General features: G+C 41.0%; 2 protein-coding genes and 7 long non-coding RNA genes across 10 annotated transcripts in view; 8 read left to right on the top strand and 1 right to left on the bottom strand.

Annotated features, from left to right (window-relative positions):
• LOC134447562 (ADP-ribosylation factor 4) overlaps window positions 1-6,046 on the top strand; it is a 7,152-nt gene extending 1,106 nt beyond the window's left edge. The window contains exons 4-6 of the mRNA XM_063197082.1: window positions 942-1,013; window positions 3,924-4,049; window positions 5,859-6,046. Coding sequence (XP_063053152.1) covers window positions 942-1,013; window positions 3,924-4,049; window positions 5,859-5,945 — 285 coding nt within the window. The 3' untranslated portion in view covers window positions 5,946-6,046. The remainder of the gene's footprint in view (window positions 1-941; window positions 1,014-3,923; window positions 4,050-5,858) is intronic.
• Window positions 6,047-10,651: 4,605 nt separating this feature from the next.
• On the top strand, window positions 10,652-12,009 carry LOC134447567 (uncharacterized). The gene is made up of 3 exons (XR_010034609.1): window positions 10,652-10,753; window positions 11,098-11,164; window positions 11,477-12,009. It is a non-coding gene; the product is annotated as an uncharacterized LOC134447567 (long non-coding RNA).
• Window positions 12,010-14,699: 2,690 nt separating this feature from the next.
• LOC134447569 (uncharacterized) lies at window positions 14,700-16,152 on the top strand. The gene is made up of 3 exons (XR_010034611.1): window positions 14,700-14,800; window positions 15,202-15,271; window positions 15,604-16,152. It is a non-coding gene; the product is annotated as an uncharacterized LOC134447569 (long non-coding RNA).
• A 3,710-nt stretch (window positions 16,153-19,862) lies between these two features.
• Window positions 19,863-21,839, top strand: LOC134447568 (uncharacterized). Its single transcript, XR_010034610.1, has 3 exons — window positions 19,863-19,978; window positions 20,316-20,384; window positions 21,293-21,839. It is a non-coding gene; the product is annotated as an uncharacterized LOC134447568 (long non-coding RNA).
• A 2,576-nt stretch (window positions 21,840-24,415) lies between these two features.
• On the top strand, window positions 24,416-26,016 carry LOC134447571 (uncharacterized). The gene is made up of 3 exons (XR_010034613.1): window positions 24,416-24,607; window positions 24,975-25,049; window positions 25,506-26,016. It is a non-coding gene; the product is annotated as an uncharacterized LOC134447571 (long non-coding RNA).
• A 13,694-nt stretch (window positions 26,017-39,710) lies between these two features.
• LOC134447570 (uncharacterized) lies at window positions 39,711-42,616 on the top strand. Its single transcript, XR_010034612.1, has 3 exons — window positions 39,711-39,804; window positions 40,594-40,704; window positions 41,434-42,616. It is a non-coding gene; the product is annotated as an uncharacterized LOC134447570 (long non-coding RNA).
• Window positions 42,617-55,824: 13,208 nt separating this feature from the next.
• Window positions 55,825-59,629, top strand: LOC134447573 (uncharacterized). The gene is made up of 3 exons (XR_010034616.1): window positions 55,825-55,903; window positions 58,381-58,494; window positions 58,907-59,629. It is a non-coding gene; the product is annotated as an uncharacterized LOC134447573 (long non-coding RNA).
• Window positions 59,630-62,237: 2,608 nt separating this feature from the next.
• LOC134447572 (uncharacterized) lies at window positions 62,238-66,169 on the bottom strand. 2 transcript variants are annotated; one of them, XR_010034614.1, is made up of 6 exons: window positions 66,101-66,169; window positions 65,234-65,264; window positions 64,928-64,998; window positions 64,102-64,167; window positions 63,890-63,958; window positions 62,238-62,524 (listed from the first exon to the last, which is right to left on the bottom strand). It is a non-coding gene; the product is annotated as an uncharacterized LOC134447572 (long non-coding RNA). The 2 variants fall into 2 exon arrangements; XR_010034615.1 differs by having other exon boundaries at window positions 65,604-66,162.
• A 4,835-nt stretch (window positions 66,170-71,004) lies between these two features.
• The window catches only part of zgc:77752 (uncharacterized protein LOC393862 homolog), a 12,222-nt gene continuing 11,137 nt past the window's right edge, over window positions 71,005-72,089 (top strand). Inside the window, exons 1-2 of the mRNA XM_063197085.1 lie at window positions 71,005-71,192; window positions 71,794-71,874. Coding sequence (XP_063053155.1) covers window positions 71,014-71,192; window positions 71,794-71,874 — 260 coding nt within the window. The 5' untranslated portion in view covers window positions 71,005-71,013. The remainder of the gene's footprint in view (window positions 71,193-71,793; window positions 71,875-72,089) is intronic.

Genomic DNA, 72,089 nt, shown 5'->3' with positions numbered 1-72,089 from the left:
GGTGTTATTGCCCCTGCAGAGTGAAGGGACTCAAGGGAAGCAAGTGGAAGTGTCTTTGTATTGGTACAGAATCAAGCACCTCGTTTGTTTACTTACTATGCGGTCTTGTACACACTAGTACAGAACTGTAGTCTACAATATACATGGGTTTGACATTTTTCTTTTCTCCTGGCTGCTGTGCACAACTCAACCGCTGATTGTTGGAAACCGCTGTCAATCAAAAAAATAGCTCACGTGGTTGTCTGCCAGTGTCTTGGCCCTTCTCACAACATCGTGTTTATAAACACGGTGAACCTATGTATATAGTAGGCCTATAGTAACCCACCAACTACCGGACTTTGCTCTCATTTACTGTTAGTGTTAGTTGAATAATGAGCAACAAGATAGGGTTATGTCCGCTTTAAAATGGGTAGATTCTGCATTTTATGTTACAGTTTCACATACAAAATCAGGTGTAGTAATCATGGGTGACTGATCTAGCATCTTCCACATCCTCAGTTATATTTTAATACACTGACGTCTGTCATCACAAGTGAAATGAGGTGTGTGCACGGTTTTTTATGGGTTGTTTCCAGAACAACTGCCCATTTACAAATATCTTGTGCATGTATATTTACCATCACCTTCAATCAAAGTCCTCCATTATGAAGATGTACACTTCATACACTGATAGTTTGATCTTCTCCATGTCTGCCAATTTGAATCACCAGTCATGGACAGCCTTGGCTGTCAAACTTAATTTACTTTGGTCAGACCAGTAAATATTAGTGTGTTATGTAGAAATTAAATCGTAAATACAATACATGTAAATGTACAGCATACATTTTGAAAATTAATGACTAAACTTGACATGCTCTTCTTTCAAATGTGATATTAGTGTATGCCTTTATGTTCATTGTGTATGTGGGTATGTTTCTAATCAAGAGTCCTTGTGTCTTCAGGGTCTGATCTTCGTGGTGGACAGCAATGATCGGGAGAGAGTGGCCGAGTCAGCGGAGGAGCTCTCCAAAATGGTGAGATCATTATTACAGCGATGGGCAACCCGGATTCATTAGTTTACAGTCCAGTGCCACATATTCCAAATGACCTGGTTTTACTTGTTTTTACTTGTTTGATGACCTGGTTTTACCTGGACAGGTAAAACCATGTCATTGGGAATACGTGGCACTGGATTAATGAATCCAGATGGATCCACCATTGATGCTTAATAATGCACATGATCTTAATAATAATGTGGTTAATACAGAGTGGTTTAAACAGTGTGGGGCTCCATACTAGTATATGGCAGTAAGCTCAATAAGAAAGTTTTCATTAGATTGTACATTACATTACACTTAACTGATGCTTTTATCCAGAGCTACTCACAGTTATGCATAGAGTATTGGCTACAGTCCCTGGAGCCATGAGTGGTTAGTAGGGATGCAAACGATTAATCGACTTTAATTGACCAATGCGTTAATCGATTAAAAAGCATTAATTGCAATTAATCGACAATTCAACTGACAAGAGAACCAGGTGAAATGGACATGTGAAGAGTGTGTGTGAAGAGGGGTGTGACTAGTGGGGATATTTAAATCACCTTTTGGATTAAAGAATTGAAGTAGAATTAATTGAAATGTGGTATATTATCCCAATTTTTAATTAAAATTTTTAGATTTAGTATTTTTTTTTTCGAGAAACATTGAGATTTCGGGGGAAACGCTGCTTATCAATTAATCGTAAGTCGATCGATAAGGTTATCAACTAATGATTAATGAATTAATCAATAATTTGCATCCCTAGTGGTTAGGTGCCCTGTTCAAGGGTGCATCAGCCATAGAGTGAGGAGGTGGGAGGGTGAGATTTGAACCTGCAACTTTTTAATCTAAAGCCCATCTCCTTAACCACCAGGCCACCGCTGCGCTTCTTAAGCCTATCAGTTTAACCACTTGGCCACAACCGCCCTTCTAGCTAGAGATTGGGTTATTGTTATCTGATATTTCCATAACAAATGTAAATATTAAGCCACTACTTTCACTTACATTAAAAGAGAAAGCCAATAAAACTTTTTTTTTACTTTTTAAAATATTTTTGAAAATGAATTTATAGCCTTTGGGAAAAGAGCTCATGAAACAATATTTGTATAATGGCGCACTTAACAGATGGCAACTTTGCACCACGCCCCTAAAATGAGCACGCTAGGTCAGCAAAGGTGAAACAAAATTTGAGATTAGAAGAGCAGTCAATGAGCGGGTGTTCGCGAAAGGAATTGTAACATGCATTTACCATTGCTATGATGCATCCACAATATACACCTATAAATATAATGCAATGTATAATAAAAAAATATTTAATTAAGTTTGTATTTGGCCATAGAGATTTCCCCCTACAAACTGGAAGTTGACAAATGCTACTGTGGAGGATAGCGATGTAGACAAATTGCAATGGAGAAATCATTATGGACAAAAAAAATCAGCAAATACTATGGCAGATTATTTACAAACACTTCCACATTAATTTTCCATCATTGGAATGAAAAGTAAATTTTCGGAGTGCTTTTTAGGCTCATTACGACTGCAATAAATCCGTTTTCCACCCCTCTGCTAATAGCTGGTCATTAACTGCCATTCGTTCAAAGCTAGTTACTTTTCCCTTCGCTGTGGGTGGGCCAAAGGTGCCATGTATCCACCATATTGATAAAATGCACCTAGAATGCAAGTAATTTCTCCCAACTTGTGTCTTCTCTGCTGTCCTCATTGTCAACTTGGGATAGGTCAGTTTTATTATTAATGTAGCACACTAACTACACATACGATCTAGAAAATAAATTGAACCTTGAGGCTCATGAGATTTTTTTTTGCATTACATTATTATTACATTACACTTAGCTGACACTTTTTTAACCAAAGCAACTTAGTTACCTACAGGGTATATGTTACCGTCCATGAAGCAGTATGGGTTTAGATGCGTTGGTCAAGGGCACCTCAGCCATGGAGTGTGGTAGGGAGTGGAAGGGTGGGATTTGAACCTGCAACCCTCTGATCTGAAGCCCACCTCCTTAACCATTGGTCCACGGCTGTCCCCGTCTGTCTGCTCCAAAGTTGGTTTGACAAGTGTTCTTTTTCAGATGGATCACATTTGTATTTTAGATGTTAGATTTGTGAAAGTCCAATGTAAAACTGACTTTACCTGGCCCTGCTGTAGCCTAACTGTAAGGCACTGGGTTACTACGCTGGCGACCCGGGTTTGATTCCGGACCGGGTCATTTCCCAGTCTTTCCCCGTCTCTCTCTCTCCCCAATCGTTTCATGTCACTCTCTTACTATCACAAATAAAGGCATAAAAGCCCTAAAAAATATATATTAAAAAAAACGGACTTGATCCCAAGCCAACAGTGAGGACAGAGGACAGGATGCAAGTCTGGAGAAATGACTGGCACCCCTAAAGTTATAATCACTGCAGTACACGATGGTCTCTGAAACAGGAAGGTGGTGTCAAGGACCTTGGCAGTATGCCACAAACTTGGCTAAGTAGCAAATCGGGTTAAGTCAACCTTGAGGTAGTGGTTGTAAATCATCTAATAGAAGAGACCGGAGAGCCCAAATGCACCTATGGGCTATCTATCAGCAGATTTACCACCTACTAATGCAGGTTAATTTATCCAGGTTTTATCACTTAACCATGTTCTTTGAATACCCACCTGTCTAGATGTGTTGTTTGAAATGTCTTTAATTGTGTGTGGTAGGGCAGCTGTGGCCCAATGGTTTGGGAGGTGGCCTTAGATCAGAGGGTTGCAGTTTCAAATCATTACCTCTCCCTACACCTCTATCCATGGCTGAAGTGCCCTTGAGCAAGGCACCTAACCCCACATTGCTCCAAGGCTCCTGTAACTCCTGTCGGCCAAGTGTAATGTAATGATGTAATGTGTGGTGTTTTTGTGTGTAGCTTCAAGAGGATGAGCTGAGGGATGCTGTGCTGCTGGTGTTCGCCAACAAACAGGACCTGCCCAACGCCATGGCCGTCAGCGAGCTCACAGACAAGCTGGGCCTGCAGAGCCTTCGCAGCAGAACGGTATGCCCACAACGCCACACACACACACACACACACACACACACACACACACACACACACACACACACACATAACTTCACAGATGTATGTTTGTTGGCTGGGCCACTGGTACAGTAACCTAGTCCTGGGCCCATTCACATCCCCAGTTTGGCTGGTAGAAAACAGCAACTTACTAGCCACTTTGACCCATTAATGAGTGCATGTTTGGCTTGTAAAATTAGCATCTAATAGCCATTTTGGCTGGTGATTATTATATGTCATTGCAGTAGTGTACTTGCAGGACACACACACACCTACACATACACTTGTACTCCCTGTCTGTCATCGGAATAACATGTCTTAAGGCACAGGGCTGTACCGCACACACAGGCACTCTCTCATCAGAATTGTCACAATAGGACATAATTGAAAATGCACAACAATACCTCTTTTTAATATACAGCTCCAGGCCACTTTATTAGAATAGCATGAAAAAGTTGATTTATTTCCATAATTCCATCAATAATGTTAAACTGTCATGGATTGTAGATGCATGGCCCAGTTGTTTAACTATTCCAATCATTCAAGTTTTTATTTTTACATAATTTGGCCTTCCAGCTCAAAAAACCCATGAATTGGGAAATTCGGATTATTAGAATATTGTAATAAAATCACAATTTTCTTCATCAAAATTCAGTGCACATCAAATCAGTTGAAATTTGGTACTTTCTACATAACATGCAATGTTCAATACTTGGTTAGGATTCTCTCTGTCTTAATAACGGCCATGGTGCGTTTAACATTGAAGTCAATGGCAGAAACAGTGCATGGGAGTAATGGAAGGCCAGATATCCTTGATGCTTTGCCGTCAGCTGTTCTTGTTTGTTGACCTGGTGTCCCACACTTCACTCTTCAATATACCCGTAGATACCCATGCTACGTTTTGGTGTTAACTCACCAGTTTAATTCTAAATCACCAGAAATAAAACCCCATTCATTTTCAATGGGGTTTCATTTCTGGTGATTTAGAATTAAACCGGTGAGTTAGCGACAAAACGTGGCATGGAAATCTACAGGGTATATTGAAGAATGAAGTGTGGGACACCAGGTCAGCTATACAAAAACAGCTGACGGCAAAGCATCAAGGATATCTGGCCTTCCATTACTCCCATGCACTGTTTCTGCCATTGACTTCAATGTTAAACGCATCATGGCCGTTATTATTAATAATATTAAGACAGAGAGAGTCCTAACCAAGTATTGAATATTGCATGTTGTGTAGAAAGTACCAAATTTCAACTGATTTGATGTGCACTGATGTGAAACAAATTTTGATGAAGAAAATTGTGATTTTATTACAATATTCTAATGATGCGAATTCCCCAATTCATGTTTTTTTTGAGCTGGAAGACCAAAATGTGTAAAAATAAACAATTTAATGATTGGAATAGTTAAAAAACTGGGCCATGAATCTATAATCCATGACAGTTTAACATTATTGATGAAATTATGGAAATAAATCAACTTTTTCATGCTATTCTAATAAAGTGGCCTGGAGCTGTATGTTATATTTATGTCTTCTGTTGCCCAGTCTTGCACTTAATATGTCTGTATGTGTATTGTATAGGTACTGTAGGTGTAATGTATTTGTACTGTCTGTCTAACTGTCTATGTCCATACCTAAGGTCTATGTCTATATCTGCATTGGAAAGTTAAGAAACGTAATTTCAATTCTTTGTATGACCAGCGCATGTAAAGAGATTGGCAATAAAGCCGACATGACTTGATTTGACTTGCTGACTTGATCATTGTATTTTCTTGTCATTGCAGTGGTACGTCCAGGCCACCTGTGCCACCCAGGGCACCGGACTGTACGAGGGGCTGGACTGGCTTTCCAACGAGCTCTCCAAACACTAGAGGCTCGTCAGGAGCAAGAGGAGAGGAAAGGAAGAGCGGATAGAAGAGAGAGCGAGAGTGAACGAAAGAGAGAGAGAGTGAGAGAGAGAGACTTCCAATCAAGGGACTTGTTGTGGCCTCTCTTCTTCCTTGCGTTTTGAAGGAAGTGTGATCAGTCGAAGGCGTCATCATGAAAGACATCAGCACCTCTTTGTCTTTTTTTTTTCTTTATTCTTTTATGATTTTGTTTTCTTTTCTACTTCCTGTGTGTTCCCCCCAAAACTGCCCCCCCCCTTTGCCACCCCCTTAACTGTCCTCCTTTGCTTTTAAGAACACCTCATTTTCTATGACTGTAAAAAAATAGCGCTTTCCAATTTGCTCCGGGGGGCTGTGATGTCATCCATTAGCAGTGAGGATATCAGCTGTCACGAGTGGGGTGCACTGTGGGTAATGAAGTCTTGGTTGAAACGAGGCTCTTCCTGATTGGCCCTATAATCTCACGGTGTGTGTGTGTGTGTGTGTGTGTTCGTTCGTTCGTTCGTTCGTTCTAGACTGATGGCAGGGTGTGCATTCGTCTACCTTATCTGTCACAGTTTTTGTAGGATGGATAGATGTATGAATGGAAATGTTTAAGTGGGAATTTTGAAATGGAGCTTCCTTTCCCTGCATGGACCCTACACACCCTGCCTACATTTCTGTAAAGTGCGTGTGTGTGTGCGTGCGTGTGTGTGTGTGTGCGTGCGTGTGTGTGTGTGTGTCAGCCAGTATTTCTTGCTGCTGTGTGCTTGCCTCTGACATGACTGAACTCATTAAAGACCTGGAGATTCCCACTCTGGCCTCTTGACCTTCTAGAGCTGAACACACACACACTAGAACTAAAGCCTGGTTCAGACTCCTCCTTCAGTTGCAGGACACATACTGTCAGCGGGGGGTGGCGGCAGATCTCATCCTGCGTGTCCTGTGACTGAAGGAGTCTAAACAGACCTTGTGTGCGTTCCAATATGTGACCTTGCGTCCTCCACTTGTGCTTACTACCTCATACCAGGAAGTAATATGTCGTGATGACATCACTGACAACAGCATTATATTTCAATATCTTGCAAGAGCTCAATTGTAAAATCATTTTCTCATTTGCAAACTGGATGGTGAATGAAGACTAGTCCCCCAAAAATTGTTTTGGCTAGGCTGACAGCTAGGCTGACACAGAGGAGGGGCTAAGAGGCGGGGCGAGGCCACAAGCACAAGTGGAGGACGCAAGGTTGCATATTGGAATGTACCCCTTAAGTCTTGTTACCACACATGCACACATGGACCAGTGGTATGAGTCCAATAGTACACAGACACGTGCATAGTATATACGTACACACACACACGTCCATAGTATATACGAACACACACCAACAGTGTGAAGTTTTATCCACTTGCTTGTGCCCTGCTAACAAAAGAGTGTACCCCCACCATCACCCCCAAATCTCACCGCCATTGGAGCTGAGATGGAGCTAGAAGGTAATGCAATAATAGCCCCAGGGTGCGATTTGTACGGGGTGTGTGTGTGTGAGGGGATTGTCCCCCTTTCTGGTTTTGATGATATCTCAACTTTTTATACATGATTTTAATCACACTTTAATGTAATTTCATTGTAATCTGAAACATATCCTCCCTTCTGTTTTTTTGACAAATCCGCACCTTGAATAGCCCCCAGCATAGCACCTTTATTGTTTGCTCTGCCGAGACGAGCAGACACGGAGGCAATTGACCAGAGGCCGCAGGGTAGGAGGGGAACTAGAATAACTCGCTGACATTCTGCTTCTCTGTTCCCCTCATGAGTGCCAGACCATATGCAGCTGAAAGTGCCTGTCATCTTACTCTGGTGTCATCTCATAATTTTGGTTGTCATCATCTTCATCTACTTTGTCACTTCTACACTTCTCAGTAAAACATGTGGTCGTATGCTTGACATGTCGACTGGTATTTTGATTGCACCTGCTCCCTCTGGGTTACAGACCTTAACTTTATTTAGTTTCCTGTGATGGGGACCGGTGTTGGGCAAGTTACTCAAAAACTGTAATGCATTACCTTTACTGTCTTTTCAAAGTAATCCCTTACTCTACAATATTACTATTATAAAATATGGATCTGGCAATTTATTACCGTGTAAATCAAGCTCATGAGTCATGACTTTTCACCTCCCATCCAGAAGGTGTTTTTGGCAGCATAAAAACTATCACGTTCAGGAGTAGCTTCTTTCTGACCCACCACATTGAATACAACTGAAATCCAGGTCATTGTAATGCCTTATAACTTAAGTTATTTAGCATTGTAATTAAGTAAATATTACATATTTTTTTCCTGTAACGCCTTGCATTACTGCATTACAGCAAAAAGTAATGCATTCCAGTAATTCATTGCTTTTGTAATGCATTACTGCCCAACACTAATGGGGACCATGAACAATGATTATTAATTACAAAAACTAAAAAGGATGATCTGGTCTTGGGATTGAGCAGTACAAGGTGAACTTTAGATTCAAAGTTTGCGACTTCTAGACTGAGTATTTAGAGGAAGTTATTTGGATGAAAAAATATGCTGTTGAGCCCACAATGCTTCTGTTTTCATGTTTACATATCATCCTAAAGAATGAGTTTGGGGGATGACTGATCATCAGAAAATGTGGAATATGAAACCTGGTGAGTGTGTGTTTGATGGACCACAGCAAGCTTGTATGAATATTATCTGTTAACTTCATCACAGTTCAACAGATCAATACTGAATGACTCAAATGGTCATCTTTTTGTGTGGGTTCAAAAACACAAAAAACTAAAACTGTTGATCTTTACTTTTTGTAATGTCCCATCCTAGTGGCATACATCAACAATGGAAGAAACCACATATGGCTGTTTTCAATGATCTGAGTTAAAAGAACATACTTGGAAAAATTGTAAGTGGACTGCAAACAAATAATAATGGCATCCCAGAGAAAAGAAGTTACTTGCGAAATCATGAAACTGAAAGTCCCACATAGTCATTGTAATAGCACACAGTGCACACAACAAAACTGCATTTATGCCTCATCTGAACAAGGGAACAGCCCAACAGGTGACCCTAGGGAACAGTGTGGGGACATGGTAGGCCTATACCATGCCCATGGTACTTTAGTCATGGTCCGAGGAGGATGGTGGAGAGAATGTTGGATAATAACTCCCCCAGCCAGGCAGTGTAAATACCACCAATTAATATCTGAGTAGTAGGCCCGAGTATATTATGAAAAAAACTTCCACTGCACAGCACGTAACAAGTCTGTCCAGTGGGGGGAGCCATAGGCTGAGTCATTGCATTGCTGCATACAAGCCCTGATTCCCTAACCACCAATAAATAACTGAGTAGTAGTAGTAGTTGTCAGGGCCGGGTTGACGCACCGGCTAAATATGTCGACAGCCTAGGGGCCCCCACCTGCCAGGGGGCCTCTGATTGGCCAAAAGTCAAAAATTGCAGAATTGTCACAATATTGAAAATCTGTAATGCTGTGTAGCTCTACAGTTTTAAATCTTGTTAATACTCCGCCCCACAGCTGCCAGATGTGCAACATTTGTAAAATGTGCCTTTCAAGGGGGCCCACAGCAACCTGTAGCCTAGGGGCTCCTGGCTATCTTAATCTGGCCCTGGTAGTAGTAGGAGGCCCTAATGTATATTATGAAAAAAACTTGCACTGCGCAGCACTTAACAAGTTTGTCCAGTGGGGGGAGCCGTAGGCCTAGTTATTGCAGTGCTGCACATCTTGAAGTGCTGTGATACAAGCACGGAAATGAAATAACTGATTAATGACTGTCCTCTCAGTTAATAACATACATATCATCTGTAAAATCATAAAGGGTGCAGTGTAGGATTGTGGCCAGAGTAAGTATTGCAACTGCTGCTCATTGAAACTCTGTTGGCACATTTGATCTTTTCATGAAAATTCACTAAGTAATAAACTAACATTTTGTATGACCAAAGTACAATAAGTCTTGCAACTAAAAATGAACATTTCCGGTAATTAAAAATGGCGGACATGGAGAAGATCCACCTTTTCATATGAAAAGTAAGCCTACAATTTCCCCACTCATAATGAATACTTAGAGTTTGATGGGGGTGGTAGGTCCAAGTAGATTCATGACACGGGTTGGCCCTAGGCCATCTTTGTGAATGGGCAGCATGGATTCTGGGAATAAACTAACTACTAACAGATTACATACAAGTTTATGTATTACTGAATGGCACAGTCATCAATATATTGAAGTTAAAATCTGTAGTAGGCGGTTAGGCTATGAATTTTAGGATGTGGTCCATCGACTTAAAAAAAAAGATGACAAAGCATGTTAGCAAGAATGCGGATGCATTGTGAAGGCAATAACCACAGCCTCCTCCCCTCCCTGGCAGCCTTTTCTGGAGAAATGAAAGTAGAGATGCACCGGATCCTGATTTTTAGGATGCTGCCGGATACCGGATCCACTGCTTAAGATCCTGCCGGATCCAGAACCGGAGAGCGGATCCTATGAAAGGGTTGAAACACATAGCCTACTCACATACGTGGGTCCTTTTTATCACGTTGGCTCTAACTATTTTGACTGAAAAGCCTCGGCTACCGGATCCTGGATCCTAGAACCGGATCCGGATAGTCTGAAAAATCCCTATTATCCTGCCGGATCCGGAACCGGATCTTGGATCCTGTACATCTCTAAATGAAAGCAACTGTTGCAGAGGAGGAGCCCTGAGTGGACATAAAAAGAAGTCGTCGCCTTTGTCAGGTCCTTTCTATCCTGCAGACTCCACGTCTGCCCGAAGGATTCCGGGTGAGTTGCCAAATATGCTATTTTTTTTCTTCACAAACACAATTCTGTATATTTAGGCTAGGCCTATACAGTTTGTCAAATATTTGTGCACTCTTATATTTTGTTCTACTCCACAATGTAGGTTACACAGTAGCATCTGCTATCATTTTAATTGTGTATTTCCCTTTCCCTATATTGGGTTTGTTTGGATGCACGCTTGAAAATGAGAAGAATATACAGGCAGCACGCATGTCAAATGATATGTTCAATTGGGCGTAGACCTACATGCACAGGTTGTGTGTTTTTTGCTTTTGTTTGTGTGTTTTTGCTTGTGTTTTTACTGTAAAGTCCACTTCCTCCCACAGGACCAGGAGGTGTCTCACTAGTGGAGATGCCATGGAGTCCCACTCTTTCTGCTTGCACTCTCCTTCTGTAAGTATGACATAATATACATTGAACTATAGCCTCTTATGAAATAATTTCCATAACTTAATAGTTCCAGTATGGAAATATTACATTGCTACAATAGTATTTGCTGAATTAGAACCGATTTGCCCTAACACATTTTAAAGAAAAAATAAAGGCAGGTTGTTGTGTTGGTCGCTGGTATGGCAACCAGAACATAGCCACAAACTATTGATGTCTCTCCACATGAAGCCTAAAGTTGTAATAATCAACATTGTGTCAGTTTGGTGTGTTTGTGGATGATTGTGATAGTAACTGAAGGCTTCCTGTATTTGACAGAATGTGGGCGTAGTGGCGTAAAATCCTTGCTCCCAAGGGCATAGGCACTGGGACCTCGTCTGCTCCGATCTGTGATGTCAGCGAGGGATTCTGATTGGTCGAAGCTCCCTGCTGAGGGATTTTGATTGGTCGAGACTCCCATCGTCAGCTCCAGGCCCGGAGGGATGGGTCTCAGTGGACAGCGGCCGGGTCGTCTCCTCGACCTGCCAACCGCGCATCAGACATAAAGAAGCAACCAAACAAACAAAAGCCACCAAACAAAACTCTCCCTACACTGTGAAATGTTCTGTAAATTCAGCACTTATAATGGTCGACTATAGCGCACTGATTGTCGGACCTTGTGCTGAATGAACACATTTTACTTTGTTTCCCCTTTTCCCTGGTGGCTTCTGGTTGTCTGTTGCTTGGTTGGTGGGTCGTGGGGATGGACCTACTCGTAAAATATTCCATCCCAACTTCTTTCCCAACTGCTGAACGCCTCTTTTCCTTAACATAAAACTCAAGTAAAAAAAAGCAAAATCTTGTAACTGAAATCTGTGTGTCTGTGTGGTTTGTCATTTAACAAAAACACTGTGTAACTTCTTTGAGTTAATTATGAACTGAGAAGTCAGTGGATAATGCTTAAATTAGTCACTCTTCAGACCATCGGCACTGCCTCTAGGAAACCACAACTGCAAAACCTGGTCTCCTTTCCTGGTGCAGTGTGTCTAAAAAAGTCAACACACAACACCACAAGATTATAATATGTTTTTTTATGATGAGTGTGGATTTTCAGGAATGTATTAGGGAGAGCTCCCATGAGAACTGGCTGAGAAACGGTTGAGAAATATTCAAAGTTAATCTCTTGTGTTCAATTAGGTTCAGGTTTAGGGAGTAGGCTACGCGGCAAAACCAGAGAGGAAAGCGAACGGTGTGCTCAAGATTTCAAGTGATGACCAGGAGCTAGATTGTGTCAATGGGAGGATGGAATGTTCATGAGAGATACATCTGAAGCAGGCAGGGGTGGACAAATGGGTCAGTTGATCCGGGCCCAGGTAGATAGTGGGGGCAGAATTGGGTCATCATTGAATTATATGGCTTGCCAGGCTACACCTCAGTCAGTGCCCCTCAAACACACATCATTGGCAAATACGTCATTCATGTCCTCGCTACGCCAAATTGACACATAAAATGACAAATACTGATCTACAAATAGGTTATTCACTGATTGTATAATACCAGTAGGCTACATATTTGTGTGTCCACTAGGAAGAAAATTCAATCTTTAATGGAAACCCTGAGTGCAGACTGCTGACTCATTGTTGAAATATAACATCTTAGATCTCAGTCAGCCCTCCCCTTATAGTGAACAGACACTCACGTGAAGTCCCAGTACACAATGATGACTGATTCACCCTTATAGACGGAGAGGTAGGGCCGGCGCTAGGCATAGGCAGACAAGGCAGTCGCCTGGGGTGCCAAATATATTTGGGGCGCCAAGTCCACACAGAATTATGTCATTAAGCGAAACATTGCATTAAACTTTACTTTGACAATGATTATTCATGGATACTCAGTACACATGTGCTAGATCAGCTGTACTCGATCAGATATAACATTTGTTTTCAGTTGCCAATTTCTAATTCCACAAAAAGGAAAGAGGGGTGCTCGGGTCGCGTAGGGCACCAAATTGACTAGAACCGGCCTTGCACAGAGGAACTAAATCATTATTAAAATAACCATTAACAACCTCATACATCTCTCAATGGGATCATGGTCACTCTGAAGTACTCAGTTGTACAGATCAGATCAGCTTATGTTTCTGTTTCCCTCAGTATCCTAGAGATCTGGTGTCAAAATGGGAGTGGCAATTCACTGACAACTGAAACTATACTGGACACACACACACACACACACACACACACACACACACACACACACACACACACACACACACACACACGCACACGCACACGCACACGCACACGCACCCACACACACACACACACACACAACCCTTCGCAGCCTTTCAGAGGGCGGGCACATTACCCTGGCTGTCTGGGTACTTTCAGAGGAGGAGTCTGTGGACAGGGCCAGATTAATTTCCAGGCAATCAGGCATGATATGGCCTAGGGCCCCCACCTGCCAGGGGGCCCCCGATTGGACAAAGGAAGGAAAAGAACATGAATTGTAGAAAATGCATTTTAAAATTAATACACCATGGCTTTCAGTGAACAGGACCTCCTTTCAAAGGATGACCTAGAACGGTCCTGAGTGAACAAGTACATGCAGCCAGTGGCTAAACTAAGAGTGTTTTTTTTCTCTTTTTTACCTGAATAGGATGCATATTCTGACTCTCTTCGTCCACTAAACAAGCAACAGAACCAGAAACTCATAATAGTCTACAGGCTATTATGAGTTTCTGGTTCTGTTGCTTGTTTAGTGGACTAAGAGGGTGATCCCACAGATAAAACATTCATCCTCAAGCAATAACAACATGAAAAGAAAACATATCAAAGATGTTGTCAAAAATAAATAGAAAGTTGTATAAATCTTGAACCACAATGTGTTCACAAATGAGCCAACATCTGATGTGGCAGAATGAGTCATCATGCTAAACTTCAGAAAACACAGCTGCTTGCTCTATGCTGTAAAATACTCCGCAGGTCTCGGTTTATGATACTGTACGTGATATCAGCAAAACTCAGAACATCACTCCTTGGAGGACAAGTATTAGGCCTATTTGTTTTGTTACTGAGCCATACAGCATCTGAATGGGACAGAGGGCAACTTGAACAAACACTAAATCCAGAATGCTCAGTCAGTTAACTTTATTTACCTCATCAATGGGTAATTTGATTTCGCTGTCCTTGTCTCCTTCAATAAATAACAGAAAGTAAAATAGAAAGGTATAGCTCAACCCATTTTAGCCTGATGCTGCATACTGTATACGTTGTTTGACCTTTGCCGCCTGAAGCGACATATACACTGCATTCAGGCACTTGAGATTTGAGCTTTATATGAAAAATGTGGGTATGTTAGGGCTCAATGAACACATTCTCATGCAAGATGAGGGTCTAGCTTTTAAATGCAACTTATTTAAAGTGCAACTAATTTTAAGTCCATTGACATTAAAAAAATAATAAAAATGAGGGAACATGTTGGCAGATGCGGATGCATTGCAAAGCCAATAACCACAGCCTCCTCCCCTCCCTGGCAGCCTTTTCTGGATAAATGAAAGTAACTGTTGCAGAGGAGGAGCCCTGAGTGGACATAAAAAGAAGTCGTCACCTTTGTCAGGTCCTTTCTATCCTGCAGACTCCACGTCTGCCCGAAGGATTCCGGGTGAGTAGAATATGCTTTTATTTTCTTCACAAACACAATTATGTAGCCTATTCACTGTAATCTAATATTTTGTAAAATAGTAGTGTACCCTTATATTTTGTTCTACCCTACAACGTAGGTTACATAGTAGCATCTGCTGTCTGACATTTAAATTTTTTTATTTCCCTTTCCCCCCTTTGATTATTATATTGGGTTTGTTGGGATGCACACTTGAAGATGAGTTAGTATACAGGCCTAAAAACATTTTTAAGGATGAGTAGCTTATGAAATTACTATTTGATTGTAGGCCCACATACTTGCCATAGCCTAGTAGACTATTTGTTTGTTTATTTCAGGTTGTGTGTTTCTGTGTTTGTGCATGTTAGAACCACACTTACTGTAAATTCCACTTCCTCCTACAGGACCAGGAGGTGTCTCGCTATTGGCGATGCCATGTCCCACAGAGTCCCACTCTTTCTGCTTGCACCTTCTGTAAGTATGACATAATATACATTAAACTATAGCCTCTTATGAAACCATTTTAAATAACTTAAGCTTTTCATAGTTTCAGCATGAAAAATATTACATTCATATGCGACATCAGCATTTGCTGAATTAGAACCTTTGGCCCAACACATTTAAAACATAAAAGCCAGGTTGGTATGTTGGTCGCTGGTATGGCAGCCAGAGCATAGCCACAAACTATTGATGTGTATCCATAGCACATGAAGGCTAATGGTCTAATGGTGTCAGTTTGGTGTGTTTGTGGATGATTGTGATAGTAACTGAATTCCTAGTAACTGAAGGCCTCCTGTATTTGACAGCACGTGGGCGTAGTGGCGTAAAATCCTTGCTCCCAAGGGCATAGGCACTGGGACCTCGTCTGCTCCGATCTGTGACGTCAGCGAGGGATTCTGATTGGTCGAAGCTCCCTGCTGAGGGATTTTGATTGGTCAAGACTCCCATCGTTGTCTCCAGGCCTGGAAGAATGGGTCTCAGTGGACAGCGGCCGGGTCGCCCCCGCGACCCGCCAACCGCGCATCAGACATAAAGAAGCACCAAACAAACAAAAGCTACCAAACAAAACTTCCCGAACACAGTAACATTTTCAGTAAATTTTGCACTTAGGTAGACGATTTTAACACTCATAGTGTTTGTCCTTCTGCCTAAGTGTTGAAGTAACACTTGAAAATGTTACTGTGTTTTCCCCCCTCCCCTTCTGGTGGCTTCTGGTTGTCTGTTGCTTGGTTGGTGGGTCGTGGGGATGGACCTACTCGTAAAATATTCCATCCCAACTCATTTCCCTACTGCTGAACTGCATATTTTCTTTAACATAAAACCCAATTAAAAACAGCAAAATCTTGTAACTGAAATCTGTGTGTCTGTGTTGTCTGTCATTTAACAAAAACACGGTGTAACTTCTTTGAGTTAATTATGAACTGAGAAGTCAGCTGGATGCTTAAATGAAATTTAATGTTACTCTTCAGACCATCTTGCCGGAAACCACAACTGCAAAATCCGTTCTCGTTTCCTGGTGCAGTGTGTCTCAAAAAGTCTTGAGCACCACAAGATTATAATATGTTTTTTTATGATGACTGGGGATTTTTATGGGGGTACTATTAATAAAGTCTAAAAGTACTAAAAATAAAGGAGAGTCTGTTAATAAATATTCTTTTGTGTGTTCAGAACACATGATGGGAGGATGGAATGTTCATGAGAGATACACGGGTCAGTTGATCCGGGCCCAGGTAGATAGTGGGGGCAGAATTGGGTCATCATTGAATTATATGGCTTGCCAGCTGAGGCTACACCTCATGTATTTGCCACTGAGGGGCACTGACTCTGTCATTCATGTCCTTGCTGCGGCCTGTTTGTTACATAAAATGACAAATCATGATCTACAAATAGGTTATTCACTGATTGTATAATACCAGTAGGCCTACATATTTATTGTCCACTAGGAGTAAGATTCAAATGCTGTGTGCAGACTGCTGACTCATTGTTGAAATATAACATCTTAGACCTCAATCAGCACTCCCCTTACAGCCCCACTCACATGAAGTCTCAGTACACAATGATGACTTATTCAGCCTTACAGACACAGAGGAACTAAATCATTATTAAAATAACCATTAACAACCTCATACATCTCTCAATGGAATTGGGGTCTGATTGATCGTGGCTGATAGGTACTCAGTTGTGCAAATAAGATCAGCTTATGTTTCTGTTTCCCTCAGTAGCGATCTGTTGTGTCATGATGGGAGGGGTAGCAATTTACAGACAACTGAAACTATACTGAACACACACACAAGCACACATGCACACACTCTCTCACACACACACGCACACGCACACGCACACGCACACACACACACACACACACACACACACACACACACTACCCTTGGCAGCCTGTCGGAGGGCAGACACATTACCCTGGCAGTCTGGGTACTTTTGGAGAAGCTGTTTCCTTTCAGTAGCCTATTCTAGAGATCTGGTGTTAGGATGGGAGTGGTAATTTACAGACAACTGAAACTATACTGAACACACACACAAGCACACACATCCTTGGCAGTCTTTCGGAGGGCGGGCACATTACCCTGACAGTCTGGGTAAAAAATCAAAACAGTGGGACGTGAAAAAGCACCTTGGAGAAAGAATCCCACAGTTATATTGCTAAAGCAAGAATGCAGGAGGGCTGAAAGACAGTGGCGTAAATCCAAACTTGAAGTCCACTACCAAATCTATAAACACACACTCTCGAAATACAACCAAGAAATTTCTAAAGCTAGACAATCTTTTTTCTCTGACATAATTAACAGAAATATTAATAATGCACGTGTCCTGTTTGGCACTGTGGAAAAGCTAGCAAGGCCCCCAAATCTAATGCCCTCTGAGTTCCTCTCAGTCAGCAAATGCAATGAGTTCGCATCCTTTTTCAAAGGAAAGATTGAAAAAATACGTGCAAACATACTCACACATGTGCAACCGACCCAAGATTCAGACCAGCTTGCTATGGTGAAGTTAAATCCTAACCTCATGAGAAATTTTCATTTAGTTGATGTGGACATTCTTAATAGAACGGTACAAAGTCTTAGCTCCTCTACATCTGACTTAGATATTTTACCAACAGCCTTCTTCAAATCCATCTTAAATCTAATATCATCAGATGTACTTCAGATCATCAACACCTCACTACAAACAGGCATATTCCCAGGCTGTCTGAAAGAAGCAGTTGTGAAACCCTTACTGAAAAAGAACAACCTGGATGCACTGGTACTAAACAACTATAGGCCCATATCCAATCTACCATTCATGGGTAAAATAATAGAGAAAATTGTTTTTAACCAATTAACTGCTTTTCTAATGTCTAATAGCTATTTTGATAAGTTTCAATCAGGTTTCCGTGCCTACCACAGCACTGAAACAGCTCTTATTAAAGTTATGAATGACATAAGATTGAATTCTGATGCTGGCAAATCATCCGTCTTGGTACTTCTTGATTTGAGTGCTGCTTTCGATACAGTTAATCATTCTATACTACTACATAGACTGGAACACTGGGTTGGCTTTACGGGCATAGTGATCGACTGGTTAAAATCGTACTTACAACAAAGAAGTTTTTTTGTCGCCATTGGAAGACATACTTCATCACCAATGTCTCTGGATTGTGGGGTCCCCCAGGGCTCCATTCTGGGACCACTACTGTTCAATCTGTATATGTTGCCACTGGGACACATTATCGAGAATAACTCCATAAATTACCATAGCTATGCGGATGATACCCAGCTCTACTTATCTATGTCCCCAAATGACTATACCCCCCTTGAATCACTCTATCATTGCATGGACCAAATTAACAAATGGATGTCTCACAATTTCCTCCAGCTGAACACAGATAAAACTGAAGTAATTATATTTGGGAAAAGAGAGGAGAGACAAAAGATTGCTACTATCCTTGAAACGAAGGGACTGAAAGCAAGGGAAACAGTTAAAAATCTTGGGGTCCTCATTGACAGTGACCTAAACTTCAACAGTCACATGAAAGCTATTACTAAGTCTGCATTTTATCACATAAAAAACGTCTCTAAATTTAGGGGCCTGATGTCTAAACATGATCTGGAGAAGCTAATACATGCCTTTATTTCTAGTAAAGTTGATTACTGTAACAGTCTTTTTACTGGCCTCCCCAATAAAACCATTAAACAGCTTCAACTTGTACAAAACGCAGCTGCAAGGGTTCTTACAAAGACAAGGAAGTTCGACCACATTACTCCAATTTTAAGATCGCTGCATTGGCTCCCAGTAAGCTACAGAATTGATTTTAAGGCTATGCTACTTGTGTTTAAATCACTAAATGGAATGGGACCCACATATCTACTGGATATGTTTCAGCTGTATGCACCAACTAGGTCACTAAGGTCAACGGAGAAGAATTTGCTGGTGATTCCAAAAGTCAAAACAAAATGTGGAGAGGCAGCCTTTAGCTTCTATGCTTCAAAGCTTTGGAACCAGCTTCCAGATGACATAAAAAATGCACCCACTATTGATAGCTTTAAATCTAGACTCAAGACAAAGCTGTTCTCAGATGCTTTCCCCTAGCTTAAATTACTTATTCTTATTATTTTTATTTTTTATTTAATTTGTTTTATTTTATTTTATTTTATTATTATTTTTACCTTATGTTTTATCTTAATGTTTTTAAATGCTTTTTGACTCTAATTCATTTCCTTCTTTCTTCCCTGTTTCCTTTCATTTACATTTGTTAACTTTGTGAAGCACATTGAGTTGCACCTGTGTATGAAATGCGCTATATAAATAAACTTGCCTTGCCTTGCCTTGGGTACTTTCAGAGGAGGAGTCTGTGGACAGGGCCAGATTAATGCACAGGCTTGATATGGCTGCAGCCATAGGGCCCCGTGGGGTAAAAAAAAAAGGGAAAAAATGGATTTCAGAAAATAAATTTTTAAATTAATACGCCTCTGCTTCATTTGGCAGACATGTTATCCTAGATTCCTGGCACAGAATTTCTATACAGTAATTTTGTCAAGAATTTCTGTTCTGTGGGGGCTTTACAGAAACCTATAGCCCAGGGGCCCCAGCCCATGTTAATCCGGACCTGTGGAGGACATAAATACAGTTCCCGTCTGCTGTCCGGTCCTTTCTATCCTGCAGGCGAGTCTGCCCAAAGGATTCTGGGTGAGTATCCTTGCAGTATTTTGTTTATAATGTTACAAAAGTTAGATCTGGCCTATAGATGCATTAACTGCACTATGACTGAAAATGCGAAACCATACGTACCTTTCGTAGTGGCTAGTAAAACATTTTCTATATAGGAGCCTGTTCATGGTTGTAGGGAGTTTATTTATTTGTTTGTGGAAAATAAGTTCCTTTCTCAACTTCAAACTCGGGTTAACTAGATATGTATTTACTGACTTTGTAGGGTAGAAAATCTTCTTACTTCATGCTCTGCCATGTTCTATGTAATCTGAGAGCCACAACAAATAATCTCTTAGTAATACATTTGTTTTCACAGGACCATGGAGGAGACATGGGTGTTCAAGGTACCATGGAGTCCCACTCTCTCTACCTGTTCTGTCCTTCGGTGAGTAATATTATACAGTATGTCTTAATATCTGTGTGAATTTATAAATGAATAATGAGACGTAGCTTGTTAGTGCGGATTTTTCTTCTTTAAGTTGATACCTTTTATTGCGCACCCAATGTCATTCATTTTTTCCAAGAAGTTGAGCGCGTCCTCTGACAAACTTGATTACTATCTGCACGGGCCTGTGTATATAGGCCTATATATTATCACTTAACTTGTGTACTTTGAGGTTTGTCCACTCTGCATATACTGTACGTAATTGTCAAAATCTGAATAATGATAACTTTATGTTGAATGGTGGTACACAATCGAATGAGATGAGGATCGTTCATATTGTTTTCTGATATACAAAGTACATGTACTGTATATGTGTTGCCTATTCATACTGTATGTCTTGCTATTCTCAGTGTCACAGTGACACACACACACACACACACACACACACACACACACACACACACACACACACACACACACACACACACACACACACACACACACACACACACACACACACACACCACCACCACCACCATTCTCCATTCTAAATACACGTGCAAATTACATTCAATATACAAAATNCTGGTAACACTTTATTTTAGGGATACATCTATTAGCACTAATACAATGTCCCTGTATAATTAACTTGTAAGGCACGTACAAAGCAAAATGAAACATTTGTTAGGCATGTATTCGCAAATGTCTTGTTCATGCACAATAAGGGATTTATTACCAATTTAACCTTAGTAAGGACCTAGTAGGCCTTAGCGTTTGCTATGCCTTACAAGTTACCTATGCAGGCATTAACATTGTATGTATTAGTGCTAATAGATGTATCCCTAAAATAAAGTGTTACCAAAATCCCTTATCCATTGACTCACTTAAGTTGTTTGTGTTTTGGACAGAATTCGGACAGGATAGTGGAGAAATCTCCCTGCTCCCAAGGGTAGGGCACTGGGTAGCCGTGTACTGAGTCTGGTGATGCCAATGAGGGATTCCCTCTTATAGGCTCCATGGGCTCCAGGCATGGCTCTCAGTGGACGGCACCAGGTCGTCTTTCACGCTTACCTGATGGTGTGTCTGGACGATCTGATGTGAGAAGTATCGAGTCCATGAAGCCATTAAGCATTTAAGCATGACGCATGAACCGAATTCCGATTACCGAATTCCCTGAAGCATCAGAACAACGAAGCAACGAAACAGTAAACCCTAACGGAACTGAACCTGAGAAACTTAAATGAACCTGAACTGATATGAACATGTAACTAACTATGTAACTCTGTTTTTACCCCAATGGGGGTGTCTGGTTCTGTTGCTTGGTTTAGTGGGTCGTGAGGATGGTCCGGTGGCTGTATATAATTAGCCTATATCCAGTCATGCGGATGGGCCCGCGGGTAAAACCTTCATCTTCAACTTCAACCCAAAATAAAATAAAATAAAAACAGAAAAAGACACAGTTGTATGTGTGTGCTTTTTTGTGTGAGTTTGTTTTTTTTGCTATACTTTGTAATATTAATAATGAATTTTATTTAAACATGCCTTTCAGGACACTCAAGCATACTGTAAGAGCCATTTCCTTTATTTAGTGTTTTCATACAAGAGCTCCTGAAAATGTTTATGTTTACATCTAGAAGAATTAGATTAAGACTTTGTATTTATATATGGACAAACTTTCTTTTGCAAACATGACACTAAATGCACCTTGTTTGTGTGGTGTCCTATTTACTCCCATAGGTGGCGGCGAGACTGCTGATGGTGTGGTGACGCGGCCCAGATGCTGTAGGGGTGCAAGGTGCAAAAGTCATTAACCGTGTCAGTGGACGAGCCCGTGTACGCGACTGTGCCAGCCTGAACGCGGCCTGTTGCCTCAAGCTCAAACCCCATTGCATTGACTGAACTGAAAGCCTTGCTTTATTTGTTATTTTCAAAGTTTACATTCTTAAGTTTATGTTAACCCTTTTTGTTTAATAAACCATCCAAGAAACTCATCAAGGAGAAACAATAATGCATCCTCGTCCTTTCACGCGTCAAGTCTCCTGCATTCTTACAGTCAAGGAAGTGAACAAAATGGGAAAGGTTTAAAGATTAATGGAAACAAAGAAAAACAAAGGAATCATGGAAAACTCAACCTGTTTTAATCACTACAATACTGTATGTATTCAAAGGGAAAAAACAACAACTGGTAAAAACACTAGAGTATGCACTAACTGGGACAGAGACAAAGGTTTAGGTGTGGGTTTGAAAAGGGGAAGAGAGTCGATGTTTTGGGAGTGAGTGAGTTGGGGTACACAGTGATTGAAAGCTCTATACTCCCCATATGCTGAGGCAAGCAGACTTTAGCTTTCTTACCAAATAGAGGGCATTTCCCCTGATTATTCCATACCCAGTTAGTCATCTGATTCTCAAATAAGCTGTTTGGAATGAAGCCGTTGTGTGAGTTACAGCACTCTAGAGTCAGATTGGAATATTATTGTGGAGTCTGGGAGTGTTGCCAGAGTATTTTGAGTTCACCGATCTGTGGTGATGCTGTAGTCAACATACAGCAAAGACTGCAGATGCCAATGATGTGTGGGGGTCTTAAAACATATGGGTTGCATTATGATTATGCTTGTCTACACACCCACAGGAATCTAAGTGTACTCTAAGTGCTGTGGCATTGTCATGACTAAGTGTAGAGATGAAAGGCCTGAATGCTGTGTCGGGGTGGGGTGGGGTGGCAATTTACTGGAAAATGAAACAGAAACCTAACTAGTCACCACACACACACACACACACACACACACACACACACACACACACACACACACACACACACACACACACACACACACACACACACACACACACACACACACACACACACACACACACACACACACACACACACACACACACACACACACACACACATACACACACACACTCCACAGCTGATACATGGCAGGATGACTCATCATACTGACACCACAATAACACTGTTCCTCTGTGCAATAAAACAGTCCACAGTTCTTTGCGTGTGCTATGGTGAAAGTCTGTGCAAATATACTATGCAAAACCCAGGATAGGGCATTTGTTTTAGAATGTTAAACAACAGCAATGACACTGACAATACTGTTCCTATTGCTGTGGGATCATCAGAATATTCTTTTAATTTTATATTACCTCACACCAAACTACTGGCAACATTTATATTTAAGATGTACAGAAGTTAACTATTTTCTATACCATGTTTGATTTTGAAATTGATAGATCTCTTTGGGTGAGTTATGTTATTTTATTATAAGGATGTTTGATGAAGATATGCATCAGTGGGTAGGCGTAATGTTGCTGTGTCAGGGCTTCAGTAAGACGGTATTGCAGGCAGAGGGGAATCATCAGTTCCAGTTTCACTTCCCTTACATGCCAGAGGAGGGAGCCCTAGCTGAAGTAGGTCTCTGTGTGTTTTCATGTGTTTGGGGGAACTCCGCTTTAGGAGAGGTAATTCTGACACACACACACACACACACACACACACACACACACACACACACACACACACACACACACACACACACACACACACACACACACACACACACACACACACACACACACACACACACACACACACACACACTCAGACACACACACACACACACATATACACGTCACTCGGACGCTCTGTTACAGTGGGCTCTGACTGCTACACCAAAGTATCAGGCTTGTTGCTGTGAGAAGCCTGTCACACAATGCCATCTGTGTGTGTGTGTGTGTGTGTGTGTGTGTGTGTGTGTGTGTGTGTGTGTGTGTGTGTGAGAGAGAGAGAGAGAGAGAGAGAGAGAGAGAGAGAGAGAGAGAGTTGGAACCATGTCCTGTGGTCTGATGATGGTCTTACAAATGTGAGGAGTGTACTCACTTCTGTGCTACACTGTAAATATTCCAATGTAAATAAACAGATAAATAAATGATAAAAAGTAAATGCAGTTACTCCTCTATGAGTGTTCTGTCGGTCGGAGATAACTCATTTGATTAGATGGAGTGATAGCACTGCACTAGCATCAGACTGGAATGTGCAGGGGAATCAGACCTAACAGGTCCTCCTGCCAGAATGGAATAAGCCCTACCTTCTGGTTTCCACAAACGAAAACAACTTATGAGGAGGAGGAGCCATCAATGGACATAAAAAGAAGTTGTCGCCTTTGCCCGGTCCTTTCTCCGCACGTCTGCTGGAAGCATTCAGGGTGAGTATCCTACTTTGATTTTCCCACGTCACACTTTTATATTTGTAGAGGCCTATCCTGTCTTTTATCTGCTGTTATTTCAAATGGATCTGGCTATTTTTGCACATTTCGAAGAATGAGGCTATATATAAAAAGTAAATTCATGATTTATCCGTAGAATTCAAACTTATATCTAAAACAATAGAAAAACTCAACCATAATTGAAAAAATAATGAGAAAAAAATAATGAGACAAAAACAAACCCAATTAGTTTTCTAAGTTGGGTATCGACACACACAGCCAGTATTAGGGAATATACGTATTTGATGAGTTAAGTCATGTGTTTGAGCATGTGAGAGCCACACCTAAACTGCATTTAATCCCACAGGACCCTGAGCTGTCTCAATGTTGGAGACACCATGGATCCCCCCTCTTTCTGCTTGCTCTCTCTCTTTCTCCTTCTGTGAGTGCATCCAACCATTAGTCTCTCATAATGCCATTAACTTAAGCCTTTCATAAATAAGTAAAACTCAGGGGTCAACCTGAGAAATATTAAATCAATACACTGTAATTTGTAACCATAGTCTCTCATGCCATTTCTATAACATAAGCCTTTCATAAATTAATAAAACTCAGGGGTCAGCAAACCAAATGCTGTTGACTGCACAACGATAAAGTCAGATTAGGGTTGTAGCTCAGTGGTAGAGCATTTGACTGCAAAAAGCCTGGCTTTCTGTTACGGCAGTCTGGGCATATTCAGAACCCCAGTGATGGCTCTTTACACAACACCAATATTTGTTGCCATATTAGCAACAGAGTTACAGAGTAATATGAAGCCTGCTGTAATAAGTTGCCCAGTGTGTCTATTGGTCTGGGGTGTCTGAAGAGTAAGTAACTGAAGGCCTCCTGTGCTCAACAGGATGTGGACGTAGTGGAGTTCCCTCAATGACTAGGAGAGGGAACTGGGACCTCGTCTGCTCCGATCTGTGATGTCAGCGAGGGATTCTGATTGGTCGAAGCTCCCTGTCAAGGGATTCTGATTGGTCGAGACTCCCATCGTCGGCTCCTGGTTGGGAGGGATGGGTCTCAGTGACAGCGGCCGGGTCGTCTCCTCGACCTGCCAACCGCGCATCAGACATAAAGAAGCAACTAAACAAACAAAGAAAGCCACTTCCCATACAGAGTAAAATTTTCAGTAAATTTTGCACTTAGATAGTTGATTTTAATGCTCATAGTGTTCCTTCTGCCTAAGAGTTGAATTAACACTTAAAAATTTACTGTGTTTTCCCCTTCCCTTCTGGTGGCTTCTGGTTGTCTGTTTGCTAGGTTGGGTAGGTCTAGGGGTTGGACTGTACCAGGAACCTTTAAACCCAAAGTGCTGTACTGCAATATAAAACATAAAACTCAATAAAAAGAGCAAAATCTTGTAACTGAAACTGTGTGCAGGTGTGGTCTGTCATTTAAAGAAACACTATGTTTTTGTATGTTGTTTTGTATGCTTTTGAGTTATTTTATGAATCAACTTAATGAACCAATGCTTAAAGAGTATACATTTTACAATGGCAACGTGGCTGTTCAATAAGACATTAAAATCCTCACTGAGACAATGAGACAGAATGCTACAATGCACACGTGTATGCACGCCGAAGTAACAGGAAGGCAGAGAAGGCACTGACAAAAGCCAGGCAGTACAATCTGGGTGTTAATAAACCATGCAAGACTCAAACCGATAGATGATTGATAAGGACAAGACAGTTCATAAGGAGTTTCCGGTAACACTTTACTTAAAGCCAACATTATAAGCGCATTTATAACAAATTATAAAGCACATTATAATTACTTACAACGTATTATGACTACACTCATAATGCTTCATGATGCTTTATATTAACAGTTATGAATAACTATGAATCTAGCTTATAATGCTTTATAAATCCAAGGGTGTCATGAGTGCTCATGACTGGCTATAAACTACAGACTGCCTGATTGGGCTTAAAGCACACTATGAGTACCTATACCCTTCTATGCACAGACCTGGATGATAAACTGTCATAAGGGCTCATAAGATGCTATAATGTTCCATGTGAGATCATAAGTTGTCAATGTGTGCTCTAAGTACAGTGAAGTTCATATGGATGTATCTATAATGCACTGTGTAATGCACATCTATAATGCATCATAATTTACTGTAAGCCCCATCAGGCAGCCTGTAGTTTATATCCAGTCATGAGCACTCATAATACCCTTTAATTTGTAAAGAATTATAAGATAGATACATGATTATTCATTACTGTTAACATAAAGCATCATGAAACATCATCGGTGTAGTCGTAATGCGTTGTAAGTAATTATAATGTGCATTATAATTTGTTATAAATGCGCTCATAATGCGCTATAGATATGGGCTTCATAGAAAGTGCTACCGGAGTTTCTTCCGGAATCAATATGACGTAATGTTCTTAAGCTGCCATGTCCCTTTACGAGACTAAAGGAGGTTCAGAATGAATGGACTTCAATGAGGAAAATATAAAAAGCCAGACCCATAGTAGAATTAAACTGACTTTGATGCATTGGTGACACCGATATGATAGTACTTAATTGTCAGTTTGCACTGACATTCATTTTGAATACGAGCAAGACTGGTTCCTACACACAACATCACAAGACTATTGCACATGTGCCATGCTCCAAATGCATAAGCAGCACTAACTGACAAAAAGAGGAGTCAGTCTGCCCATCTGTGTTCGAGAGGCCGCAAACCTTTTCCTATTGCCCCGACTCGATTCTGCCCCTGAAGACACTGAGCGGCAGAAAGGTCGCGCATCTTGCCACCAGGCAAGGCAGGCAGTCACTTGGGGCCCCCAAGCCCCTAGATAATGAATAACAGCCCACACTTTACCACAGTAGTGGCAAATTTGATTCAAATGCTCATTCTTTTGCATTTTCGCTTGGGGGCCCACCTGACCTTAGAATCGCCTCTGCCGCCGAGACCCAGATGCCGTTGCTCCGGCCGAGACCCATCCCTTGAGGGGAGGGTACTGTCAGGGTTTTGTACCCTGTTGTTTTTGGACTCTGCGTTTCCCCTTCATGTGCTTTTGTTTACATTTTTATCCTTGCAGGTGGAGAGAAGTGCCGCACGCTCTCGAGTTAAATAAACAATGTAACAACGTGACAACGTAATGTGACAACGTTTCGGCCTCTCGGCCTTCCTCAGGTAACGTGTGCATTTTTTATCCAATCATTTTCCCTGTCATTGTGGCCTTGCGTCATGTTTCCTTGTATGTCTTGTGCATATGATGAAAGTGACAATAAAAGCTGACTTGACTTAATGTTCTGGACCCCGCCCCTAATTTGTGCCTTTGGACCTACACTTCACCCGGTACAGATGAGCACCTGAGTAATATTACCTTGCAAAGTCTCCTGAGCACTTTAAGCCCTTTATTGTCTCCCCTCGTGGGTTTGTTTGGTCTCGCTCATCTCCTGAGCATATAGTGCTTTTAGCTCTGCTCTGAAAACTCTGACATTGTCAATTTGTCATGACTAAGTGTTAGTTAGACCTGACTGCTGCGTTGGGGTGGGGTGGTAGTGGTATAAGAATTTACTGACAAAGGAAACAGAAACCTAACTAGTCACAGCGCGCGCACGCACGCACGCACGCACGCACGCACGCACGCACGCACGCACGCACACACACACACACACACACACACACACACACACACACACACACACACACACACACACACACACACATCAGATGGCACATCTGATGGCAGGATGACTCATCGTACTGAAACCACAATAACACTGCTCCTCTGTGTAATAAAGCCGTCCACAGTTCTTTGCGTGTGCTATGGTGAAAGTCTGTGCAAATATACTATGCAAAACCCGAGACAGGAGGAAATTTGTTTTAGGCTAACCCATTTAAATAAGGCAGGTAGCACAATACAAACTCACCAGAACAAACCCAAATGACCTGACTAGTCTGAACAGAACATTCTAGAACTCATCCACTTCCCGGAACTGTCTTCACATCACAAACTCAGCAGGAAATTCACAACAACAATGACATTTCGTGTTCTGTATGCTGCGCGCGCGCACACACACACACACACACACACACACACACACACACACACACACACACACACACACACACACACACACACACACACACACACACACACACACACACACACACACACACACACACACACACACACACACACACAACTTCTCAGCCTTCAGCCCCAAACACATACCGTAACAGTAACCTGCACTATACGACCTACACAATGCCACTTACCCAAGCACTCCCTTACATTGTTTGTGATTTGGACTCACCTACGTTGTTTGTGTTTTGGACAGGGTTTGGACAGGGTAGTGGAGAAGTCTCCCTGCTGCCAAGGGTAGGGCACTGGGTAGCCGCGCGCTGAGTCTGGTGATGCCAATGAGGGATTCTCTCTTGTCGGCTCCTGGGCTGTGGACACGACATCATCAGTGAACAACACCTCCTTTCAAAAAATGACCTACAGGGGAGCTGAATGGTCCTGAGTGAAAAAGGACACACATATATATGCAGCCAGTGGCTAAACTAACGATTTTTTAGTCATGAGTATTCTGCATAACGAGTGTCTGGTTCTGTTGCTTGGTTCAGTGGACTCAAAGGATGATCCCACAGATAAAACATTCGTCCTAGAAAAAATTAAATAAATATTAAAAATCGGCAAAATTCAGTTACTGAATCTTCATGTCATGTGTGTTTTTGTTCTGTCTGTCAGGTCTTGTTTGTTCAGATAAGGATATAACTACACTACATTCAGACTGCAATGCACATCAACCTCAATGTGTTCCCTACAAATGAGCCAACATCTGATGTGGCAGCATGAGTCATCATGCTAAACTTAAAAAAAAGCACAGCTGCTCTGTGCTGTATAATACTCCACAGGTCTGAGTTTATGATGCGGTGATATCAGCAAAACCCAGAACAGGACTCCTTGGACATGTTTATTGCATGTTTTATTACTGAGCATCTGAATGGGACACAGGGCAGCTTGAACAAACGATAAATCCTGAATAATAAGTTAAGTTCAGAAAACTTTATTTGTCCCATCAGTGGGTAATTTTGATTTGACAGTCCTCATCTCCATCAACAAATTACAGAATGTATAGAAATACCTTAAAAAGAATGACGGACACCCAATACACACACATTCAACCAAATATCACATCCTGTCCTGTCACTGGTAAATAGCACTTATAAGAATTAACCAGTCCTCAATAGTGAGCTCATGCTATACCGTCAGTTCTACACCAAAATTACTAGGGGGGCCAGAGAGGGACCAACATGTTTTGAGGGGAGCCCATATTCTTTGACCAAAACGTGGTTGCCTAAAACACCTTCAAAAACATCTGAAGCACATGAAGAGCTTTGAGAAGGACAGGAAGTATTACAGTAAAAGCTGAGAAACTATCATTGGCTGCTCGGCGCAGGGGCCAATTGCAAAAACAATACTACAGGGCCCCTGGCCCACCCTTGCCCCTATCTAAAACCACCTCTACATTTAATATGAATTAATTCATATAATGGTTGTAGGGATAAAGAGGAGTACATCTTTTTTTTGTTGCTTTTTTAGATAGACCATATCAACTGAGAATTCTGCAACTCACCTCACACTGTTAGCAGAGGATTCTACAGCACATCAGAGAGTAGTCTAATTGTAAAATGGTGCAACTTTCCTTAATTTTTACATAATTGTGATGATGAACTGTATATTACAGTTATTACTTTTCTATTTTTTTTTCTATTTTGAAATATGTGGATTTCTTTGGGTGAGTAAATGTCTTATGGTGTAAGGATGTTTGACGGAGACACATGCATCAGCGCACCCTGTCAGAGCTTCAGAGGGCAGGAGGGCAATCACTTCCACTCCAGTTTCACTTCCCTTAAAAGTACAAGTCAGAGGAGCTGTGGTGTGTGTGTGTGTGTGTGTGTGAAGGAAACTCCACTAGAAGAGAGGACATTCTGGCTCGTCATTGTTTTCTGTGTGTGTGCACACACACTCGCGCACACACACACACACACACACACACACACACACACACACACACACACACACACACACACACACGCGCGCGCACACACACACACACACACACACACACACACACTTTTATTTTTCTCATAGGTAAATAGGCGATTGATAGATTCACTATACTTTATACATGCATGCATAAGCGAGCTTTATATTAGCTTTAGGATCAGAATTTGGATTTTAGGTTCAGACTTTCAAGATAAGGAATATCCCTATTTTCATCTCAATAGCCTGGTAATTATCCCTCATCTCTCCTATTGTTGCCCATGCACAAGCCAGAATAAGACCAATCAACATATTTTCGTATAACTACTAAAATGTTGCTGTAGTCTACAATTTACCAATGAAATGAATAGGGTCAATTAGCTACTTGGCATACATTGAAACTTGTGTCTCCCAAAATTGTCTCTCTTATCAAACTTTTATAGCACATTGTGCTGCATCATGTTTGAATGAATTGTGCTACAAAAATAAAGTTACTATTACAGTTTTTCTCGATTGTTTGGCTTATTTCTCGAAACTGAGATGACATTCTCATTGTGTAAGTCATCATATGCAAAGTAGTCTACACAATTGTCAAAACAGTCAAGGACATAATATTTTAAGAATTTCATTAAACAGTAAATCTATGACAGTGTTCAACAAGCCAGATGATATTGTAACTTTACTAGTTTGTAGAAAATAATTTTACAACCGTGTATACTACAGTTTCCTCTGTTATTTGGCTAATTTCTTGACATTTTTTCAAACAACATTCTGTTTTGAGCCATTGCTAGTTGCTTTGAGATTTGTCCATGTTGTTTTGAGATTGTTATCTCTGTTTTGAGAAATGAGCCAGACCAATGAGAAACCTGTAATATATGGGCATTACTTTCTGTATTTGATTTTATAGTAAAGAAACTCACTGATAAATGTCCTTGGTAAATTGTCTATGTTGTCAAACTTCAAGGGTTTCACTCACTTTTTCATTTTTATACATAGCCGAAATGTGTTAGCTGAACATAGTCCCATAGTGATAAAACATCTAACCATTTTGACTTGCAGTGCTTACACAATGACAAAGGGACAATGTATTTTGGGGGTACTGATGATAGTTTTTACACATGGGTAAACTGTTTTTGAAGCGATATGAGCATGTGATGAGGATCCATGAGGTTATGCTGAACCATCCAGTTTATTTTGACAGAAGGACTAAATGAATGCAAATGAGCCAAAGCAATTGAGAGGGATCTATGCCATTTTTATGGTACCGACTATTTATGTGGGAGAAGGATTAAGTGCTGATGCAAGAATGAGCTGTTTTGGGAGGTATATGACATTTTGCTAGTTATCTGAGCTGTTTTGCAGAAGTTTAAGAAGAATGTTTGGCCAAATGACCCAATGGTTATAGGAATGTCATCTCAGTTTCAAGAAATTAGCCAAACCAATCGAGAAAAACTGTAAAGTTATTATTTAGCATTGTAATATTCAGTGATTCTAAAGCTCATCCCATGAGCTTGCCAGTGATGAGACAATGAATGGCAGCTCACTGTGGCTGCCTGCACAGACACTGTAGTCACATCCTATCACTGTAGGTTTGAGTTCAGGCACTGATAAAAATCAAAGCAAAACAAAGCCTGTTAAAAAATCCTCACAGACAGACAGACAGACAGACAGACAGACAGACAGACAGACAGACAGACAGACAGACAGACAGACAGATAGATAGATAGATAGATAGATAGATAGATAGATAGATAGATAGATAGATAGATAGATAGATAGATAGATAGATAGAGCTCGCCAGTGATGATTCAGTGAATGGCAGCACACTGCCTGCACAGAAGCTCTGGTGACATCCTGTCACTGTAGGTTTGAGTTCAGGCACTGACAAAAATCAAAGCAAATCAAAGTCTGTTAAAAATTCCTCACTGGATCTGAGCTGATCTAATCTTGATCAAATGCTTCAAGGCCTGAAACAGGTGGCGAATAAAATCCCAAAAGTTCCAAGGATGTACTCATTCCAGACTGATCATCTGCTGTGTGCGTCACCCAAAAAAAGTGAGTTTGTCATAGTCCCACCCTTTCAGTAAAGATACAAATATGGCCTTTTGCAATCTGATTTAGAGGGACCTTTTTTTGTTTCCCAATTTTTTGCAGTGACGGTTTGCAATGATGGCTTTTGCAATGTCAGTTCCACTTTGAAGCGGAGCAGGCATAAAAGACTACCATTTTCAGGCAGAAACCTATAGAAAACAGTGGCTTGTATTTTTTATATATGCTAGCGTATGCAACTGGTATACACAGGGCTCAAGTTGTAGGGGTATACGGGCGGATGAAAATGGTCAAAAATCATCCCCCCTGGCCCTGCCGTGGCCAACCGGTAGGGTACTCGTCTGACATGCGGCCGACCAAGGTTCGATTCCCAGCCCGGGTCCTTTGCCGACCCCTCCCCATCTATCTCCCCATTCGCTTCCTGTCCACCTCTCAAACTGTCCTATCATCAATAAAATTGTATAAGACCAAAAAAAATCCCCCTCTAAAACAGGCCTCCCTTCTTCACATAGGCCCTATTGTGTTAAAATTGCACTTTTAAACAACCACATTTTCAGACATTTCTTGGGGGAGAAACCACTTAAACCCCCATTAATCACATCTCTGATCATCCCCTCTGGTTTGATTTTACAACTAGACCACTGTACATGTCGTGAAGGTGCTATTATATCTGCTCCAAATCCACGTAAGCTAAGGTGTTTGACGTCATGACAAAAAAAGCCCATCTTCTCCAAAAACACACACTTCCTCCTCAGAAGCAGAGTCATGTTGTGCATTTCCACGGGAACTGAGAAATGGGGCTTGAGTTTGTGGATAGCATGTGACACCATTTTGGGAGGGAACTAGGGAGCTAGTAAATAAGTTCTCCACTACCATTCTTTATTCAGATCTTGTAGCCATAAGAGTCGGGGCAACATGATATCTACCACGAGATCACTTTTGGTAAGTCAGTTTTTTACATAGCCTGACATGTTAGTTTAACATAGGCATGTGTAGCCTTTGTAGGTCTGTGGAACATTTTGATGAACATTAATGAAAGATCTCCCGGTTGGTCTAGCATTGTGTGTGTGTGTGTGTGTGTGTGTGTGTGTGTGTGTGTGTGTGTGTGTGTGTGTGTGTGTGTGTGTGTGTGTGTGTGTGTGTGTGTGTGTGTGACTCATAAAATGTACCTGTATAAAGGCAGGCAGTGTGCACTCCAGACGACCTACAGTGTGTGCACTCTATAGAGGCAGTCAGAGCAAAGGCAGACTTGGCATAGCATGATGTATCCAATGGAAGACATACAGTGGCATTACTTCTTATAGTGAAGGCAGACATAGAAGTTAATGGTGTCGGTATCAAGCACAGCCAAACAGTACATGGCATAGCATAATGTATCCAGTGTAAGACATACAGTGGCATCCACTACATTACCAGCCGTGGCTTAGAGGTTAGGGAGTTGGTCTTAAAGTGAAGGCAGACACTACATTACGGCTAGAGGTTAGAGAGTTGGTTTTCAATCTAGGGGTTGCAGGTTGACCTCTCCCTACATCTCCATCCACGGCTGAAGTGCCCTTGAGCAAGGCACCTAACCCCACATTGCTCAAGGGACTGTAACCAATACCCTGAAAAATAATAATTGTAAGTCGCTTTGAATAAATGAAAGTGTCAGCTCAGTGCAATGTAATGCAATGTAATTACCATTGGTCCAGGTAGAGAAATACTGAGGCACTCAAGGTTCCAATTTTTTAATTTGTATATGGCTACAATGCCACACACGCACACACACACACACGCACACGCACACACACACAAACACACACACACACACACACACACACACACACACACACACACACACACACACACACACACACACACACACACACACACACACACACACACACACACACACACACACACACACTCTAGATGACCTGGAAGCAGTGACCTACAATGTGTGCACTCTAGAGAGTCAGTCAGCGCATGTTAATGGTGTCGGTATTAAGCACAGACATACATGTACATGGCATAGCATAATGCAGGGATGGGCAACTGGAGGCCTGGGGGCCACATGCGGCCCACCTCCTCACTCAGTGTGGCCCGGTAGACAAAACATAATTAACAAAAAAAAAACAACAGCTTTTTTAAACCACAAATCAGAAACACTCCTATTCCTTCCAAACAATTTTAACAGTCAGTGAGCAGCCAACTGTCCCGCAATCTCTCATAGTTGTAATCAAATTGGTGGTCATGTGGCCATCCGATGGTGGCGATGAAAAAATGGGGCCCTCCTTATCGTGAGAGTGGCCCATCCCTGGCATAATGTATCCAATGGAAGACATTGGCAGTGGCATTACTTCCTATAGTGAAAGCAGACACTGCATTACCATTATTTAACAGCAGTGTTTATTACCTGAAAAGTAGACAACATGAATTGGCCTGGTGTCAACATGATATATAAAACTACACACACACACACACACACACACACACACCGGTACACACGTACGGTACACGTGTGTGTGTGTAAGAGAGAGAGACAGAGAGAGAGAGAGAGAGAGTGCACAAGTTCGTACACATGCATGCGTGAGTGTGTGCATATTTATCATCTACATGTAATAATTTGGTTACTTGTCAAATTAATAAGGGCATGTAGGAATATGGCTTTATGTTGCGATGATTTCTCTGTGTATGTGTACCAATGCATGTTGTACATATGTGTGACAGGAGGCACGTACGAACACTGTACTATATGGAGGTGATGGATTCGTCTGCTCCCAGGGGTAGATGACCACCACACCTCACTGGGGCAACAGTGGGGGGGTGGTGGGCGAAGACTACACCAGTGACACGGGCTATCCCTCAAGCGACCCCCCCTCATCACCAACCATTCCTACGGAGGACACAATACAGTACATCAACCACTAGCATTTGAGCCATGCAGAATACCTCAAACATACGGTAGCCTATGTTCTGCAGCGTGCACTTCAACCTGTAGGATCATTAAGTCCTACGGAGGACACTTCAACCAACAATGTATGTACAGTCCCAGGAAAAAGTTTGTACACCCTTTGAAATATCTTACTTTTCTGTCAAAATTGATCATAAAACATGGTCTGATCTTCCCGGAAATCTCAAGAAGGAACAATCAGAGTCTGCTTTAATTAATTCCACCCAAACATTTACATGTTATCATATTTTTATTGGTCATAAGGCCATAACATTCACAGGACAGCAAGGCATAAGTAAGTACACCCTTGCATTAAGTAGGTTTTAACCCTCAGTTAGTTGCAATATCATCAACCAGACTTGTCCTGTAGTTGCGGATCAGATTAACAAAACAATCTGTTTGTATCTTGTCTCCCTCTTCTTTAGATAACTGCCTCTCGTCAGCAAGGCTTGTGGGATGTCTGGAGTACATAGCTTTCTAGACTTCATGCCATATAGTCTCAATTGTTTTTTGTCAGGGCTTTGACTGGGCTATTCCAGAATGTGTATTTCATTATTATGAAGCCATTCTAAAGTCGATTTGCTTCTAAAGTATGGGTTGTTGTCACATTTCAGGACCCATACTCTTGTGTGCTTCAACTGTGTGACAGACTTCCTCACGTTTTTTCTGTAAAATATCACAATAAACTTGAGTTCATTGTTCCACTGATAATAGCAAACTTTCAAGGGCCTGGGGCAGCAAGGTAGCCGCATATAATGATGCTCACGCCACCATACTCAGAAGAGGAGATGTAACCAAGAATAGCTAAAAATGGGATTCATTCTGCCAATCTAAAATTAATGGGGTTTCTGTCCAAAAAAATATTGCTGCACCTTTGAGGTTTGCAAAAAAGCATTTATATGCTTCATAGAATTACTGCAAAATATTCTGTAGACCAACGTTGAAACCAAAGTTGAATTGTTCAGGGGAACACACAATGTCATGTTTGGAGGAGAACTGGAGAAACACACCTTCACCAAAACATCATCTCCACCTTTGAGTATGGTGACGGGAGCATCATTATATGCGGCTACCTTGGTGCCTCAGGCCCTTTTCAGTTTGCTATTATCAGTGGAACAATGAAATCGGAAGTTTATCGAGATCTTTTACAGAAAAAAAGTGAGGTTGTCTGTCACACAGTTGAAGCACACAAGAGGATGGGTGCTGAAATGTGACAACAACCCATACTTTATAAGCAAATCGACTTTAGAATGGCTTTATAATAATTAAATACACATTCTGGAATAGCCCAGTCAAAGCCCTGACAAAAAAACAATTGAGATTATATGGCATGAAGTCAAGAAAGCTATGCACTCCAGACATCCCACAAACCTTGCTGACGAGAGGCAGTTTTCTAAAGAAGAGGGAGACCAGATACATGCAGATTGTTTTGTTAATCTGATCTGCAGCTACAGGAAACATCTGGTTGAGGTTATTGCGACTAATTTAGGGTTAAAACCTATTTCATGCAAGGGTGTACTTACTTATGCCTTGCTGTCCTGTGAATGTCTTATGGCCAATGAAAATATGAAAACTTGTAAATGTTTGGGTTGACTTAGTTAAAGCAGACTCTGGTTGTTCCTTCTTGTGATTTCCGGGAAGATCAGACCATGTTTTATGACCAATTTTGACAGAAAGGTAAGAAATTTCAAAGGGTGTACAAACTTTTTCCTGGGACTGTATTCTATAAAGGACTCTTCAAACAGCAGACGCTGCTCTACACAAACACTACAGTAGCATCTGATCAACAATGAAGATACCTTCTATGACTGAAAAGTTCCCCAAAGAACCTCCACTTTGCTGCTGGATGAAGCCCTAAAAGTTATCTGAAGGACCTGTTTTAGGACTTGTTTAGGACTTGTTTTAAAACGAATACTGAGAATGTTCCATTTGGAACCGCAATACTCTGCATGTAACTCCTGTCACTGTTGTGTCTGTGTGACTGTTGGGTCTGTCGGGTCGGGTTGGGTCGGGTCAGATCTTGCCATTGGTTGTAGTTTACTTGGTTACGTGGCCAAGGAGTCAGTGAGTGCCATGGTGGCCAACCTTCTTGCCCCTGCCTAAACTTCACATTACATCACCACACTGTGTTTCTGTGTGTGTGTGGAGGGGCAGAAGATGGCGAGGCCAGATGGTGTTCAGTGAGGCCACGGGGAAACACTCCTGTGTAGTACAGTGTGAATAAAGACTATCTCATATACAGCTCATGTGGAACAGTCTCTCTGTGCCATTAATGTGTGATATCTACACAGAAAACACCAGAACTCCTTGACACCCCCCCCCCCCCACACACACACACCCTGACACACACACACACACACACACAGAAACACACGCACACACACACAAACGCACACACACACGCACACACACACACACACACACACACACACACACACACACACACGCACACACGCACACACGCACACACACACACACACACACACACACACACACACACACACACACACACACACACACACACACGCACACACACACAAACGCGCACACACACACACACACACACACACACACACACACACACACACACACACACACACACACACACACACACACACACACACACACACACACACACACACACACACACACACAAACACACGCACTTTACGAAGCTGCATCAGGCATTTTGCCAGATACGTAAATATTACATGAAGAATGTTGACATCTTTATGAAACTTCCCTATGTGGAGGAACAGTTTCATTCAGTGTGTGTACGTGTGTGTGTGTGTGTGTGTGTGTGTGTGTGTGTGTGTGTGTGTGTGTGTGTGTGTGTGTGTGTGTGTGTGTGTGTGTGTGTGTGTGTGTGTGTGTGATAGTTTATGGTGAAAGTGCAAAGGTTCTTCTTTGTTTGTTTGTCTGTACACACTAAGTACTTCTCTCTGGAAAGAGAAAGATTCGTTTTTCCGAGTCTTTGTTTGTAAAGGTGATGAAATTCTCTTTTTGTGCACATATACGTTTCTGTGGCTGATCCATTTGCATTGTGAAGGCCTACCTAGAACTGACCCATGACAAAAACATGAAGGGCAGTGGTTCCCAAACTTTTTCAGCAAGGACCCCCTTTTGGACTGAAGAACATTTCTGGGACCGCCCCACCCATCGTAGCAATGGATTTCTAGAAATATTTGCATACAAACTATTAATGGAAAATCTAACAATATTAATGGACAAAAAATTGCATATATATAGGTCACTAATGTCCACTAATATTGCTAAAAATCCACCAGACAGCAAATGTATTAACCATACAATTGAATACAAGTCCCTTTTGTCCGTGAACCCCCTTCAGTACCTATGCGACCCCCAGTTTGGGAGACATGACAATAATCAATGAAAATTGGAAAGACCAAAGGACATTCTTCTTCTTAGAGATTTGCAAAGAATCTGAAACTGAGCTCTCACACTGTAGTGTTAGCTACAATAAGGTATAACAATACTGGTGCAGAATGCATCGTTACAATTGCATCATTGCGAAAGACTCATAGCTTTCAAATGCAGCTGCCTGTATAATGTCAACACACACAGGAAGAACATTTCAGAAGACGTTACAAATCTTTTTATTATTTTTTTTCATCATGTTTCTGTTTTTGGATCATAGCCTATTTTTTTTTTAAGTTTCTGGTTTCGTTTCTATTGCACAATAGCTTTCGTTTTCCCTCTAGTAGTTCAAACAAGTTCAAACAAGAAAAAAACACTGCCCTCTAGTGTATTGCAAGTGAGTGAGCAGATGTCCTGGAACACACCTCACACAAGTGCAAATAAGGACACAAGGCAGAACACTGAAAACTTCTCATGTGTGTAGTATACACACACAGGAAATTAAATGTGTTTCACAAAAATAAAAGCAAAGAGCTATGTACATAGAGGACAAAACTACTGTAAAAGGATTGAAAAGAAAAGCGAAAGAGGTAAAAACATGAACAAACCATCAGAGAAAACTTTCAGTTTAAAGTACAAAGTTCAGGGGTGTGTGGATGTAGACTGTGTAGGGGTGGAGTTAAGTGACAGCCTTAAATTCAGCTCTCTCCAGTCTCACCGTTAGTTCTCCTCTACTTGCCTTGCAGTTTTGGGTCCTTGTTGGACTTGATTTCATCATGGTGAGTGTTTTACAACATACCCTAATATATAGGGCTAATTACAATAGCAATTGAAGTCTTATATTTGTCCTCATGTACTTGTCTATGTTGTTATTGCTGTCTATATATCATGACTTATGCTTATTATAGATAGGTCTACAATTTGTTTGTAGGCCTAAATATGCAAAATAAATGTTTTCATGTAGGGTAATCCGATTATTTTTTACGTTTTATTTTTATTTTTTAGTATCTATTTTACTGCCTATACGCAATGCACTTGTCCTATCTATTACAAAGAACACAGTATTAAGGGGGTTTTGGGGGAGGGGGGGCGAGGAGGCTGTGGATTGAACGTGTGTGAATGTGAGTGAATGTATAGTGCTGTAATGTATTGTCTTGTATTGTTTGAATTGTCCAGATGTAAGGGGACCCTATTGAAAATGAGATGTCACATCTCAAGAGGCACTCCCCGTAAATAAATAAATAAATAAATAAATAAATAAATAAATAAATAAATAAAATTAGTATCTGACCTCCACTACTGCTTACCTGTCATTTGAAACAAAAATGCATAGTAATAATCTATTATGTTTGGTTTCAGACTATAGTCAGTATGTAACTGCTGTTCTGATCAATATCTTATTAATAATAATCATTACGCCATCTAGTGGTATAAATATGTATTATCGTCTCAATGTGTGTTATCATTGATGGCAGGTCTTCCTGACAAACATCTCCTTATATTGTCCTCTGTCAAGCCCAAAATATGATTTCAAACTATGATTTCAATTCCCATACCCTTCTGTTCAGGCAACTGAGGAGGAGGACAATGATGATGAAGAAGATTATGATGATGAAGAAGATGAAGATGGTGCTGGGTGAGGAGCCGCTCCCAGGGGTGGACCACTGTCACCTTTAACGGTAGGCTTGTGCATCACTTAATAACAAGGCATTCCACAAAAGAAGTGAAACTTAAATAAATCATTAACCATAATAACAATAATTTTTATTTATATGTTCAACTACTGTATTACCTAGCTTCGTTGAAATGAAACTGGGCACTGATGTTGTGTATGTTATGTTGAATGTTGTATCCTCTTCTTTGAAAAAAAATCAATGATACAGTATCATGATATACAAGTCAGTGTAAAAAAGAAATCTTGACCTTGTTCGTAGGAATACTCACTTATGTCTAACTGATAAATCAGGGGTGCAAATAAAGGGGAGGTGTGGTCTAATGGTTAGGTCTTAAGATTAGCGTGTTGCAGGTTCGAATCCCACCCCTACCACACTACATCCGTGAGCAAGGCACATAGCCCCACATTTCTCCAAGGACTGTAACCAATGCCCTGTAAATAACTTAAAGCCGTGTTGGATAAAGTCAGCTCAGTGTAATGTAGTAAGTTAATGTAATATAAATCAAACCCTTCTGAAAAGGCTGGGCATTAAAGAGGCCGAAATGGTGAAAATTAATATTCATGAAAATCCATCATCTGTTAAGCAATGCTTGGCTTGTGAACAGGTCTAAAATGGGGTATGGGAACGGGGGTGGTGATGATGGGTAGTAGCCTAACATTCCTCATTCATCTTCCAACTAACTCCATGTAAACTTCCTCCTGCTGTTTTTGGCCCTCCTTCTTTTGGTCACAGAGGCCAGTGGAGCTAAGCAGAGGAGTGACGCCAATGGGGACAAGAACAGACACCACCTTACCCTGGAGAGGCAAAGGATTCTGGGATGCTGTACCGACCTTGCCCAAAGATTGAAACTCCAGGGAGCAGAGAGCAGCTGGTCCCTCTCTACTGCTAAAATCATAGACATGTAGATGTAACAGTAAAGGCTTATAGTCTATACTGTATACATGTAGGCCTGTATGTCTGTGAAACAGCAAACAAATGGAGGTGCAGAAAAAGGACTGGACTTGATTTGTCATAGATATTGTACAGATATCTGTGGTATCCGTGGACAGCTTTTTCACTGCATGTGTCCCTCCAGAGAAACTGCACTAGCCTGGTCCCGGCCATAGTACCTGTGACGCGGTACAGAATGGGTCCTCAAGTCTTCAAGCTTTGAGAGGAACCCAGGTTATAGCCAAAAGTCTATGAGAGTTTCTCGAAAAGTGCCGCCTTCCTGGCCGGGAGATACTGAGCGCACACATGAAGACACACAGCCAGATTTCAGATTGGCTGATGGCAGACCCTTGGCGAGTCTGTAAAGTGTGCTATATGCTTACAATAGCCTACTGCATAAAAGCACACATTGACCACTAGTAATATAGTAACTAGTTAGTATTATTTTATACTTACCAAAGCCCTTGTCCCTGTTGGTGGATCTTTTCTACTTGGTTGTGTGGAGGGGACCCTAACATGACGCAGACTACATTTTATATGGCATGCCAATAGTTGCTGCCCACATGCTTTGACCATGTGAGGCCTTGTAGAGTCAGTGGCCGTGTTCAACATGACGTATGAAACGACTGAAACATGTGTAATTCAACCGAAGCACTGAGCACCCTGTTGTGTATCACAGTGAACAGCGGTTGAACGTGCCCAAACTGGGCAGCCGAGTATTGTAGTGTGAGCATTGTAGCGTCACTATATCATAGCCTTGGTCATCATCTACATACTAACTGACACAACAGTTATGGCAGTCTGTTTATCTATCTACTGTATTTTAAGTGGACTTAGCTCAACTGTTGACTGTGATCTACATACTAAAGTAACTAGCCATAATGCTATTTGGAGGCTGCTCCAAGTGTCTGTGGGATGTTGAACGTCTGCTAGGGCCACACAGTAACTCCCCATAATACAAAATAAACAACACAGAGAACTTGAAGTCTGGACTCTTGTCTTCTGTCTTTAAATGTGTGTGAGTGAGAGCTGAGTGGTCTGACAGAACAATGAGCACAGAGCCCTAGTTAGGGAACCATTAGAAAAAGACATGGAAAACGTACATAGCTGTGCAGGTTGGCCTATACACATTTTGTGGAATTGGATCCTTTAAAATATGTGCCGGAAATAACCACTCATTGTGCCCATGTATATTCTATGAGGAAAACGAAGAATAAGGCCAGATTTAAATGTAGGCCTATATTTGCCACCATATAAGAATTGTAGGGCCCAAGTTCAATATCTGTATGTACAGAACAAAGTCTCTAAACAGCGAAAGTGACGGCAAAAGATCAAATCGATGGAACAAGCATTGATGATATGCTGTATGTGATGCGTGTATGTAGGCCTAACACATCAACCACAAGCAGTAGTATCAGTAGTATCAGTATTCAGTAGTATCTCAGACTCTGCTGACTCAGATGATTCTTGTTGTATCATGTGCTATGCCCTCTCAGTGGTTTCGTTTCTCTGTAAAGCACATAACAATTAAAGGTTAAACACACACACACACACCCGCACACACACACACCCAACCACACGCACACACGCACACACACAATGGAACCTCTCTCTCTCTGCTCTCTCTGGCAGTCTCCTATCTCCCCTGTAGGATCATTAAGTCCTACTGAGGACACTTCAACCAACAATGTATGTATTTTATAAAGGACTCTTCAAATAGAAGCTGCTCTACACAAACACTACAATAGCATCTGATCAACAATGAAGATACCTTCTATGACTGAAAAGTTCCACAAAGAACCTCCACTTTGCCGCTGGATGAAGCCCTAAAAGTTCTCTGAAGGAGCTGTTTTAGGACTTGTTTAGGACTTGTTTTGGAACGAATACTGAGAATGTTCCATTTGGAACCGCAATACTCTGCATGTAACTCCTGTCACTGTTGGTGTGTCTGTGTGACTGTTGGGTCTGCCGGGTCGGGTCAGATCTTGTCATTGGTTGTAGTTTACTTGGTTACGTGGCCAAGGAGTCAGTGAGTGCCACGGTGGCCAACCTTCTTGCCCCTGCCTAAACTTCACATCACATCACCATACTGTGTTTCTGTGTGTGTGTGTGTGTGTGTGTGTGTGTGTGTGTGTGTGTGTGTGTGTGTGTGTGTGTGTGTGTGCGTGTGTGCGTGTGTGTGTATGTGCGTGTGTGTGTGTGTGTGTGTGTGTGTGTGTGTGTGTGTGTGTGTGTGTGTCAGGGTGTGTGTGTGTGTGTGTGTGTGTGTGTGTGTGTGTGTGTGTGTGTGTGTGTGTGTGTGTGTGTGTGTGTGTGTGTGTGTGTGTGTGTGTGTGTGTGTGTGTGTGTGTGTGTGTGTGTGTGTGTGTGTGTGTGTGTGTGTGTGTGTGTGTGTGTGAGTCTCTGGGTGTATGATGGTTTATGGTGAAAGTGTAAAGGTGCTTCTTTGTTTGTTTGTCTATACACATTAAGTAGGCCTACTTCTTTCTATCTTTCTCTATCCAGAGAGAAGTGCTAATTCGTTTTTCCGAGTTTTCGTTTGTAAAGGTGATGAAATTCTCTTTTTGTGCACACAAGTTTGTGTAACTGATCCATTTGCATTGTGAAGGCCTACTTAGACTCATGACAAAAACATACAGGACACATGACAATAATCATTGAAACTTGGAAGGACCAAAGGACATTCTTCTTCTCAGAGATTTGTAAAGAAACTATCTGAAACTTGAGCTCTCACACTGTAGTGTTAGCTACAGTAAGGTATAACAATACTGGTGCAGAATGCATCGTTACAATCGCATCATTGCGAAAAACTCATAGCTTTCAAATGCAGCTGCCTGTATAATGTCAACACACACAGGAAGAACATTTCAGAAGACGTTACAAATCTTTTTTTTTTTTTTTAATCGTTTCTGTTTTTAGATCATAGCCTTTTTTTTAAGTTTCTGGTTTCGTTTCTATTGCACAATAGCTTTCGTTTTCCCTCTAGTAGTTCAAACAAGTTCAAACAAGAAAAAAACACTGCCCTCTAGTGTATTGCAAGTGAGTGAGCAGATGTCCTGGAACACACCTCACTTTTTAGACAAGCGTAAATATGGACACAAGGCAGGACACTGACAACTTCACATGTGCGTAGTGGCATGAGACATTTCATACACACACAGGAAATTAAATGTGTTTCACTAAAACAAAAGCAAAGAACGATATACGTGGAGGACAAAACAACTGTAAAAGGATTGAAAAGAAAAGCGAAAGAGGTAAAAACATGAAAAAAACCATCAGAAAAAAACGTTCAGTTTAAAGTACAAAGTTCAGGGGTGTGTGGATGTAGAGTGAGTAGGGGTGGAGTTAAGAGTGTGTGAGAGCCTTAAATTCAGCTCTCTCCAGTGTCACCGTCAGTTCTCCTCTATTTGCCTTGCAGATTTGGTCCTTGTTGGACCTAATTTCATCATGGTGAGAGATTTACAGCATAATATACTAGTATAATTATAATAGCAATTGAAGTCTTATGTGTCCTCATGTACTTGTCTATGTTGTTATTGCTGTCTATATATCATGGCTTATGCTTATTGTAGATACGATTTGTTTATAGGAAATATGCAAACAATTACAGTGTTTTCATGTAGGGCAGTGCTTCCCAATCTTTTTTGTCCTGCGTACCCCCTTAGCAATTTTTTTCATGATGAGTCCCCCCTCGCCCTCATTCATGCTCTGTTCCGCTATTCCAATGTGACTACTCATTTGTTATTACTACATTTTTCCGCGTACCCCCTGAGGTGTGCTTGCGTACCCCTATAGTGGTACACGTTTAGAAACACTGATGTAGGGTAATCCGATTAGGTTCATCTGACCTCCACAACTGCTTACCTGTCATTTGTCAGGTCATGTCACAACAAAAATATGCAGCATAGTAATAATCTATTAGGTTTGGTTTCAGACTACTCATTATGTAACTGTTTTGATCAATATCTTATTATTAATCATCACACCACCTAGTGGTAACAATAGGTATATGTCCATGTAAATAGAGGTCAGTTTCATTAGGTTAGTGGCAGTGGTAGTGTAATAATAATGCTCATCATTATCTTTGTATTTGTTTTGATGTGTTTGTGTAAGATGTTTTGTAAATATTTTGTAAATAGGGGTAAAATATTATGACTTTTTTCGGTTAGAAGAATGGCATTATGTAGCCTTCTCCAAATAATTATCTTTATGATGAAGTTTTTTGTTTTTGTTTTTCAATTATGAGAAATTATTTAGGCTATGCATTTAATTTTGCCTTTCCATTCTGGGACATTAGGTATCAGATTTTGTAACACATTGTGGTTTGATTTCACTCCCCCTAGGGGAAGTAATATGTAACTTGGTTTGGGTGTCAATCTTGGGGTCACAGTTAGGGCACACCTACCATGGGTGCAAACGCCATTACGCACTGAAGAAGGGCTCTGCCCGAAACGTTCGTGGGCAAATAAACAAAGAAGAAATTTCAAGAGTGCTGTCCTTCGCTTCATTTATTCATTCAAGTCTTTGAAGGATTCAGCACCCAGTTAAGAATTGTTAAGTAGCCTATTTAGGCGATAGTGTGAGCGCATTTTCTCCACTTTTAGAAGTATCATCATTATCTTTGCCAGGTGTGGTGTGAGTGAGGGAGAGCTGAGTGGTCAAACAGCCCTAGTCATGGAACCATTAGAAAAATACATACAAAACGCGCATAGCTACACAAATCTTATATGTGGAAAGTAATTGACCCCTTTTAAATAGTAGCCCATGTGCCGTAAACAACCACTCATACACATTCTATACATGAGTGGTGATGCCTGATGCAGCTTTGTAAAGTGTGTGTGTGTGTGTGTGTGTGTGTGTGTGTGTGTGTGTGTGTGTGTGTGTGTGTGTGTGTGTGTGTGTGTGTGTGTGTGTGTGTGTGTGTGTGTGTGTGTGTGTGTGTGCGCGTGCGCGTGTGTGCGTGTGTGCGTGCGTGTGTGCGTGCGCCCAGGGGGCTTTGGGGAACCCTAGGGGGGGTGTTGAGAAGGATACAACTGGGGTGGGGCGGGGCTTAGTTCCCATTGGGGAGCATTGGCTATTTTATTTTCAATACTAAGGTGGGCATTGGCAGGCTTATGATGAGGTCAGGGGGGCGTTAGGAGGCTTATGATGAAGTCAAGGTGGCATTTGTTTTAAAAAGTTTGAGAATTGTAAATTGAGCATGTCAGTGGCACTTTTCATAATGTGATAATAACACTCATCATTATGTTGACCTATCTTTATCAATAAGATAACAATAGCAATATTGTAATAAAATAGTTTTTGTGTTTGTGTGTGTATGTGTGTGTGTGACTGACGACACACATTTGTCTGAAAGTAAGACTTTGTGAGTGTGATTTGTGGAAGGACTGTGTGTACAAGGATGTGTGTGATGATTTTGCATATGGTAAGAACTGGAGAGATATGACAATTGACTAGTTATTAAATTACAGGCCTAGTTATTGTGTGTGTATGTGTGTGTGTGACTGACGACACACATTTGTCTGAAAGTAAGACTTTGTGAGTGTGATTTGTGGAAGGACTGTGTGTACAAGGATGTGTGTGATGATTTTGCATATGGTAAGAACTGGAGAGATATGACAATTGACTAGTTATTAAATTACAGGCCTAGTTATTGTTCATTAAAGTCACTAAATAGGCTACTATAACCTTGCCCAAATATTTTCAATGGTCTGTATATATAAGCAAATGTTTTGTTTTTGCTTTTGTTCTGGTTCACACCGGTTCAAACAAAAAGCATATCTCTTGTTGCCCTGCCCATGGAGCAGGTGAGCGGGGAATTCTCAGGAAAGCACCTCACCTGACACAGGGCACACTGGCAAGGAAAGTTTCTAAAAACAAACCCAAGAATAGAATGAAATACATACGTCATCGGTTAAGCAAAGTGTGTGTGTGTGTGTGTGTTTGTGTGTGTGTGTGTGTGTGTGTGTGTGTGTGTGTGTGTGTGTGTGTATGTGTGTGTGTGTGTGTGTGTGTGTGTGTGTGTGTGTGTGTGTGTGTGTGTGTGTGTGTGTGTGTGTGTGTGTGCATGCAGGGCCCCTGACAGCTTTGGCTGGGCCCGGGACAAAGTCATCTGAAAGGGACCCCCCCCCCCACCCAATACATACAATGTAATGAGGACCTAATTCTGGGCCCCCTCTGTCCCTGGGCCTGGGACAACTGTTTTAATAGCAATGTACAAAGACGCTGTAGCCTAGACTGCTGTATTGGTGTTTCTGTCGAAGGGACATGCAGTGGTCTGTGATAGGCTATGGCGTCTGTTATGGGTAAAATGCTGCTTGTGTGTGACACACATCAGATACCGTTGTAATTACAAATATTTAATTGCCTACAATATTAAAAGTCTTCATGACGTCTGATGATTCTACTTGGTGACCTGACCCACTGACTATGTAGCCTATTTCCAACTCTTACTGAGAATTTTAAAATGAACCCTAAAGAATACCTACCTTTCAGCAAGAATGTTCTTGGAAAGTGATAGGGATTCAGGAATCCAGGATGTGACGAGATGTTTAGGCTGGCTAAACAAGTTGCAGGCACTTTGTGTCTTTCCCATGTCTATTCATTGATCCAAAAAGATTTGCCTCCCGTACGGCAACCAAGTCATTATTAGGCTACTTGAATGAGGAACGTCCCCAACAGTGTGAAAGAGGATTAATTGTTCTATTGCCCCGAGCAGTTTACCGAGCACATTCACTGACTCAAAAATAATTGAGTGGTTTCATTTGTTTTTCTTTTCTTTCTTCTTCTTCTTCTTCTTTTTTCTTTTAATTCCAATTTCAGTAAAGTTGTTTCTTTGCCTTACCTCTCTTTGTACAGGCGGCGGAAGAAGAGGATGACGATGCTGAGGAAGATGAGATGACTGATGATGGTGATGCTGATGGGTGGAAAACCGCTCCCAAGGGTGGGCCGCTGTAGCCTTTAACGGTGGGCTTATGCACCAGTTCATAATAAGCCATATAGCCTAACAACAGAAATCAAGTTTAAAGTGTAATGACAATGTATGAGTGATTCTACGATTCCCCTACACTTTTGGCAAAAGCAAAATGTCAATTATCAGTATTTTTTTTCAACTAAATGACCTAGATGTTTACATAGTGTATATATTTAAGTTTCCAAACAAACAAATTGCCAAGCTTAATCTTAAATCATTTGATAAATACTCTAATGAAAGCGAACATTTGCTTAATTATTTTGTCAACAGTGTTATGGACAAATACTATGTCATTTCAAACATATATAAAAATACTACAGAGTTGAAACAATATATGTTTGAAAGTGCTTATGTCCCTTAGCAGTAATGTTGTCATTAATCTGTGCAACTGATATAGAAAATGTGATTGTTGAGCTTCATAAGTAGGATTTTATGAGTCACTGTGATACATACTGACACATTTTTCATCATAAATCCCTGTAACGTCTGATTTGAATATAGTCACCCTCCTTACACAAGACTTCCTTCTCCAGAGATAATCCCTAGTGTATGTTCATAGGATTTTTCCAACACATAAGGGATCAATAGCGCAAAAACACTTTCAAAACAGTCAACAGTGTTACTCAACTGTGTTACGGTCAACAGTGCAGGGGAACAAGTCGGCACTTTTTTAGGAGAAAAAAACAGAGCAGACAAACCCATCTCCCTAGAACACAAATTATTTTGTTTGTTTGTCTGTCAATATGGATATAAATTGGCAAAAACATACTCCTCCTCAACTGTCATCAGTGTTGCCAGATTGGGCTGGTTCCCGCCCAATTGGGCTGCTTAGGATGGCCGTGTGCGGGCAAAAATGGCATCTATCAGAAAAACCTTCCCACTGCCATATAAATCAATAGAATTGGGCGGGTTCTTAGGGCGGATTTTGATCATTTTTTGGGCTGGAAATCATCAGCCTCATCTGGCAACCCTGACTGTCATACTTAATTGTAACACCATTGACGGTAACACCGTTGACATTTCAGCCATTTTTATGGTGTTGTGCTAACTGAGCACCTCAGAAGTTCCACCACAACACCTTAATCAATTCATGTATCTGTATGCTTTATCTGTGTTTTTCTACATGTGATTTCTAATTCAGATTCTTATGAATATGTTGATAACACTGTTGACAGGCAATTTTCCCGCTATGAGAACATGAAAAAGAATGGATTAAATTATGGAAGGATGGAGCTCAAAATTTACCAAAAAGTCTTCCTGTATCCTGCCAAAGAGGTTATGACATCACGTGATGTTATTCGTATGGCCTAAGACCAAACCATTACTGATTTATGGAGGAGGTTTCAGACCGTGACACGGTTAACATAGGTTTCGTGGACACACACAAAATGGCAAATTTCATGTATAATGGAAAGGACAGTGGTCTTTCTGACAGTTTTGTCATATTGTGATGATTACTTTGAATCAACATTTGCAATCATCTTGGGCAAAACAAGTTTCTTTACATGCTAATATGAAGACTGAATCTGACATTTGGAAAACAGGACGGCATGAAAACGCCCAAAACCAGTATTAAATATTCATTCTTGCTGAGGGAAATAATGCTATGTCTACACTTTCTGTATTATATGAAAGATAAATGTTTTCTAATGTCCAAAACATCATTGGATGCAGTTAATAGTTAGTGGAATTGCCAAATAAAATCCACGGACTTAAAAGTGTAGGCGAATTAGAGAATCACTCGTATGTAAATTAATTATGTGTCATGGTTTTTACGGTCTGAACCCAGGATGTCTGCCCCTGGTATATTTGTTATAAAATTTCAACTTTGCTGAAGATAAATTCAAGCCAAGTCGGCTTTATTGTCAATATTTTTTACATGCACTGGTCATACAAAGAATTTAAATTATGTTTCTGACTTTCCCAGACATAGACATACTTTAGGTGACGGTCTTCTTCCTATATGGCTGCTGATGTCTCCTCCTTTCTTTTCCTTACAGAGGTCAGTGGGTAGAAGAGCAAGGCCAATAGATGTAAAGGACAACATATGGAGAGCAAAGATTCTGAGGTGCTGTAAACTCTTTGCAAAAAAATGTCTCCCGAAAAAAATCAGAGCGAAGACGGTCAACGTAACCTATACAAAGCGGGAAATCTTTCTGAAAGAAATGGAGGAAACAGAAAAGGCTGGCCAGAGTTGTGCCTATAGCTTTTAACTGACTCTCTCCTGAGAAACGGCTCAAGATGACCGTCTGCTGAAAAACGTCTCAATGTCTGCTGAAAAACGGCTCAACGTCTGCTGAAAAACAGCTCAACGTCTGCTGAAAAACAGCTCAACGTCTGCTGAAAAACAGCTCAACGTCTGCTGAAAAACGGCTCAATGTCTGCTGAAAAACAGCTCAACGTCTGCTGAAAAAACGGCTCAATGTCTGCTGAAAAACAGCTCAACGTCTGCTGAAAAACGGCTCAAGATGACCGTCTACACAGGATGAGTGTCTCCCTTGTTGGCACGAAAAATGAAAGAACAATTTCTCTAAGTGCATGTATACGTACCATACATACTGACTGTGATGTCTCTGTAAAAAGCTAGTGCCAAACGCACTGAAAAACATCAGGCCAGATGTGTGCCTATGGTTTCTCTCTCTTTGTGTGTCTCTCATGAGAAACCTCATACAGAGTGTTGCCTTTGCAAGAGAGAGAGAAAGCATGCTAAGTAAATTGTGCTTAGTATTTTTGTAATATTACTTTCTTACTAAAGCATTTGCATCTAGACAGCTGAGCTCTTCAACTTGGTTGTGTGGAGGGAGCCTGACATGGTATATCATTCAGAATCTTAATGCTTGCTGGTAACCTGCATGCCATTGTTCAGCGCTGTTAGCAGTCACTGTATCAGAGTTTGTCACTTCTTGTTCCTTACATGATTACATGGAATTTTGTGTGCTGTGATACTGATATCGATTAGAAAAATCGATATTGAACAGTAACAGTGATCAACATGCTGTAGTAGCTGCGATGCCACTTGCAGGCTTCCAATACTTTACCTGACTCTTGCCATCTGAACGCCCCCGCGTGACGTAGCTGAACGCAGCCAGATGATGTAAATCAGGTTATCCAATACTGTCTGTAGATGTGAATGACATGTCTGCCAGGGCCACAAGGTAAAATTCCCATATGCACACACGCACACACACTCTTACACTCTCACACACACACACACACANACACACACACGCACACACACTCAAACACAATAAACTACATTAAAATTTGTCTGTGGACTCTTGTCTTCTGTCTTTGCATGTGTGAGTGAGAGCTGAGCGGTGGTGTTAACCCCTTAATGCCACCTCCAGTGGCACACTGTAATAGTCATTGAAAAGTTAAGTACCATAGTACTTCAAAACGATAACATAACACAGGGTCATTACTCATTAGTATGGTCATTGCCAGTCTGGTACAGCACATTTGTAACGCTGTGTCTTAAAGACATGAGAGCCGCATATAAGCAATCTTATGTGATGCAATTTCAATGCAACTCAAAAAATGCAATACATCAGGGATCAGGGGTTGTGGAACTGTTGCCTATCACATTTGTCACCAAAAGAGTCCACAAAACGTATGGCTTTCTGATGATTGCAATTCAGCAATGAACTGAAAACAACAACAAAAAAAACAAAAATACGTGCACACCTTCCTAAGGTGAGGCGACAGTATGTACAATGGATATTCATCATACAATATGAATATCAGAATTATAAGCGAAAGGGAAAAAAAGTGGGTTTTGGTGTGTGAGAGAGATGCATTAAACCACAAACATGTCTCATATAGAAGGAGCATTACCCATAAGTGTTTGAGATGATAGAGTGTTTTGTGCGTGCGTGTGTGCGTGTGTGTGTGTGCGTGTGCGTGTGCGTGTGCGTGTGCGTGTGCGCCCACATGCATGCTTTGGTAAAGGCAGTAGGCTACTGAACAACAGCAACTTTTTTTCACTCACCACTAAATTAATGTTTCTGTTTTGGAAAAAAAGATCTGAAGTTTCTAGTTTCGTTTCTGTTCCAATAGCAAATACCAAAACATTCTCTATTGATTTCATTTCAATTGAATTAAGGATAATACTGGTATGTCTACCAACTGTAGTCAACACGACAGATGATTTTTTCAATATTGCATCTTGTCACAATTCTGCAACTTTTTTCACTTTTGGCCAATCAGGGGCCCCCTGGCAGGTGGGGGCCCCTAGGCCTCAGCCATATCTAGCCTATGCATTAATCCGCCCCTGGCCTTAGGTTAGGGTGTGACAAGAATGTATCTGACTATCATCCTGTCTGGTATGCAGCAGCAGGTGGATGGGAAGGGCCTGTGGAAAGCACCTCTGCATGTGTGTGTGTGTGTGTGTGTGTGTGTGTGTGTGTGTGTGCGTGTGTGTGTGTGTGTGTGTGTGTGTGAGCGTGAGCGTGAGCGTGTGAGCACGTGCGCGCATATGTGTGCGCACATCAGGGCTTGACATTAACTTTTTCACCCACCGGCCACTGCGGCTAGTGGTTTTCCCGAGTCACTAGCCATTCAGGTATTCCACTAGCCACAGATTTTATATCGTTTTTTTTCTTTACCCAGTCCCTCCAGGATTTTGCACTGGGATTTTGTGATTTTTGCGGTCAAAATGTCTGATTTTGTGGCGGCATTTTCTAATTTTTTGCAAAGATTTTGCGCCCCTTTCTGGCAGTGTTAATTTTGACAGGATTTTTAAATTTAGTTTTAGTTTTAGTCTCTTGACGAAAATGTAATTTTAGTTTTAGTCAAAATTTAGTCATCTAAATAATTTTTATTTTAGTCTAGTTTTAGTCGACTAAAATTCATACAATTTTAGTCAACGAAATCTAAAATAATTTTAGTCAGCTAAAATATTACATTAATTTCATCTTGTCTACACTTCTCTATAATATTGTCAAACTATAACACAATTTGGGGGAATCAATGATTAAAATGACATATTGTAATCATAAAATATTGTCAAAAACTGCCAGAGCGTCTTATAAGCCAGTGCGTCCAATGTGTAAAAAAAATCATGGCCGCGACACTCATAAATCTCTGTCGATATTTTAGAACGACTTCGGGGGAAAACGGGACTGCGCGTTATGAAAAAATACTTGTGGGTATACAGTAGCCTACCAGTAGGCTAATGAAGAGCGTCGCGGGGTACAGTAGCCAGGTTACTGTATGCAAGCGTTACAATGTCACCTGTTGGAAGACGCGTCTCTCTCTCTCTCTCTCTCTCTCTCTCTCTCTCTCTCTCTCTTGTGCTCGTATTGCAAGCTGTTGCATATTATTTGCTTGATGCAAAGTTGTGATGGCATACACGCTCTCGTTGACATGGTTGTGTGCATGGCTGCATGGATTCGCAGTATTGCAATAACACAGTCACCTTATCTCGGTGTCCTTGACTGAAACAAGTTGCAAAACTCCACACTTCCGAATCCTTTGCGATCGGCACTGATAGTTATCAGAAGGCTTGTGCCTACGCATAGACATAGACCCTTAAATTACAAACATTAGCGAACATTGAAAAAAGATCAGACAACGACCGTCGGGTAGCATGCTCATGAAAGCGACAGGGGAGAGTGGTTGCGCAAAAATGTAGCCTAACGTAAGATGTTTGCTACTGTGCGACAGCACCGCCACTATTTCATGACTGCACACTTCTTCGTCATGGATAAATGGGCAGCAATACTTTTCCAGCCAGGATTCCACTGAAAAGTACTACTGCTGTTAAAAAAAGGTCACGGGTGTGCAGCACCGACGCCTGAGTTTATGTGCGAGGGAGGGGAGGACAGAGACGCGGAGCAGCTGAGATGAGGGTCGCGACTTGCGAAATAGCAGGCAATTCTTTTTCAATGTTTCAGTGACATATTAACAAAAATGCTTCCTATTGGTTTTCGTCTCCGGTGGTATTGTAGTCACATTTTTATTTTTTTTGACGAAAATATAAATCAATAAACTCCACAGAATGTTGAAGGGGACAAAGGGGAAAATTTGCGGGGAAAATGCGGCTTTACAGGAATTACGTGGCATCGTGAAATTATGCGGAATATCATTGAATTTGCATGAATCCACGCGATCGCTGAATCTCGAAAAACTGGAGGGACTGACTACCATGATAGTGTATGTCATACCTCAAAAGATGAGGTGCTAAAGCAAGAAGAGTGTATAGCTTTCTACGTGGAAGTATATCAAGCAAATAGAAACTGAGTTACTGAGATTTTTCTTAAACTTAAATACAAACAATTGATACACAAGGGGCAAACAACAGAATATAGGCGACTATGAAGCGTATGTCATACCAAGGAGTAAGTTGCCAGCCAGATTGACTAGTGACACTGAAAGTATTACTAGCCACAGCCAGGTTTTACCAACCGTTGGCCGGTTTGCTGGTGCCAGTGCCAAGCCCTGGCGCACATGCATGCTTTAGTAAGGGCAACACTGAACAACAGCTACTTTTTGTGGGCTAAATGCAGACAGTATTACCCAGATAGCACTAAATTAATGTTTCTGTTTTGGAAAAAAAGATCTGAAGTTTCTAGTTTCGTTTCTGTTCCAATAGCAAATACCAAAACATTCTCTATTGATTTCACTCCCTGAACTGGTTTGAAGGCCTTAGGCATGCAGGGCCTGATTAAGATGGCCTGGGGCCCACAGGCTGCAGGTTTCCGTGGGCCCCCCCGGAAGATACATTTATCAACAAATATTCATAGACACTGTCATAATTACGAGGTAAGAATTAAGGATAATACTGGTATGTCTACCAACTGTAGTCAACACGACAGATGATTTTTTCAATATTGCATCTTGTCACAATTCTGCAATTTTTCCCACTTTTGGCTAATCAGGGGCCCCCTGGCAGCTGGGGGCCCCTAGGCTTCAGTCATATCTAGCCTATGCGTTAATCCGGCCCTGGCCTTAGGTTAGGGTGTGACAAGAATGTATCTGACTATCATCCTGTCTGGTATGCAGCAGCAGGTGGATGGGAAGGGCCTGTGGAAAGCACCTCTGCATGTGTGTGTGTGTGTGTGTGTGTGTGTGCGTGTGTGTGTGTGTGTGTGTGTGTGTGTGTGTGTGTGTGTGTGTGTGTGTGTGTGTGTGTGTGTGTGTGTGTGAGGGCATGTGTAGTGCAGTACATGCGTGTACGTATGTGATTGGATGAAGCTATAATTTCCGGGGTGTGTGATCGTCTTAAACCCATCTCTCTGCTGTCCTGCTGCCAGTTCTCCTCTCCTTGGCTCTGCTGATCAGACACAGATTCATATCATGGTGAGAACAATGTTTTACAATAATGTCATTTTATACAAATATACAAATTGACTGACATAACCAAATTGCAAAGGAATAGAATTGTTATACTTGTCATACAAATATACAAATTGACTGGGTTGTTTTAGGCTGTATCTGTTGCTGATACAGACAATATAACATCCTACCATGGTAGCATACAGGTTGTGTGTACCTGTACCGGGATATTTTTCACTTCTTGGGCCATTTCATTTCTTGTATTTCCATGTATTCAAAATACACAATAATGTTCATAACGTAATACTTTACTGCTATGATGACTTTTTACATTTTACGTTACATTACATACCATATTTGTACTTGTAATTGTAATTGTTTATACAAAAGAGATACTCAAAAAAGGTGATGGTATACGATGGAATACGTAAGTGTGCGGTGAAGTTAACCAACATTTGCCACACCCTGTTGTTAAGATGATGAAGTAAATCTGCTAAATACTTTTCGTGTCAATGCATCATGTCCTCATTCATGTCCTCATTCTTGCACGTTTGGTTTCCATGTCGTAGTTCATGTCTCAAAGCTATCATACCCAAAGCGATGAAAATCTTTACACTTACAGTATTGCCTATCACAAAAGTGAGTACACCCCTCACATTTTTGCGGATTTGTGATTATATCTTTTCATAGGAGAGCATTAAAGAAATTTCACTTCGACACAATGATTAGTGACCTTTTTGCAACATATATAACCGCTTAAATGTCTTGTTCACTCAGAAAAAAACTAAATACAGCCATTGATGTTTGAACCTTGGCCACAAAAGTATACACCCCAGATTAAAATCCGGTACAGAAGAGGCCGTGTTACTTACTGTGCGTGTCACATTTTTACTTGGCTGTGTTGACTCATTAGTATCCGATAGGGTCTGACACCACAAGATTTTTATTTGTCACATACATAGAAATACTAAAAGTAAAACATGCAATAAAGTTGTCTGCCTGTGCTGTACATAAGGTAAGTACAGGGCCGGCCCGAGGCATAAGCGAACTATGCGGTGGCTTAGGGCTCCCAAGCCACCAGGGGCCCCCGAGCAGCAAAATGCAGAAATAAATTTTAAGCGGGCTTGCCACGCTTATAGTAATCTCTAAGTACAGTTTATTAAGCGGGCTTGCAGAGCAAGGCCCGATTCTAGTCATCTCTAAGTACAGTTTATTATTAAGCGGGCTTGCCACGCTTATAGTAATCTCTAAGTACTGTTTATTATGCTTGCTTCTCTTGTGCAGGGCAGTAAAAATAGAAAATGGATCTCCTCCTAGGCCTTTCGAGATAGAGACACCGTTCAAACACTAAAACGACCGGCTCGGCTTGGAGATCATTTGTCTTGGTGGAATGTCTATGACAGCCAGCTGCTTGGCTCAATGTTGAAGGTTCTGGATTAGAGTTATGGATGTTGGGAGTTCAAATCCCACTCGGACCCATGTTGAATTTCAAAATTATATCATATGCAGTGTTCCTTAGCCAATTTTAAAAATACCATGTATGTCATTTAGTATCAATGGTAAAGGAGCTGGATTACCGATATGGAGGTTGTGAGTTCGAATCCAACTCGAACCCATGTTGATTTTCAAAATTATATCATATGCAGTGTTCCTTAGCCAACTTAAAATACCATGTATGTCATTTAGTATCAATGGCAAAGGTGCTGGATTACAGATATGGAGGTTGTGAGTTCGAATCCCACTCGGACCCATGTTGATTTTCAAAATTATATCATATGCAGTGTTCCTTAGCCAACTTAAAATAGCATGTATGTCATTTAGTATATCCCCAAAACGCAGAGCTACAACACTTTCAAGATGGCTTAATCCAAGAATCCAAGAGAGTTTGGCCCATAACTTCTAACTGGGTGGATAGATTTTTTCCAACATTTCTTTAAGCTTTGATTTCTCAATAGTAGTTTGTTTTTAATTTAGGGATAGAGATATAAAAAATAAAACTGCTCATCTCTGGCCCAAAAGGCAAGCCCGCTTCCAGCATTTTCTGTGAGAATGCAATCTAGTTCTCTAATTTTCCTGGTCATAATTTTTTTTCTTGCATACTTAATATTCCCTCCACAATTTACTGCTCTCTGTCTGTTCTACATTACTTGCATACTGCTGTACTCTGTATTGACCCCACATAGAAGTATCTGTTAAATGTAATGTAATTACATATTATGGTAGTCCTAATGACAGTGGGTAGGCTACAGATTGTTACACAAACTATGAAGCCAATAGCAATGGTTCCCAACTGTTTTCTTAAGGGATCCATATTTTGGCCTATAGGATTATGGAGTAGGCTATCTGATGCTGAGTAGGTGGTGGTATGAAATAAAAGCTTGGGCCGGCCCTGGGTAAGTATGTGCATCCTTCTAAACTTGGCAGCAAAACGTGCGGCTCATATTTACATCAAGGCTCTGTTTATGGTCAAGGCCATGCTCTAATGTACAATACCCTTCCAGATTCCAGCCACTGAGGAGGAGGACTGTGATGATGAGGATGAAGATGATGAAGATGTGATGGTGATGATGCTGATTCCGCTCCCAGGGGTGGACCGCTGCTGATGAGGCTGAGGGGTAATATGAACTCACAGAAAGCTACATCAAGAGCCCATCAGTAGAGACATGTGCTATTTTAATTAATACTGTTGACAGCATCAGTGCATCATTGATCTTTTGTAGCTTCTTACTGCAGATAGGTCCGTTGACAGGCCTATTCATGCGTTGCTGAAAATACTCACGTACATCATAACAACATTGCTGTGACATTCAGTAACAGATTAAGACGTGTTCATTACAATTTTGGAGACAGCCATGTTACAATACAGACTCAGCGCTGAGGGTAAACTACTTGGGCTAATTAGATGTGTTTTACAATTTTATCACTGGCAGTGCTATCGGCTGGTGTAAGCGACTAAAATAAGGGGTAATATACTCTTTCTTCCTCCATCTATCCCTCTCCTGTTGTCTTCCTTTCTTTTCATCACAGAGAGCAGTGGGCAGAGGGAGAAGGCCATATGTCAAATACAGACAGCTGGCATGCACTTTTCTGGATGATCAGATTCACAGAAAAACTCCATTGTGACCCAATGGTGGCCGTGTTGCCGTTCTCTTTGGGCTAGCATATTTCCATATATACTGGCCTCCTCCTTGTGGGTCTTTCTACAAAATTGTTTCATTTTCCATTAAAAGTGTTGATTCAAATTTGAAATGATCCATTCAGTAAAATAAGTAGATCTGGCCTTTGAAATGCAATTTTATTTTCATTTTCATTTTCATTTTCATTTTCATTTTATTTCAGTAAATCATCAACAAGTGGAAATTAAACGCAAAGATGTACCACACCTTTAATGTTGATAATATGAATGGGACTTGCATTACTGTTGCTTTGGATATTGGGGGCATTTTGTGTAGCCTACTAGTGTCAACAACAGGGGTGACAAAACTAATTCATAAAATGTCAATTTTTTGTAGAATGACCTGGTGCTGCTACAGTAATTGTACACATTTTGTTGTACAAGTAGTTTGCACACAAACAAAACAATACACAAAACAAGAATTGCGTCTGTGGTTAAACTTCAACTTCAACTGGTTGTATGGCAAGGAACTACAAATGGAGGCTATGTGTCACTTGATTAGTTATCTACTGATAATGAAGGCTTTTTGTCTGTGCCAGTGACGCATGCCTGCAAAAGTGGGGTCATACAGAAACTTCCCCTAATAATAATAACAATAATAATAAATAAATTAATACTTTGACTGTGGACTCTTGTCTTCTGTATGTAGAATACTCAATTCATCTGTCGCTTTGTATTACTTCTTGTAATTAAATTGCTTTTGTATCACTTGTAAGGAAATTGCAGATTGCCACATACAAAAGACTTAAAGTATGGTATACAATAATCATTATACAAACAGAATACAGCATTATATAAAACAGAGGCTTCTTTTATGCAACAGGTAAAGGCATACAGTAGCTTTTTTGCCTTGTGGTTAATTTCAAACAACTGTTCTGATGACTGTAAACTCCCAGGAAAGTAGATTAAGTGAAGCACGATGCTGCAGGACAGAAGTAAGGCACGATACGAGAACTCGAATACGAGTAGGTGTGCTGTGTGCACTTTGGAGCCTATACTATGTGTGAGTGAGAGCTGAATGAGCAGGACTGGTGGTGTCAGCAGAGACGTGGGCTAATAACACAATATGGTTCAACAGTACTGTATATGACCACAGTCACAGTAGAGTTCACTGTGGAACAAAATGTCACACAATGGCCACATTTACATGATGTTTTTAATTCTGAATGAATCATTCAGAATTAAATAGTTCACGTTCAAGTTTATTACACTTTCATTTCATTCTGAATTGTGAAGAGTTTACATGCTATTTTCAAACCGTAATTAAGTTTTACTCAGAATTAAATTGAGTTCATTCTGGATTAACTGTCTCTCATTTAAACGAGGCCAATGTTACAACATGAAGTTTAAGTGAAAACAGAGTAAAAAGGTGGAGAAGGTGGACAGGCTCTAGAGAATGTGTAAAATGGCCTGGGGGATGGGAATGAGAGTAGCTATGCTGACATAGGCTTATATAACTCGGCTTACTGTGATGTGTATGTGTATTGTGTGTGTGTATGGCGCATGCTTGATAGCGCTTATGACAGCTAATAAGGCTTAAGCTCCGGCAGATGGGTCAGAGTACTGGGGTGCACACACAGCAACACTCGTAAACACACAAACACATACATACATAATTGGGGATATACACATGCGTATAGCAAGATGGCTCCAGGTCTCTCAGCCTTAGACCCCTCCTCATCATGCTGAACACAAGACGAACACACACAGCACACATGGACAGGTAAGCTGCTAAAGGTTTGTGCCCACATGCACACACACATGCACACACACGCACACACACACCATAAACTGGCCAGTAACTTGAAGCGTTTATGCGCACACACATACACACAAACATAAGTAAGAAGGACCAACATATGTTTCAAAACATTTTCACATGTGTTGTCTTTTATCTGAAATTTGATCCTTTCATAAATATTTACTAAGTAATAAACTAATATTTTGGTACACTGAAAGAAAATATTCGTTGGATCTACATGATTTTAATGTGTACATCGGTCCCACACAATCCAATTGTGTAAGGTCAACATGATTTCTTCCCCTATATTTATTGTGTAAGGTTTAAGTGATTTTATCACCTTAAACGGAGGTGATTGGATCACCTCAACCTAACACAACTTATTCATGTTCCAGCCTCATAAAAATGTGTTGGAACAATGTGATTTTTTTAAATTGTCACAAAATGTTTTTTTCACCTAAATCAGAGGTGATGAAATCACTTTAATCCTAAACAATTAATTGGTATTCCATTAACCAGAAAATATGTTGGAAGAACACAAAACTTTGACATAGTTTGAAAGTATTTTTTTCATGTTTATTGAAGGTGATGGAATCATGCATACAGCTACATTTCAGTAACATGATTCTTTAGTCTCAATCCACCCCCCCCCAAAAAAATAAATAAATAAATAAATAAATAAAAAATATGGTAAAAATATTAGGTCTAGGCTATACAAATGCATTGCAGATCACAATTTGATGTACAGGCATGTGCAAACAAAAACAAAAAAAGGAGTAAGAATTCTGTGATTAAATGTATTGACTTTCACTGTACGCATGTAAAATGCACACAGATATACAAAACATAAGGACAGTCACAAATAACTGCTACTCTTAGACCAATCAACGAGCAGGAAATACAACGAGCAGAGTCTGTGAACAAAAAGAAAGTCCAATTCGCTTTAAAGGTGCACTGTGTATTATTTTCAGTAGTTTATTTTGAGATTTCATGCTGCCCATGCACAAATGTTGCATTTTTCATGAATATTTACCACCACCAAACTTTAAGTTGTCGTTATGACTGGGGAAATTGCTCTTTCCATACATGAAAGGGGGAGGAGGAAAGAGAGGAATCTTCTCCACTGGCTGTCATTTTGAATTTCTAGAAATACAGATTTTTAGTACACTTACTGAACTTTGGTCATACTAACACATTTCCGTTTATTACTAAGTAAATATTCATGAAAAGGACACAGTTGGTAATAGGCAGCACCGTTTCAATGTGCAGCATAGTTGCCTACTCTGGTCACAATCCTACACAGTGCACCTTTAAGAAAATAATTTGTTTGGTTGCTGTGAAAAAGTGCTCTCTTGCTGGATTAGCATCCATGTGCACACATCGGACACAAATAAAATTCACTCTACATACAGTCCTTTTAGCTCATTGACTAAGCGCATTAGTCCACACTTGTAGGTGTGCGTGTGTGCGTTCATGCGCGTATACTGTATGCATGTGCGCGTGCATCTGGCAGTCCACCATTCATTTGGTTGTCCTCTTTGTGGACCACCAATAACTGCTGTTTTTTAGTTGCTGAAAAAAAGAGTCCTTTCCGATTGGGTGTCACGTGTGTGACAGACATACACTAAAACTGACAATGTCCTAAGGGTGGGATGCCCAATCTTCTGTCAGAGCAGATTCCAATAGTGATGTCTTCAATTGCTTCGTCTACGGCAACTTCATCCATGACCTATTCAACACAGACAAAAGTAAATAAACACAAATTAACCAAGCCATTTGAATTAACAAATAAATCAACATTAAGCTGGGCAGTAGGTTAGTGCAAAGTCCAAAGCATGTCCTCTGTTCCACTGTCAAGATTCTCAGTTGTAATTCTGATATGGGACCTGGATGATGATTTAACGCTGGTGTGAATTGGCCTGAGGTTGTCAAATACCAGAGCCAAAGCTGTGTAGTTGCCTTCATTCTGCAGGGATGTCAAACTCAAACCCAGGGCCAATTGTGACCCATGAAGTAATTTTATATGGCCTGCAAGATCATTGCATAGCATGACAAGACTTTGACATGAAACTTGGTGTGTCACAGGAATACCAGTGGGCCCAGGCCAATGAAAAAAGTTCACTCTCATATGGAACAACACCCCAGGTCTACTGTGTCCTTGGCTGGGACCTACAAGGGGCTTGTAGTAGACAACCAGTGATGCCAATCCTCTATTTAAGGTGTTTCAGAGCACAGAGATGTAAGGATCAGTTCATCTCAATTAAGAGAACAAGTTTCATTATGCATATACAGGTACGATATATACTGTTCGAAGGAAAAGTCTACTGCATTTCTCTGCTCTCTGATATTCTCTGATCTGAGATGAATTGAGAACCTCTCTGGCGTTTGTGCATGCGTGCAGTAATATGGCATGCAGGGCTTATCTGTCAAGGGGCTGAAATAAGAAGTTATTACAGTTTTCCCCATCTCAATAAGTTTCCCTGATAACTTAAGTGATTAAAAATAAAACATGCAATATTCTAGGCAGACATACAATGGGCAATATAATGCACTCTGTGGACTCTGATTTCTACCCCCCCCCCACCCATCAGAGAGAAAAACATGTGTCAACAAAGTGCTCTGAGATATTATACACTTCATAGTAGTGCTCATTTTGTTTCTACATAGAAGATATTAATATTTCTTTTTGTTTAGCTGCACATGCATTGTGTAGTAAGTGTATTGGAATAAGGAAACCGTGGGATAGCTTGCTCACTTTCAACTGAAGCCTCTCAATGTCATGTTGAGCATAGCACAATGCATACAAACTAACTAGTGTCACACTCCACACTGAGCGTGGGAACACCAGGGAGGTAGTCATCAACACTTCTCAGATCAGATCATCTTGTCTCAGATAACTCCAATTCTAGTACTAAGCAATAATCTAATATTCACTGGTCAGAGTACGACAAAATTTAAATATAAAAATTCGAGAAGCAGCTCCTTATACCACTGGAATATTTAGTCACCCCCTTTCAGGTAACAGCTAATTTAAAGCAGGAGTCAAGTTGTTAAGGTGCACTGGGTAGGGTTGTGGCCAAAGTGAATGCTTTACCTTGTGGACTTGGAACAGTGCAGGGCATTGCAGTGGGACTGTGGTGATTCTTTTCAATTCAGCACTGATCTGAAAAGACATAAAGAGCCCAAAGGATTTAACAATCAAATCATTAACATTAGGAGAAAGCCACACACACATTCAAGAAAGGAGATAAAATGCTGTAATTCACAAATCAAAACATTTAAGACAATCCGAATTGAATGTCTTACCTTGCAAACTTTGAACAGTGCAGGCCACTGTGCCAGAAGTCCTCAGAAATGGTGCATCTTGTACAACTTAATGAAATGAAGAAAGAAAGAAAGAAAGAAAGAAAGAAAGAAAGAAAGAAAGAAAGAAAGAAAGAAAGAAAGAAAGAAAGAAAAGGAGAACATTTGTAACCTGTGCAGCATGAGTTCTGGAAATAAACTACTTAAAAAAATCACTCTCTGCGCCTTTAAAATCACAGACTGTATCATGATCTGCTTCAATTGTCATGGTACATGTTGGTGAAATTCAGATTTCCAATATTGACGCCATGCATCCAGCCTAAAACCATGTCTGTCCCACTACCACTACTTGACCATGAGCATGGGACAGTTTACTTTGTACTACTCACTTGGTTAAGATCACACATGCTTGACACCATCCGAAAAAATGTGTTCATGTTGGTGTCATCAGACCACAGGACATGGTTCCAGCAATCCATATCTGAAGTCTGTTTGTCTCTGATGAAACCATGATGAACACATTTGCTTTATATTGTTTCAAGCATGTGTGATAGTAGCCAAGGGAGAAGTATAAAGAAAATAGTCCCATGTTTACGGTCAAAAATGGTGGTGGGACTGATTTGTTTTGGGATTCTATGAATGGCATCAACATTGGGAAGCTGACTGCCACCAAAAGAAACATGCATATGAATGTACTGGTACCATGACTACTAAGGCAGATCATGATCCTCTCTATGGGGTTTTAACATGCATGGGTGTAACTCAATAGTAAAAAAGGCTTTCTGCTCAGGAACCATCAAGTAGACAGGCAAAAAATACAGAAACTTACATCAGCCAATTCAGCAACAGTTGCTTGGATTGCAGGGGAACTGTGGTTATTCTTTTGAATTCAGCACTGATCTGAAAAGGCATAAAGAGCCCAAAGGATTGACAAATCATAAACATTAGGGAAAAGCCACACACACACACACACACACACACACACACACACACACACACACACACACACACACACACACACACACACACACACACACACACACACACACACACACACACACACACACACACACAAATTCACACAATATAAAAACAATATAAAAACCTTAAAGACAATCAGCATTGAATGTCTTACCTTACAGACTTCGAACAGTGCAGCAGAAGTCCTTAAAGAAAGAAAGAAAGAAAGGAGGAATTGGTGAGGTTAAGCATTTAATAAACAGCACAGGATTCGTGAATGAGGAGCATGCATTCTGTAAACTAGGCTACTTGTAAACAATGCTCCACTTAAAAGAGGAAGATATAGGCTAAGTAAAACGAGATAACAAGGCAGTGCATGCTTTGCATTGCACCATAAGTGCAAGTAAAAAAAGTGATATGCACTTCAATAAATAGGATACTATTCCCACATGTTTCATCCAATTCCCTGTGCAAAGTTTAAATTCAGGTTATATGCACTCTATCTAGGTCGGTTGTTCTTTGACTTCGTGTGCAGGAAAGCTTACATTTGATTAATCTTCGGTTAAGACCACAAGTGCATGTGTGCATTAAACACCTGGGTTGGATAAGAAAAGAAAACTTTAAAAATAGAATACTTGGCTTAAAATGAACACACCGAAACGACGCCAGCCCTCTGTTCTCGTGAGCATGCAACGTGTTCGATCAAGTTCTAGTTCTGTGCATACCCCTCACCACCCCTCCCCCATTAACGGATCAGACCCTCCCGCGCAAATATAGCTATTAACTGAAGATAACCAGCTAGATTGTTGTACAGTAGCAGTTTTTACTACATCCTTTGAATATCCTAAATGTACATATTTTCCATTCTTTTCTAAAATGACATGGGGCATAGCCAACTGCATGTGTTTGCAGTGCACCTGTTACTAAGCAAAGAGCACTGCGCGGGTAAATGTAGTAGAGTCTAAGCTCAGCTTCCACACACAAAAGACACAAGAGCAGTAGTACATCGCCCACCATAAATGAAAGTACTTCAGTTACTTACTCAATTTCGTGTATATCTTCACACATGACAACACTATTCCAGCGAGATGAGACTGAAGAGTAGGACCGAGCTGATTGAGGGGAACGGCTCTCTGGCTTGAAACTTTCCGGCTTCTTCTTGTCTTAGAAAGTGGTGCACTAGCGCCACCTCAGGACTGGAGGCCACCCCAGACACAACTTAATCATGTTCATTCAAAGCATTAGAAACATGCCAATTCAGCAGTCTCCAAGAACACATTATCCTTATTTGATGAAATCATGTTTACTCAAGGAATGTTAATGAATTGTTTTGCATCTATTTACTTTATATAGGTTAATTCAAAGACCCGCCATTCCCTCTTTTTTCAGTGTACTGGTCTGATCAAAGAACAGTAGGGTTTGCAGCTAATTCAAAATGGCAGACATGGAGAAGATCCTATTCATCTATGAAGTGAATGTCCAAGTCATAATGAATACTTAACGAGATGGATGGTGTTGGTAAACATGAAAATGACAACACTTGTGAATAAGATAAGAAGCATAAATGATGGCAATAACCTATACCTAAGGTGTTTGGCAATAACATATAACTAAACCATGGTGTCTGTACACATGGTAGCCTCCATGTTTGCTTACTACCTCCTGGCTCAGACATTGGCTTTACAACTATTAAGCCTCCTGCCCAATAGGGCAAGCATACGAATGTCATGCTATGCCCATTTATACGGCTTCGTTCTAAATAGAGCAATATAAAAAATGCCCGTTGAAATTACGGCAAAAAACTGTCAAATTGCAACAGTCAGTGACCGTAAAATGTAAAACAGTTAATCTCTGTACTAAATATGGCAAGCTACTATTTAGTCAAAAAGCGCTACATAACTTTATTTTTGACAGGTGTCATATGTAGAAAATACTGGACTGTTCTCTGTAAACGAAGATATCGGAAAATACCGTTAAGTGAGATGAAGTAGTCAAGAAATGGTACATAACTTTATTTTTCACTGGTGTCAATATGTAGAAAATACTGAACTGTTCACTGGAAAGAAAATATTGGAAAATACTGTTAAGGGAAGATGTAGTCAAGAAACGGTAGGCTACATGACTTTATTTTTCACTGGTGTACACATATGTACACAGCAAATCTGTCAGAGTTAGATTGATCAGAGTTAGACTGGTGTTCAGCCAAAATCTAAACATCAAGAGTTGTAGCAACACTACAGAGTTATTTGACTACTCCGAGTTGTTGAGCTAAGAGAGCTAGAGAGTTAATGTTTAACTCCCTAGAGAGTTATGAAAACATGCCTCCCCAATTTCCAAATGTTTTAGCAACATGAGCAGCCATTTTTGTTGAGTCCCCTATAAGTGAACCAAACTCAGTCCTCTGTTAGTGAACCAAATTGTGAACCAACAGACAAAGAACTCTGTTCTGCTTTTCTTCACATTGTGTATACTACAAAAAGTAGGTGCTCTTTCTGGTCGTGTTAGGCTTTTTGTCCTCTTTTAGTCCAATAGATCTCTTGTGATTGCACTTGTTCCAGGTGTAACTTGTCAAACCACTGATAGGCTGGTTGTAACAGGCAGAGTTTGAGGTCAACACGCTATTTGATTAGTAGCCATCAATGAGTATTAACTTAGAGTACAACCCTCTGCATGTGTTCTAGTTCATCCTGCGAAAAATTCTCCACCGCAATATTTTTTTCCCTTATTGGACTTTGAGGCTTTGCCATCAGAGTTTTCGATTGAGAGGCAAATTGACACAGTAAACCTCTTCAAAATTCAGAATATCTTTCTTTGCACTCCTCCTACCCAACAGAAAGCAATGGAGGTTATAATGAATTAAATATTAATTACTCCACAGAAAACATATTGCCTGTCTACTTGGCTCCAGGTGCCTCCACGTTGTAGACAACAATGAAGCTGGCAACTGAATAAACTGTGCAACAGTTAAGGACTGCAAATGGCAACAGTTTGCACATTTTGCAGTAATTCACTATAACTTATTTCTCCGGTAACAGCCTACAGTTTAGCCTCATTTAATGTGTAAAATATACCTATAGGCTAGTATAATCTGAAAAAGTCTACCTGGGACAGTAATCCCTTGATTTAGGTGCCGTTTCCACGTAGCTGGATATTTTTATATGTGGATATGTTTTTCTCCTGCTTGTATTGGTTTTGCATTGGTTTTGGCCTTCCGTTTCCACGTAGCAGATATTTAAAAATCCAGGTGCAGGAGAAAAAAATAGCAGGAGAAAAAAATATCCGGTTTAGGGGTCTGAAACGCATTTGTTACAATGGAGGATTTTTTTTATCCACATGTTGCGTTTCCACGTAGCAGGAGAAAAAAATACCCTGCTAAAAAAATATCCTGCTACGTGGAAACAGCACCTTAGTCTCTTAGAAGTAGCCCAGTCTATTTGAAACTGTCATTCTACCCCATCCAAATCAATCTATCAATCAATTCCTGACCTCACCTGAGTGCTAAGGGCTGTCATGCAATGATTAACTTACTGCCTGCACCTGCCAAACGCTTCATCACTCGGGTCACATGGTTCACTTGAACATGTATTTAAACAGGGACTGTTGCATTGTACTGCTCACTGGTTGCTAGCTAGCTAGGTGGCTGGCTGGCTGTAAGGCCGGCTGGTCGGCTGGCCTGGCCTGGCCCGGCCTGGCCGGCCCGGCTAGCAGGTCACGTTGTAAGGGTGGTTGCATGGCTTGCTACAGTAACTAGCTTGTTTGTTAGCTTGCTTGCCCCACTAGCTTTGGCCTTCATGTTCCTTAAGGTTATTTTCAGGCCTTTTTTAAATAAAGAATGGATTTGCATATCCTTCATTGATGATACTAGACTGGTCCACCTGCCTGCACTAGACAATCTAGCAATTGGGCATTTATTTAGGTATCTAATTAAGTTGATGTTTATTGGACTCCAATGAGTTGAATCAGTCCAATCAGTTGTCTGTGATTGCAACTCTATAATTGGACTCACCTGAGTATAATCAGTCCAATCAGTTGTCTGATTGTAACTCTATAATTGAACTCACCTGAATATAATCCGTCCAATCCCCCCCCCACACACACACACACGCATACACACACAGACACACCTTCACTTACCTTATTAGCCCCCCTCACGCAGACACACACACTCACACCCACACCCACACATTCACTTAGCCCCATACCCCCCCCCCCTTTAACGGTACAATGCTTTTTTTACTGTAAAATACTGCAAAAATCACCTCGTTTTAAAATGTATACACATGTTTTTGCCGTACATGAGGGGAAACTTGTATCGTAATTTAACGGTATAGTTTTGATATCTACTACTACCATTATTTCACCGTAAAAATATCATATAATTTTTTACCGTAATTTATTTAATGGTACGTTTTGGCAACCACTGCTGCCATAATTTTACCGTAAAATGTAAAAAATAATAATACCGTTATTTATTTAACGGTAGGCTTTGGCAACCACTGCTGCCATAATTTTACCGTAAAATGTAAAAAGGAAATATACCGTTATTTGTTTAAAGGTAGACTTTGGCAACCACTGCTGCCAGCAATTTACCGTAAAAACAACAGTTCTTTTTTTACTGTGTAGATGTATTAGATCTTCAGAGTCTCCTCTGCTGGTTGTGCCTCGGGTCCAAACAGGGTGAAATGGTATTTACATTATGCTGCCAAATGCTGGAACCAGCTTCCTGTTCACTGCCCCAACAGTATCTTGTTTTAAAAAGAAGTTAACAACAGCTTTATTTTCATCTACCTTTGGTGATAGGTAGCTATCTAGTATCTATAGGCCTAATACAACAAAACATTTTCTTCTCTCTTTCTGTCTAGCACATTGAATAACAGCTTTGTTTGATAATGTGCTATATAAATAATATTGATTGATTGATTGATTGATTGATTGATTGATTGATATACTTCTCTGTTCACCCCCCACGCCCGACTCCCTCTGCTGTGATGTCTGCAGTGATGTGTGTCTACTAGTCATTCAGTAGTAGCCCCCCCTCCCCATATCAGTCTTCTCTTTCTCTTGCCCTTTGCTACACTTTTCTTTGCTCTCTCACCTCCTCCATCCCCCTCCCTTGCTCTCTTTCAGTCCCTCTCTTCCTCTGTGGTCCCCTCTCTTTCACTCAAATCACAGTCAAATCCTCAGTTCCTCTTCTCTGACCACCTGTCTTTTTCATTTCTGTCTTCCGTCCCAATTTCCTCACCCTGTCTCCTCTCCTCTGTTTTGTACTATTAGCCCATTCCCACCTACCCTTTACATTATAAAGTGGAGAGTAAATTGAACATTGTCAATTCAACACTCAGAGAATTATAGGACCAACACTGTGAGTGTTAAAAGTGAAACATTTGTGTGACTCATTAAGCGTTGAATTAACACTGCAAAATTAACTGTTGATATACTTCAATACCCAGAGGAAATTAAGACTTAAGGACCTTTTACTTCCTCTGCAAGAGTCTCTTCAACTCATCAACCTCCACTCCAATACCCATTCCACTCTCATCATCCCCCATATCCCCTTCTCTGCCTCCTTCGTTCCTCTCATCTGACCACCTCTACACTCCTTCACGTCCGCTTTCCTTCCCCATCCGTTCTCCACTCCATCGTCTCCTCTCTCCTTCTGCTCTCCATCATTTTCTATTTCTTCTCCTCGCTTCTCTTCTATTCACCCCCCTCAACCTACACTCCTTTCCCTTTCCCCCTCCACTTTTCTGACTATCTCTTTGCTCTAGCTCCTCTCCTGTCCTTTCCTCTCCTGTTCTCTCGCCAGCGTTTGATATTTCCTCCCCTCACTTCTGTCCTATTCACCTCCCATTGTCAATCCTCACACACCCACCCACCACCTCCACCTCCACCTCCTTCTCCTCCACCACCGCTACCTCCTCCTCCTTCTCCTCCACCTGAGTGCGGCCTGTGGCCATGATGCCCCAAGTGCCGGTGCCGCGGCCCTCCTACTCCCAGGCGAGGGAGCGCTTGGTGCGGGCCATCCCCCCGCGCATCATCTGCCTGCTGGCCTGCGGGGGCCGCGACTGCCGCTACGAGGGGCCTTACTGCTGGAAGCCCAGCCAACAGATCGTCAGGGGTGTCTTCTCATCATGGTGGGTTTCTGAGCAAACACACACACACGTGTGTGTTTGTGTGTGTGCATGTGTGCGTGTGTTTGTGTGTGCGTGAGAGAAAGTATGTGTGTTTGTGTGTGTGCATGTGTGCGTGTGTTTGTGTGTGTGTGTGTCTCTGTGTGTGTATGAGTCTGTGTGTGAACATCTCATGGTGGTACTAAACAAACATGTGTGTGCGTGCATGAGTGTTTGTGTGCGCAGACTGCCAGGAACTGAGAGATGGTTTCTGGCACTGTGGTTTTTTATTTGTATCTATATGTGTTTGTGGGGAATCAGAACCAACATGTCATTAGGGCCATCTTCTCCTAGACAGAAACACTATCTATTAGTGTCACACAACCTCGAAAAATGTTCTTTTCTAGCTACAGCATGATTATTTTACAGTCTTTATACACAGATAGCAGTACATGTGTGTATACTGTATTCACTCTGAAAAAACTGAAAGAAAAGTCTACGACACCAAGCTCCCGTTGCTCTTTTTTTAATGTTTAATTTTTTCTCTCTAACTACTGTATTCACTCCTCACACACCCACAAACTTTTGTGAAGGATCATTTAGCTCTCCCTGTCTTCTCTATCAGGGTCACGGATGAGATTTTGGCTATGGCGAGGCCATCCACTTACATCATTAAGAAATACAACATCATAGATCAGTTCCACAGGTATGTACTATTCACTCACTCACTCACACACTCACTCACTCACTCACTCACTCACTCACTCACTCACATTAGCCTTGGTCTCATTAGCCGCGCTTCAACCGGGCCATTTTTTGCCTGATCGGACTCATAGCCGACCCCAGGCACATTCAGGTACACGCCTTGTTTGTGAAACGTCAGTCGGGCACAGCCCACTTTCGCCCCAAATCACAGAAGGA

This window comes from Engraulis encrasicolus, chromosome 4, assembly GCF_034702125.1.
Source record: "Engraulis encrasicolus isolate BLACKSEA-1 chromosome 4, IST_EnEncr_1.0, whole genome shotgun sequence".
In the NCBI taxonomy this organism is placed as follows: Eukaryota; Metazoa; Chordata; class Actinopteri; order Clupeiformes; family Engraulidae; genus Engraulis; species Engraulis encrasicolus.
Note: the sequence above shows the minus strand (reverse complement) of the source record. Positions and strands in the feature narration are given on the sequence as shown.